The 72,089-nt window shown below is 42.3% G+C and overlaps 3 protein-coding genes across 4 annotated transcripts; all 3 read left to right on the top strand.

Moving 5' to 3' along the window:
• The first annotated feature begins 10,085 nt into the window (after nt 1-10,085).
• On the top strand, nt 10,086-25,710 carry hivep2b (HIVEP zinc finger 2b). 2 transcript variants are annotated; one of them, XM_029712827.1, is made up of 7 exons: nt 10,086-10,270; nt 16,622-20,749; nt 20,983-21,176; nt 21,650-21,825; nt 22,055-22,153; nt 22,296-23,167; nt 23,591-25,710. In XM_029712827.1, exons 2-7 carry the CDS (start codon nt 16,727-16,729, stop codon nt 24,110-24,112), a joined length of 5,886 nt encoding a protein of 1,961 aa, XP_029568687.1. In that variant the 5' UTR covers nt 10,086-10,270; nt 16,622-16,726; the 3' UTR covers nt 24,113-25,710. The 2 variants fall into 2 exon arrangements, with proteins under 2 accessions (XP_029568687.1, XP_029568686.1); XM_029712826.1 differs by having other exon boundaries at nt 20,977-21,176.
• Nucleotides 25,711-32,601: 6,891 nt separating this feature from the next.
• On the top strand, nt 32,602-49,403 carry txlnbb (taxilin beta b). The gene is made up of 10 exons (XM_029712824.1): nt 32,602-32,694; nt 34,380-34,620; nt 35,057-35,148; nt 41,150-41,320; nt 42,992-43,186; nt 45,279-45,398; nt 45,622-45,696; nt 45,852-45,944; nt 48,279-48,374; nt 48,686-49,403. Exons 2-10 carry the CDS (start codon nt 34,389-34,391, stop codon nt 49,301-49,303), a joined length of 1,692 nt encoding a protein of 563 aa, XP_029568684.1. The 5' UTR covers nt 32,602-32,694; nt 34,380-34,388; the 3' UTR covers nt 49,304-49,403.
• A 5,636-nt stretch (nt 49,404-55,039) lies between these two features.
• On the top strand, nt 55,040-71,621 carry slc22a3 (solute carrier family 22 member 3). Its single transcript, XM_029714177.1, has 11 exons — nt 55,040-55,471; nt 63,416-63,519; nt 63,787-63,941; nt 64,371-64,539; nt 64,752-64,869; nt 65,410-65,525; nt 66,269-66,483; nt 66,935-67,043; nt 70,544-70,656; nt 70,939-71,038; nt 71,195-71,621. Exons 1-11 carry the CDS (start codon nt 55,040-55,042, stop codon nt 71,208-71,210), a joined length of 1,647 nt encoding a protein of 548 aa, XP_029570037.1. The 3' UTR covers nt 71,211-71,621.
• Nucleotides 71,622-72,089: the final 468 nt, after the last annotated feature.

Here is a 72,089-nt window from a genome sequence, read left to right as displayed (position 1 = left end):
AAACAGTGTACCAAATTATTTAATTCAGTTTCTCCTTCAAGTACCATCTCGCAATGCGCCATATGTGTCTGTGGGAAACGTGGGAAAGGGCTTTTGTTGCCATAGCAATGTACTCTGCACTCGCTCTGGGCAGAGACAAACTGCAAATTGAACTCTGTGAGATAGACTCTTAAATTGATACTGCAATTTGTTTAGACAGTTTTTACAGCTAGCTAGCTACTTCATATGCTGATATTGACATTGGTATTCTTGTGTGTAGCTATGTTTGCTCACTAGCTACCTAGGATTTTATCAGATTACTTTTATATTTTCTGTTTTCTGCACTGTGAAGGACCTTCACAGCGACTTCACAAATATTAGGCTAGTAGGTGGTAACTAGCCCCCCCTAAGAACAATGTCTAATTGCTGACACAAGAAAATCAATGTTTGGGGAAAAAAATGGTATGTGGATGAAGGTCACAACCCCCACCCCCCACTACACTCATCCAACATTGGCTCCCGAGTGGCACAGTGGTCTAAGGCACTGCATCTCAGTGCAAGAGGCGTCACTACAGTCCCTGGTTCAAATCCAGGCTGTATCACATCCGGCTATGTTTGGGAGTCCCATAGGGTGGCGCACAATTGTCCTAGATTCGTCCAGGTTTGGCCGTCATTGTAAATACGAATTTGTTCTTAACTGACTTGCCTAGTTAAATAAATAAAATAAAAACATATTACTACTTTACTCAAACATTATCTTATTTTTTTCTCTCTAAACAAGTGGATTATTAAAAAAAATATTATATATCTAACTTCATTGGAATATATCAACAACTTTTTTTTAAATGTAAAAAATGTAATCAATTTACCACAAAATCGTTTGTTTGAAATATCTCCAAAAGTTGTGCTGACACAGAGGAAATGTTTTTGTTGAGCAATAGCATTGGCAGCCAGGGAAAATAATTTGGTGACATCTTGTATTTTCAAATCAAATGTTTATTGGTCACATACACATGTTTAGCAGATGTTTATGTGAATTACAGGGGTGGGGGGGTGGAGTTACCCCCTAGTACCCTACATCTGGATTGTGATGATTTAACATGCATTTGATACATTGTCAATTTTGTGCTATGAATTTACAAATTACATAAATAAAATCACTTCCAATTTCATTTTACTAATCCTTTAAATATTATAAAAGATTTTGTCCAACATAATTATATCCACAACTGCCACATAGGAATGTAAAACTGTAATGATAAATAGTCCGTTTCAGATGAGAACAAAGATTATCATCTGAACTGTCAAATGCTTTGCCGATCAGCGGTACACGAGCCCCATCTGCTGCTGCCAACCAGTGACATGCCGTAAGATTTCGAAGAGCGGGATTCAATCATGTGAACATTTGACAGACAATAAGCGCGTGCAGCTATAGAGGAGGGAGGCGAATATTGAGTGTATTGCTCTCTGACTGTACATTCAACCTTGAAAGGATACAATCAAATTAAAGATACAGTGAGACAAGCACACATAATTTCAATGCACGGGTCCTGTATTCCGAATAACTGTTCTGCTGCCTTTTTATATGGGGGTGGGGTCTACGTGCGCGTAATTTAAAAGGTCAGTCGTTTGTTAATTTATATTTCAATAGCAAACCCGATTATTTATATATTCTAAACAAACATTAGAAGCCTTCGTATTTGTGTACCAGTCAGTGTGAGCATTGCAACATGTCTGTCTAACCCTATCTGTAAATGCAGGCGCTTGTGCCTTGTGGAGAGATGGGAGGTTCTCTGAATTGTTCCGCAAATGTTCCATGACGTGAAAATAGGGGTTCACAAGGGGTTCTCATATTCTATCCATCTATTTCTCGGGATAGGATAGCCCAGTTCCACATAATAATGCACATTACTAATGTAGTTTAGACTGGTAATATCTGCTCTTTATCTCTTATCACCAAGGTGAGGGAAGAGAGAGAAGGATGACATTTTGTTCCAGGCAGGAGGATGACATTTTGTTCCAGGCAGGATGCCAAGACAGTAAAACAAGCCATCTTGGAATATGAGGTGCAATTTCATGTGATCTTCTCTGATCAAGCCATATTTTGGAAGAGGACATTAATATTCACTCTGAGAATTTTTTATTTATTTGGGCATATCTCTGTTGAAGCACCTTTATGGTTCTATATATAAGCCACAAAGAACCCTTTTAGAAGCCTTTTTATCCAGAGAAGGTTCCAAAGAACCGTTTAGAAGCCTTTTTATCCAGAGAAGGTTCCAAAGAACCGTTTAGAAGCCTTTCTATCCAGAGAAGGTTCCAAAGAAACTTTTAGAAGCCTTTCTATCCAGAGAAGGTTCCAAAGAACCTTTTAGAAGCCTTTTTATCCAGAGAAGGTTCCAAAGAACCTGTTAGAAGCCCTCTTGGTTGAAAAGGGTTACATGTACCTGTACCTGGAGAATCTATCCTGAGTGCCAGGCTGATAGCGCTCTCTTGCCAACTCCTACGGGTGTGACACAACAGGCAACAGAGCACAAACAACCTGGCACCCAGGCTAGGAGAATCAAGAGTCAAGATGAAGAACCTTAACAGAGATGAACATTTGTTGCCATGGGAACTCTGAAGAATTATCCCACATCCTTGTAAGAATCACATTGGTAATAACCTAGTGCAACAGCTGAACATGGCTGAACACAATGACCTCAGATTCGCCTTTATGTCCAGTTTTCATAATAATCTGTTTAATTTTAAATAGATGTTAAAAGTCAATATGTAACACTTGATGTATGTTATGATGTATGATGTATGTTAAGATGTCTGATGTATGTTATGATGTATGATGTACACTGAGGGAAAAAAGTATTTGATCCCCTGCTGAGTTTGCCCACTGACAAAGAAATGATCAGTCTATAATTTTAATGGTAGGTTTATTTGAACAGTGAGAGACAGAATAACAACAAAAAAATCCAGAAAAACGCATGTCAAAAATGTTATAAATTGATTTGCATTTTAATGAGGGAAATAAGTATTTGACCCCCTCTCAATCAGAAAGATTTCCGGCTCCCAGGTGTCTTTTATACAGGTAACAAGCTAAGATTAGGAGCACACTCTTAAAGGGAGTGCTCCTAATCTCAGCTTGTTACCTGTATAAAAGACACATGTTGTCACGGAATTCTAGGACCAGTGGAGATGCGGAATCAGGCGCAGGAGACAGAGGGCTGGAGCAACAGAGTTTTAATGCAACGGGCAAAACACAATAGCCGAAAGGCACAGGGTGCTCAAAAAGTCCGCCAGGGAAAACACATTCCCAAAATTAAACACGAGGGAAAAAGCGCACGGGGCGCAGCCCGGCAATAAAGCTTACACAGGCCAGCGAAACAGGCCACACACACAACTGTCCTGAGTGGACAATAAACAATCCCGCACGAGAACCCAAACTGAAAATACACACTAAATAACCCCCCACTAATGACAGACACGAAACAGGTGCGGGACAGACAGACAAAACCAAAAGACACAGAAACATAGATCGGTGGCAGCTAATAGGCCGGCGACGATGACCGCCGAGCGCCGCCCGACCGAGGAGGGGCGCCACCTTCGTTGGATACTGTGACACATGTCCACATAAGCAATCAATCAATCAGATTCCAAACTCTCCACCATGGCCAAGACCAAAGAGCTCTCCAAGGATGTCAGGGACAAGATTGTAGACCTACACAAGGCTGGAATGGGCTACAAGACCATCGCCAAGCAGCTTGGTGAGAAGGTGACAACAGTTGGTGCGATTATTCGCAAATGGAAGAAACACAAAAGAACTGTCAATCTCCCTCGGCCTGGGTCTCCATGCAAGATCTCACCTCGTGGAGTTGCAATGATCACGAGAACGGTGAGGAATCAGCCCAGAACTACACGAGAGGATCTTGTCAATGATCTCAAGGCAACTGGGACCATAGTCACCAAGAAAACAATTGGTAACACACTACGCCGTGAAGGACTGAAATCCTGCAGCGCCCGCAAGGTCCCCCTGCTCAAGAAAGCACATATACATGCCCATCTGAAGATTGCCAATGAACATCTGAATGATTCAGAGGACAACTGGGTGAAAGTGTTGTGGTCAGATGAGACCAAAATGGAGCTCTATGGCATCAACTCAACTGGCCGTGTTTGGAGGAGGAGGAATGCTGCCTATGACCCCAAGAACACCATCCCCACCGTCAAACATGGAGGTGGAAACATTATGCTTTGGTGGTGTTTTTCTGCTAAGGGGACAGGACAACTTCACCGCATCAAAGGGACAATGGACGGGGCCATGTACCGTCAAATCTTGGGTCAGAACCTCCTTCCCTCAGGCAGGGCTTTGAAAATGGGTCGTGGATGGGTATTCCAGCATGACAATGAACCAAAACACATGGGCAAGGCAACAAAGGAGTGGCTCAAGAAGAAGCACATTAAGGTCCTGGAGTGGCCTAGCCAGTCTCCAGACCTTAATCCCATAGAAAATCTGTGGAGGGAGCTGAAGGCTCGAGTTGCCAAACGTCAGCCTCGAAACCTTAATGACTTGGAGAAGATCTGCAAAGAGGAGTGGGACAAAATCCCTCCTGAGATGTGTGCAAACCTGGTGGCCAACTACAAGAAACGTCTGACCTCTGTGATTGCCAACAAGGGTTTTGCCACCAAGTACTAATTCATGTTTTGCAGAGGGGTCAAATACTTATTTCCCTCATTAAAATGCAAATCATTTTATAACATTTTTGACATGTGTTTTTCTGGATTTTTTTGTTGTTATTCTGTCTCTCACTGTTCAAATAAACCTACCATTAAAATTATAGACTGATCATTTCTTTGTCAGTGGGCAAACATATAAAATCAGCAGGGGATCAAATACTTTTTTCCCTCACTGTATGTTATGATGTCTGATGTATGTTATGATGTCTGATGTATGTTATGATGTCTGATGTATGTTATGATGTCTGATGTATGTTATGATGTCTGATGTATGGTATGTTGTCTGATGTATATTATGATGTCTGATGTATGTTATGATGTCTGATGTATCTTATGATGTCTGATGTATGTTATGATGTCTGATGTATGTTATGATGTCTGGTATATGTTATGATGTCTGATGTATGTTATGATGTCTGTATGTTATGATGTCGGATGTATGTTATGATGTCTGATGTATGTTATGATGTCTGATGTATGTTAGGATGTCTGATGTATGTTATGATGTCTGGTGTATGTTATGATGTCTGATGTATGTTATGATGTCTGATGTATGTTATGATGTCTGATGTATGTTATGATGTCTGATGTATGTTATGATGTCTGATGTATGTTATGATGTCTGATGTATGTTATGATGTATGATTATGTTATGATGTATGATTATGTTATGATGTCTGATGTATGTTATGATAGGCTGCTGTTACTACAACACAGAGGGATCGTTTCATTCTCTCTCTCACTTTCTCTCTCTCATTCCCATCTGTTCTAGTAATAATATCATAAGAGCCTCACTGCTACAGGGTGTTGCTGTACAGCATGTTGTGGTATTCAATCACATGTACATTTGTTTAGGATTTGATCCAGTCAGCAGAGCTGTGTGAGAGAGTGTGGGTGGGTGTGGATGTGAGGGGTGGGTGTGGATGTGAGGGGGTGGGTGTGTGAACGTGTGGGTGGGTGTGTGTGGATGTGAGTGGGTGGGTGTGTGAGTGTGTGGTGTGTGAGTGTGTGGGTTTGTGAACATGTGGGAGTGGTCTGTGTGCAGGGGTGTGAGAGTGTGGTGTGTGAGTGTGTGGGTGTGTGAGTGTCTCTGTGTGTGAGTGTGTGTGAGAGTGTGTGTGTGTGTGTGAGCGTGTGTGTATGTGGTGTGTGTGTGTGTGTGTGTGTGTGTGTGTGTGTGTGTGTGTGTGTGTGTGTGTGTGTGTGCGCACGCGCACGCAGAGCACAGCTCAGATACTGGGAATGCCAAGCAGTGTGTGTGGAACATCCAGGGGGACGGAACATGGTTACATCTCAAATGGCACACTATTCCCTACTATGGGCCCTGGTCAAAGGTAGTGCACTATATAGGGAGCAGGGTGTAATTTGGGACAGAGCCTTATATTTATAGACTGACGACTTGACCTTCACTGCACACTGAGTATCAGCCATTTTAGTGCCAGTCCTCCAGATAGTGAATACAGACAGGCAGCATAATGAATCTCAGCTGCAATGGAGTGCATATATTTAGCCTGCATTATTATTATTATTATTAAAAGTATTATTACTATAATTATTACTATATTTATTATTGTTATTATTATTACTATAAGTATTATTGTTGTTATTATTATTATTACTAGTATTGTTACTATATGTATTATTGTTATTATTATTATTACTAGTATTGTTACTATATGTATTATTGTTATTATTATTACTGTTATTATTACTATATTTATTATTGTTATTATTGTTATTATTACTATTATTAGTAGTAGTATTTTTATATTATTATTATTATCCACATCTGTAATAGTAATAGACTTACTAAAGAAGTCCCATATCTATCAGTGCTTTTTCTTCTTGCTATGTGGCACTTTGATTCATTACATTTAGGTAACATGTTAGTGGTTTTGTGGCGATGTAAAGAGGAAGTGACTAAGTTAAGAGGATGTGACTATGTTAAGAGGAAGTGACTATGTTAAGAGGAAGTGACTATGTTAAGAGGAAGTGACTATGTTAAGAGGAAGTGGTGATGTTAAGAGGAAGTGGTGATGTTAAGAGGAAGTGGTGATGTTAAGAGGAAGTGACTACCGTTAAGAGGAAGTGAGTATTTTAGGAGGAAGTGACTACTGTTAAGAGGAAGTGACTATGTTAAGAGGAAGTGGTGATGTTAAGAGGAAGTGACTATATTAAGAGGAAGTGACTATGTTAGGAGGATGTGACTATGTTAAGAGGAAGTGGCTATGTTAAGAGGAAGTGGTGATGTTAAGAGGAAGTGACTATGTAAGAGGAAGTGACTATGTTAGGAGGATGTGACTATGTTAAGAGGAAGTGACGATGTTAAGAGGATGTGGCGATGCTAAGAGGAAGTGACTATGTTAGGAGGAAGTGACTATGTTAAGAGGAGGTGACTATGTTAAAAGGAGGTGACTATGTTAAGAGGAGGTGACTATGTTAAGAGGAGGTGACTACCGTTAAGAGGAAGTGACTATGTTAAGAGGGAAGTGACTATGTTAAGAGGAAGTGGTTTTGTGACTGTGTTAAGAGGAAGTGAAACACAAACACTACAGGCCTAATATCTGGACAGAATATTAAAGCTAGATTTCTATATCCATTTTTGGAGTATTAAATGTAATGACATTTCTATGATTTTGAAAGAATATAAGTTTAGTTCAACTGTCATACCATGTCTGAACCCAAAATTTAAGCTTGTTTTACTCCAATGTTAGTAAAAAATGTAAACAAACACTGTATGGCCTCAAAACATGGTTAAGACTATAATTTTGATATAATTGATGGTAACGCCTAGCATCCATAGCTCTGTCTATGAATTTGACAGTGTTTACATTTCTCCAGGTCCATTCAGCTTTTTACCAAAACAGAGGCAGGTGATTGTTTCAACTAAGGATTCTAGCTTTAAAGTTTATTACAATGCATATAAATAAGTCAATGTGTTTTATTTTCATATAGCTGTTACATAAACTGAGTAAGCAAACATTTGTTGCACTGTGTAGGTTTTATATTACAAATAAGCCTCTCCTAAAATGTCCTTAACTGCAGTACATAGCTGGTGCAAACCCCCTACCAAGGACTCCTATTCATAGCAGCATCCAGTTGTTCTCACCCAATAGCACCTACTGAAACTGAAGAGGGGGGTTAAGGCAGGTCAGGTATTTATAGTTGTGATAATTGTATTGTATTAAAAGGGCAAAGATTCACACAAATCACAGAGGTGCACATTGCATCCATACAATTAAGTAACGTGATGATTTTGATGAGCAATACTTTGGTGATGTGAATACTGTAGTACAAATAGATCAAATTTATTTTAAATTAGAACATACCACTTCTTTAAAAGACAAAATAAATAATCGTAATTATGTGAATATGTTCATAAACAATTAATGCTTCATAATTACGGCTGTCAATGACACCATAGAGTTGATTGGGATATTCTTGGGGGTGTAGACATGACTGGAGTAGTACATAGGCTGAATAGTACACAGCCAGCTCAGACTGAACAGGATGGAACAGAGCAAAACAGAACAGAGAAGAAGGGAACAGATCAGAACAGAGCAGAACAGAACAGAGCAGAAGGGAACAGAGCAGAGCAGAACAGAACAGAAGGGAACAGAACAGAGCTTTATTGTCCATCCAAGGATAGAAAAGTTTATTTGGCGTCACCTTACAAGCTGCCCGCTGCACGTTTATATAATAAGATAGTTTGCTCTCCTGAGGTTGGTGTCCTAATTTTAGCCAACAAATTTGCTTTGGGAAATGTTCACCACATCATTGGTCCACTTCTGAATTCATACAGTTTAACCACCTGGGCTGGGTTTCCCAAAGTGTCGTAGCGATGAGATCATATCAATTCCATTGAAACTAAATGGACGAAAGATGCTCTTAGTGCTACGATGCTTTTGGAAACCCAGGTCAGGAAGAGAGAGAGAGAGAGCATGTGTCACGCCCTGACCTTAGAGATCCTTTTATGTCTCTATTTTGGTTGGTCAGGGCGTGAGTTGGGGTGGGCATTCTATGTCCTTTTTTTCTATGTTTGGTATTTCTTTGTTTCGTATTGCTCTCAATCAGGGACAGCTGTATATCGTTGTTGCTGATTGGGAGCCATACTTAGGCAGCCTGTTTTCCTTTGGGTTTTGTGGGTGGTTATTTTTCTGTTTAGTAATTTGTTACCTGACAGAACTGTTTTGCTGTTGTCTTTTGTTTATTTTGTAAAGTGTTCTCTTTTTCCATTAAATTACAAAGATGACCACTAACCACACTGCGCCTTGGTCTACTCCATTCAACAGCTGTTACAGCATGTCTTAGAAGCTAACCAGACTGTGGAGTAGTGTAGGCTATAGTGATTACATCACATTTAAACCCCTCATGATTTGTTCCTCTTTACATGGTGAAGAAGAATGTCTTCGTAGTTGTCAGTGATCATAGTGACATGTTGCCCATCTACAAGAGGTGTTCAAAGTAAGTGTCTGCTGTGTTTTGGCCCACTGAGAGAGTTTAACTCCCCAAATAGCAAACCTGGGTTTCATCCGGGTCCCTCAGTGTATGTGGGTCATCCCAGGTTATCAGACTCTAGTATAATCAGGGATCCCAGACCTGCTAAAAGCCATTTTGATGTATAGAGAACCCAGTCTACCCACACTGTGTAGTTGAATATTCTATTACTTTTGTATTTTACCCCATTTTTCTCCCTATTTCAATTACGATCTTGTTTCATCACTGCAACTCCCCAACAGGCTCGGGAGAGGCAAAGGTCAAGTCATGCATCCTTCAAAGCATGACCCACCAAACCACACTTCTTAACACCCGCCCTACTTAACCCAGAAGCCAGCCACACCAATGTGTCAGAGGAAACACTGTTCAACTGACTACTGAAGTCAGCCTGCAGGTGCCCGGCCACCACAAGGAGTCACTAGAGCACAATGAGCCAAGTAAAGCCCACCTGGCCAACCTCTCCCCGCCCTATTGAACTCCCGGTCACGGCTGGTTGTGACACAGCCTGGGATCAAACCCAGGTCTGTAGTGATGCCTCAAGCACTGCAGTGCCTTAGACCACCGCGCCACTCGGGAGGCCCTGAATATTCTATTCTATTCTACTATTCTAAAGTTTAAGTTGTCTGCTGTGTTTTGAACCTCTAGCTGAGATGTGGCTGTCTGTTGTGTGCCAACCATTGGTAAAAGCAGAGTATTGACAACAGTGTTTTCCCCCCACACTGAGACTGTGTATCTGTCTGCTGTGTTGGAGAAAGTGTCCTAAACCGTGGGCTGTTGTGTAATCCCTCACTGGGCCCCTTGCTATTTCTGTGCCTGGGTCCCGCGTCACGCTTGGGTATTTTCTCTGGTGACTAGCTCACATCAATAGATCTCCTAATGCACGCTCAGTCAGGCAGCATCGGCGGCTGCAACGTCTGATTGATAAGATTTTACCCTCGCTAAATCTGATCATAATTGCTTATGTTATTACTATAGCCCAGGGATGTGGAGAATGGACAGCTGTAATTTGCAATATGAGGAATGTGACATGTGACTGGCAATGTGGGACAAGAAGAGAGTATACTAATGTCAGGTTTGTCTGAGGATTATATTCGACATCTGCATGTCCGTCCGTCTGCTACTTGTGGAGAGACTATTTGAAAAACAGTAGGATAGAAAACAGTCTCTCATCTTACATCGGTGTTAATTCTGCATGTTGTGTTCTGTGCATGCTGTCATGCCATGGGCTTTCTGCCTCAGTGTCCCTGACTCTATGTGTTTTCCTTATAAAATGTATGGATGAGGGGCTAGTGTTAGACTACTCTGTATAGCTGAACGTGATGCAGTGGCATTGTAATGGCGTTTTCCATAACCTATGTACAGTATGCTTCCCATTGTATCCATGCATCATGCCTCAGAAGTGTTGCTGTACTACGTCTTATGAGCATGTAAATGTATAAGCATACGGTATCTTGAATATAAAGAAACCTTCTAATAGTCACCCCCCTCCTCTCATCCACTCAAGCACAAGTGCATGCTCAATCACACACATGCAAGCAGCACATTCACACGCCAATAGCAACCCACAATCATTCAAAAACACACTGACTTACCACCCAACTGCCAACCCACAATCATTTCAAAACACACTGACTTACCACACAACTGCCAACCCACAATCATTCAAAAACACACTGACTTACCACACAACTGCCAACCCACAATAATTTCAAAACACACTGACTTACCACCCAACTGCCAACCCACAATCATTTCAAAACACACTGACTTACCACCCAACTGCCAACCCACAATCATTTCAAAACACACTGACTTACCACCCAACTGCCAACCCACAATCATTTCAAAACACACTGACTTACCACCCAACTGCCAACCCACAATCATTTCAAAACACACTGACTTACCACACAACTGCCAACCCACAATCATTTCAAAACACACTGACTTACCACACAACTGCCAACCCACAATCATTTCAAAACACACTGACTTACCACCCAACTGCCAACCCACAATCATTTCAAAACACACTGACCTACCACCCAACTGCCTCCTATAGTAGTACTCACTTGCCATATTCCTGTGAACTGTTTTGATATACCATGAATTATTTATACTAGTGTAATGCGTGACACGACCATTGGCTTTACCTACACAAGAAATTGATAGTTTCCTAAAAGAGAGGTCTGTTGGGAAGTGTAGTCTATCTCTGCTGAAGGAACTAGTAAATATGACTTAGCAGAGGTTGGGAAGTGTAGTCTATCTCTGCTGAGGGAACTAGTAAATATGACTTAGCAGAGGTTGGGAAGTGTAGTCTATATCTGCTGAGGGAACTTGTAAATATGACTTAGCAGAGGTTGGGAAGTGTAGTCTATCTCTGCTGAAAGAACTAGTAAATATGACTTAGTAGAGGTTGGGAAGTGTAGTCTATCTCTGCTGAAAGAACTAGTAAATATGACTTAGCAGAGGTTGGGAAGTGTAGTCTATCTCTGCTGAAAGAACTAGTAAATATGACTTAGCAGAGGTTGGGAAGTGTAGTCTATCTCTGCTGAAGGAACTTGTAAATATGACTTAGCAGAGGTTGGGAAGTGTAGTCTATATCTGCTCAGGGAACTTGTAAATATGACTTAGCAGAGGTTGGGAAGTGTAGTCTATCTCTGCTGAAAGAACTAGTAAATATGACTTAGCAGAGGTTGGGAAGTGTAGTCTATCTCTGCTGAAGGAACTTGTAAATATGACTTAGCAGAGGTTGGGAAGTGTAGTCTATATCTGCTCAGGGAACTTGTAAATATGACTTAGCAGAGGTTGGGAAGTGTAGCCTATATCTGCTCAGGGAACTTGTAAATATGACTTAGCAGAGGTTGGGAAGTGTAGCCTACATACAGTACAGGCTGTGTCCTTCCCTCTCTATATCTGTAGTGTAGTTCAGAAGAGAGGTATGCATTGTTTCAGTGAGGTAGGCTTATCTCCCTGACACCCTGCACTCGTAGTGCCCTCCTCTTATTGCTTTAGGATGGAAACATACCCAGCTATGAGGTCAGAATGACCTTGAGGAGAGAGAGAGATCCCCTGTCCCCTCCCGCTCAAGGCTTACAATGTTGTCACCTCTGCCCTTGTAGAATGTATCAAGAAGTCACCTTTTACAGTATACAGTATATACTGTATTCACCTCTTTGGTCTGTCTGTCTAGGAGAGGAATACAAACCCTACCAGATAGTTGTAGTGTTTAGCCCTGTGTCAAGTGGGAGGACAAAGTACTTCCCATTTAAATATTAGTTGGACATTCTTGCAGTAGAAGCATAGCCTCTATGATTTAATGTATTTTATCTCTGCATCTCAAGAGTCACCTTGGATTTGTATCATCTCTCCGGTCTGTTTGACAAATGTGTATGATGTGTGTGTGTGTGTGTGTGTGTGTGTGTGTGTGTGTGTGTGTGTGTGTGTGTGTGTGTGTGTGTGTGTGTGTGTGTGTGTGTGTGTGTGTGTGTGTGTGTGTGTGTGTGTGTTTGTAACAAAGAGAGAAGGAACAGTAGGATGTAACACTCTAACAAAGAGAGAAATCCTTGGTTGCAACAAATAGAGAAAGAGAGAGCAGTAGGGTGGAACAGAAAGAGAGAGCAGTAGGGTGGAACAGAAAGAGAGAGCAGTAGGGTGAAACAGAAAGAGAGAGCAGTAGGGTGGAATAGAAAGAGAGAGCAGTAGGGTGGAACAGAAAGAGAGAGCAGTAGGATGGAACAGAAAGAGAGAGCAGTAGGGTGGAACAGAAAGAGAGAGCAGTAGGGTGGAACAGAAAGAGAGAGCAGTAGAATGGAACAGAAAGAGAGAGCAGTAGGGTGAAACAGAAAGAGAGAGCAGTAGGATGTAACAGAAAGAGAGAGCAGTAGGGTGAAACAGAAAGAGAGAGAAGTAGGGTGGAACAGAAAGAGAGAGCAGTAGATTGGAATAGAAAGAGAGAGCAGTAGGGTGGAACAGAAAGAGAGAGCAGTAGGATGGAACAGAAAGAAAGAGCAGTAGGGTGGAACAGAAAGAGAGAGCAGTAGGGTGGAACAGAAAGAGAGAGCAGTAGAATGGAACAGAAAGAGAGAGCAGTAGGGTGAAACAGAAAGAGAGAGCAGTAGGATGGAACAAAAAGAGAGAGCAGTAGGGTGGAACAGAAAGAGAGAGCAGTAGAATGGAACAGAAAGAGAGAGCAGTAGGGTGAAACAGAAAGAGAGAGCAGTAGGGTGGAACAGAAAGAGAGAGCAGTAGGATGGAACAGAAAGAGAGAGCAGTAGGGTGGAACAGAAAGAGAGAGCAGTAGGATGGAACAGAAAGAGAGAGCAGTAGGGTGGAACAGAAAGAGAGAGCAGTCGGGTGGAACAGAAAGAGAGAGCAGTAGGGTGGAACAGAAAGAGAGAGCAGTAGGGTGGAACAGAAAGAGAGAGCAGTAGGGTGGAACAGAAAGAGAGAGCAGTAGGGTGGAACAGAAAGAGAGAGCAGTAGGGTGGAACAGAAAGAGAGAGCAGTAGGGTGGAACAGAAAGAGAGAGCAGTAGGGTGGAACAGAAAGAGAGAGCAGTAGGGTGGAACAGAAAGAGAGAGCAGTAGGGTGGAACAGAAAGAGAGAGCAGTAGGGTGGAACAGAAAGAGAGAGCAGTAGGGTGGAACAGAAAGAGAGAGCAGTAGGGTGGAACAGAAAGAGAGAGCAGTAGGGTGGAACAGAAAGAGAGAGCAGTAGGATGGAACAGGAAGAGAGAATAGTAGGGTGGAATAGAAAGAGAGAGCAGTAGGGTGGAACAGAAAGAAAGAGCAGTAGGATGGAACAGAAAGAGAGAGCAGTAGGGTGGAACAGAAAGAGAGAGCAGTAGGATGGAACAGAAAGAGAGAGCAGTAGGGTGGAACAGAAAGAGAGAGCAGTAGTGTGGAACAGAAAGAGAGAGCAGTAGGGTGGAACAGAAAGAGAGAGCAGTAGGGTGGAACAGAAAGAGAGAGCAGTAGGATGGAACAGAAAGAGAGAGCAGTAGGGTGGAACAGAAAGAGAGAGCAGTAGGGTGGAACAGAAAGAGAGAGCAGTAGGGTGGAACAGAAAGAGAGAGCAGTAGGGTGGAACAGAAAGAGAGAGCAGTAGGGTGGAACAGAAAGAAAGAGCAGTAGGATGGAACAGAAAGAGAGAGCAGTAGGGTGGAACAGAAAGAGAGAGCAGTAGGATGGAACAGAAAGAGAGAGCAGTAGGGTGGAACAGAAAGAGAGAGCAGTAGTGTGGAACAGAAAGAGAGAGCAGTAGGGTGGAACAGAAAGAGAGAGCAGTAGGATGGAACAGAAAGAGAGAGCAGTAGGATGGAACAGAAAGAGAGAGCAGTAGGATGGAACAGAAAGAGAGAGCAGTAGGTTGGAACAGAAAGCGAGAGCAGTAGGGTGGAACAGAAAGAGAGAGCAGTAGGGTGGAACAGAAAGAGAGAGCAGTAGGGTGGAACAGAAAGAGAGAGCAGTAAGGTGGAACAGAAAGAGAGAGCAGTAGGGTGGAACAGAAAGAGAGAGCAGTAGGGTGGAACAGAAAGAGAGAGCAGTAGGATGGAACAGAAAGAGAGAGCAGTAGGGTGAAACAGAAAGAGAGAGCAGTAGGGTGGAACAGAAAGAGAGAGCAGTAGGGTGGAACAGAAAGAGAGAGCAGTAGGATGGAACAGAAAGAGAGAGCAGTCGGGTGGAACAGAAAGAGAGAGCAGTAGGGTGGAACAGAAAGAGAGAGCAGTCGGGTGGAACAGAAAGAGAGAGCAGTAGGGTGGAACAGAAAGAGAGAGCAGTCGGGTGGAACAGAAAGAGAGAGCAGTAGGGTGGAACAGAAAGAGAGAGCAGTAGGATGGAACAGAAAGAGAGAGCAGTAGGGTGGAACAGAAAGAGAGAGCAGTAGGGTGGAACAGAAAGAGAGAGCAGTAGGGTGGAACAGAAAGAGAGAGCAGTAGGGTGGAACAGAAAGAGAGAGCAGTAGGGTGGAACAGAAAGAGAGAGCAGTAGGGTGGAACAGAAAGAGAGAGCAGTAGGGTGGAACAGAAAGAGAGAACGTATCTCATAGGCTGTCCTAATTAAGAGTAGCTCAGAGGGTTTGAACCAGATAATCTTACATAACCTCGTTAAAGAGCACACAGCCTTTGATACTGAGAAGATGAGAATGATGTTCCCTCTGAGACCCAGCATACCATGAAGCCCCACGATGTAGAGCTGAGGTATAGGACAGGATTACATACCCTGGTCCACGGTATAGGACAAGATTACATACCCTGGTCCACGATGTAGAGCTGAGGTATAGAACAAGATTACATACCCTGGTCCACGATGTAGAACAAGATCAGATACCCTGCCCCAAGGTGTAGAGCTGAGGTTTAGGACAAGATTACATACCCTGGTCCATGGTATAGAACAAGATTACATACCCTGCCCCAAGGTGTAGAGCTGAGGTATAGAACAAAATTACATACCCTGCCCCAAGGTGTAGAGCTGAGGTTTAGGACAAGATTACATACCCTGGTCCATGGTATAGAACAAGATTACATACCCTGCCCCAAGGTGTAGAGCTGAGGTATAGAACAAGATTACATACCCTGATCCACGATGTAGAACAAGATCACATACCCTGGTCCATGGTACAGAACAAGATAACATACCCTGGTCCACAGTGTAGAACAAGATTACACACCCTGCCCCGAGGTGTAGAGCTGAGGTTTAGGACAAGATTACATACCCTGCTATGGAGCTATAGGGTACATCCCAAATGGCACCCTATTCCCTTTATAGTGCACTACTTTTGACCAGAGCCCTATAGGTAGTGCACTATATAGGGGATAAGGTGCCATTTGGGGTGCAGACATAGTGTAATGGAGCAGAGACACAGGTAATCCCATGATATGGAGCTGAGGTATAGGATGAGATAATAAACAATACATATATCCAGTGTGTTTGATGAGTTTAGCATCCAGGTAAACATACACAATGTCATTGTAGTGCACTGGCCAGGGGTTAGATGAGGTACAGGTATTTGGGAGAATCTAGTAAAGAGCATGGTTATTCTTTTATTTCCTGCCATGATCACTGGTCATTATGCACCAAGTTTAGTTGAAGGAGGAACTATTTTGGAAAAGGATTTTGCCTGTGAGGTTATAAGGTTCCGAAAAAAATTATTAACAAAGTGTTTATATGATCTGTTTTATGTTTCTTGTTGGGAGAAACAGGAAGTGGGTTGCATGTAAAGTACAGAATTTTTGTAAGTAAGTAGTTGTGCTATTTTTGCATCTATTGATTAGTCGTGTATTATGTATTTGGTAGGGACAATGCATGTGTGTCCTTAATGTAATACTGTGAAGTATGTAATGTAATGTAAGTATGTAATGTAATATTGTGAAGTATGTAATTTCACAAAAAATAATTATTCTGTTTCTGTTTTCTTTCAGATGACCCTTTGCTGCAACCAGTTTACGTCTGCTAATATTACTACTACAGTAACATAACGTCTGTTGGAAATCAACCCTGAAGAGGAAGGTGACATTGGAATCATCATGGAGTCACTAGAAACTACTGCAGAGGTGAAACGCTCTAAAGAGGCTCTGGATAAGACAGTTCCCCAGAGAAAGTCAGCAGCACCAGAACCTACGACTGCCCAAACTAAAATACCCCCTTCGGCTGATTCGGAAGGGGAGGGGTGGCATCTATGCCCAGAACCTGAGGAGGACCAGAGTAGAACCACATGTTGTTCAACAGATATGTCTGACTCAGGGAAACTAAGACAATTAGAAGGGAAATCACTACGCCAATTACAGGATCAACCCTGCAGTCATCCTCATTACAACGTATTAACCTCATATCCACCACAGGAGAGACAGACACTTCCCTTTGCTAGACAGAAAACAGCAGATCACTTGCTTTCTGCACTGCCACTTGTCAGCTGTGAAGGGCCCTCTCCTCAGAGGAGCTCCGCCAGTTTACCCGTGTCTCTCCAACACTGTTCCCAGTCAGGAATAGAGGAACTATCCAAGGAGGTGTGTAGTAAGATGGAGCAGAAGCAGCAGCAGAGACCTGGAAAGTATGTTTGTGATTATTGTGGGAGGGCATGTGCCAAACCCAGCGTACTTAAGAAGCATATTCGCTCACATACTGGGGAGAGACCCTACCCATGCGTGCCCTGTGGTTTCTCCTTCAAAACCAACAGCAATTTATACAAACACAGAAAATCTCATGCTCACTCGGTCAAAGCTGGTACAGTGCCATTTTCAGAACTGGGTTCTTACAATGCCAACATGGAGGACCGGGGATCTTTAGAAGGAGAAGTAGAGTTCTACTCTGATGCTGAGCAGAGCTCGGACACGGACGAAGACGATTCATCGCTCTTGGACACTGTTTCAGTGGAGGAACCAGATAGCACCACTGCTGTTAAAGTACTGAATCTCATTGCCCAGAAACAGGGAGTTACATTAGCATCAACATTATCTGAGGATGGTTCACCCAGGCTCTTGGAGATCAATGCTGCTCAAGCTCCAGCTGTTTCTCAGGTCAGCCGTGCAATCCAATCTAGCGCCATCAAGCAGAGGCTGGCACTACGGCTCTCAGAGAAAAGGAGCAGTGACACTGACACATCTCTCTCCCTGCCTAGCCAGGGAAGCAAAGGCAGCACAGACTCAGGCTACTTCTCACGCTCTGAGAGTGCTGAACACCAAACAGGTGGTCCTCCCAACACAAACACCAAGTCCTATCAAGAGATAATGTTTGGAAAGTGTTACAAGCCGAACCCGAAACAACAGGCCATAACTGTTGTGACTTGCAGGACAGACTTAATGAGTAATTGTAAGACTTCGGAGCGAGGTGTTTCCCGCGTATTCACACAAGAAAAGGAATCAATGGTTGAATCGATCAGAATAAACACACATTCATTTACAAGGGAGGACATTAAGGAGGCTCAACTAGAGCTCTCTGATTCTGGACAGCTGGTCCGGAGCAACTCGATGCCCACGTCCTCGGTGGCATGTCAGGACATGTCACAAGGCCTGCGAGGCAGCCACTCCTTTGATGAAAGGGCGTCCCCTGGAGGCATTAGGAGACTTACGAGACAGGCTGCCTTTGAACACTCTGCACACGATGGACCTCCTGACCACTACGGAAACATCTCTGATATTTCCAACCTTGGAGTGGAGATGGAAAGTTTCACCATCCAACAAAAGCAAGCGATGGAATATGCGACGAGGAAACGGCGGAAAGAAAACTGTGTTGCGGAGGAGGAGGATGTAGGAGGCCAGTATCACACAGACTATGACCACTCTGAAGAGATGAGGGACTATGATTCAAAGCAAACCTCTCAAGGTGCTCTAACCACTACATCCTCAGTGAAAGGACATGCCCAAAGCGTGCACACACAGGATAGAACACAATGTGATAAACTGGAAAGGGAAATGTGGGAAAAGAGAGAGAGAGAAGAGAGAAGATCTGTAGGTAACGTCATCTCTGTGATTCAACACACTAACTCCCTTACCAGGTCTCTCTCTGAACAGTCAGATTCTTACAACTACCAGAGACAGGATAAGGCTTCCTCAATGGATGTGGTGGAGCAAACCGAAACTAGAGAGATGCATAAAAGGACTGAGATCTTTGTACATCAGTTGAGTGACAGTAGATTATTAGATAAGTCGTATCAAATGACACCTAAGCTAGTCCGTCAGTCCAACATACCGGTTCCAGAGATCAGGGTGACTGTAGAACCAGACAGTCCAGAGAAAAAGAAAGCAGCTGAGGTGAAACAGGTGAAGGTGAAGGAGCCTGATAGACATATAGAGGAGTTCCAATGGCCTCAGAGGAGTGAAACTCTGTCTCAGTTCCCCCCAGAGAAACTCCCTCCAAAGAAGAAGAGACTGCGCTTAGCTGACTTGGAGCACTCCTCTGGCGAGTCTAGCTTTGAGTCGGCTTGTACGAGCCTCTCCCGGAGCCCCAGTCAAGACAGCAATTTATCCTACTGCTCCAGCTTCTCGTTTGACCGAGAGGAGAAAGAGAGAGAGGTTATCCCGAAGCCAGCTTCCCCGGCGGCTAGACAGGATGAGTTTGGCAAAGCGTTGGAGTTCTTAGCGGTGCCAGGAAGCGGCCACTCCCTCTCTGTCCTGAACCAACGTCAACAACATGAAATGAGACGTACCTCTTCAGAACAGGCACCGTGCCACTCCCAGTGCAGAGAGCTCCCAGAGGTCCGCAGCGTATCGTTTGACTACGGCAGTCTCTCTCCAACGGCCAAAGTTAGACATGCGGAACTCAGCGCCAGCTACTCAGAGCCCAGACGGGGTAACTTGGTAAGACAGGAGTCCTTGAATGTTAACCTTGAATTTGCACATCCAGTCCTTCCGCTAAATATTCTTCCTCAGTACCTCAGCAGTGCCCTGTCGTTCTCAGCCACCGCTCTGCACTCTCAGTCTCTGCCAATGTTCGCCCCTCAGCCATCACACTCTGGTCTCCTAGTTCCTGTTAGAATCCAGACGCACGTGCCATCCTATGGTAGCATCACATACACCACTGTGTCCCAAATTGTAGATGATCCATTCAAAAGCGTTAACTCCACCAGAACCTCTTTTCTCACTTCTCACTTCGCAAATTTAGCCACAAATTTGGATACATCTAATCTATTATTAGGACACCCTCGAGGACTGTTGACCAGCCCAGTCCAGGTTCAAGTTCTAGATCTGCCCCCAGCTAAGCTGAAGACAGGCATCCCTCTCTCCCTGACCTCCAGGACGATCTCCACCACCAACTGTGGGTCCAGTGGTGGGTCCAACAAGCGCATGTTGTCTCCGGCCAGTAGCTTGGACCTGTTCATGGAAGTCAAACAGCAGAAACGCGTCAAAGAGGAGAAAATGTACGGTGAGATAGTGGAGGAGTTGGGTGCTGTGGAGTTAGGGAACTATAATGTGACTGAAGAGAACAAGCAGAGTTTAAAGTCAGAGTTTCAAAGTGACACCAACCAGGGAGCATCACTGTCAGGCTTTCCTTCAAAATCCTCTTTGTCTCCGTCATCCTCGCTTCATTCTCATAACGAGCCAGCAAGTGGAAGCTTCATCTCACCTCAGCAACAAGGGTCAGAAAGTCCTGATTCCCCTATGGATAACTCCCCAACAGAAGCAAGCCTACATCCACATGCTCTGCTTTCTCTAAAGGATTTCAATGAGTCTGGCATGGACAGCAAGGCACAGATGGAGGTGCTGGTGCAGCTAGTCAAAGGTCAGGGCATCCTCATCTCTGACGGGGAAAACACCAAACGGATATCTCAATTTCCAAGTCTCCGCACAATGACAGCTGTGAGTTGGTGCTATCTGAACTACACCAAGCCAAACAGCACTCACAGCAGCTCTCCCCTGTCCTCTGTGTACGCTACGTGGTGCATCAGTTCCCATAACCCCAACCCTCCTAACCTCAACACCAGTGCCACCTTGGCTCTGCTTCGCTCCAAACAGACGACTAACACATGGGTATACACAATGGCTGCCATGTACCAACCTGGGACTGGGAAGCTGGTCTCCTCCTCACTCTTATGGAGACAGCAGCTCGGGCTGGTGAGAACATTGATCGTTCATTATTTCATTATTCATTATTCCATAAACGTCTATATTGAATGTTTCCAATCCTGGAATCAAGTTACATTATAAATATATCATCTAATTGTGAACCATATTAGACTTTTTCTTCTATACTTAAACTGCATGTTCACAGAATGTTTAATGTTTCACAGAATTGTTTTATTTATTCTTTATATTAATGTTTATTTATCCGTCTCATTTAGCTACAGAGCAAACCAGAGCTCAAAGAGCTGGAAGGGAGCTCCTATGGAAGGAAAGTGAAGGATGCCAGCTGCAGGGTAAAAGCAGGGAAGGAGGACTGGAAAGAGAGGGAGGTCTCCTCGAAACAAACAGCAGCGCCAACACCAACACCAACGCCAACACCAACACCAACACCAACCCGGATCAAAATATTTGAAGGAGGGTCCGTTATGATAATATCACATCAATCAATAAGCAATAAAATATTACTTTGAATGTTAGTTTGTAATGTGTACATGTTTTATAAAAGGTTTACGCCTGGTGGTACAAATAATTTTTGACTTTATTTAACCTGGTAGTCCCATTGAAGTCAGAAGACCTCTTTTAAAAGAGATCCCTGGAATTAGATTGAATAGCTGTTTTCACTTACCTTGCATTCTACAGCTACTTATAATATAAAACACGTCATTCCATGGAGGGCCAAGTGTCTGCAGGTTTTTGCTCCTCCTTTGTACTTGATTGATCAATTTAGGTCATTGTGTCCAATTATGACCTAGACAACCAGGTGATGGGAGTTCCTAACTAATCAAATTGAAAGGAAATTACAAAAACCAGCATACACTCGGCCCTCATTGGAATGAGTTTGACACCCCCCTGATATAGAACATCACATTAAGGATGGTTTTCCTCCCTCAGGTTCAAGTCCAATGAGGACTATGTGTACGTGAGAGGCCGAGGCCGGGGGAAGTATATCTGTGAGGAGTGTGGCATCCGCTGTAAGAAACCTAGCATGCTGAAGAAACACATACGCACCCATACTGACGTCAGACCCTACGTCTGCAGGGTCTGCAACTTCGCTTTCAAAACTAAAGGTGGGTTTCCCTTCTTCTTTCACTGAGATGAATGAGACAAGAGCTGAACAAGCGCTTTGTGACGACTGCTGAATTAAAAAGGGATTGATCAAATCAACTAGATTTGAAGGATGATTGAATTGATGACAACAGTAACATTTATTCCCCCTCCCCCAGAAAAAAGTACAATTGAATGATAATGATAATAAGATAATCAGCTAAATGAATCTTTGACATGTTTGTCCTACAGGAAACCTGACCAAGCATATGAAGTCAAAGGCTCACATGAAGAAGTGTCTTGAACTTGGGGTGTCAGTCACAGTGGATGATACAGAGACACTGGAATCTGGTAAGATATTGACCAATGACCAGGGAATTATTCATATATTTAAAACTGATTGTGCAACCCATGGTAACTGTTACCACAGAAATAATGACAGAAACATGTGATGTATGCTTTGTCTTTATTCGTGTTCTTTCAAACAATGCAGATGACATCCAGCAAGACTTGAAGACCGGGGTCTTGAGCGCAGCCAAACACCAGTTCTCAGATGCAGACGACTCCGATGGCATGGATGAAGAGATCGACGATATCGACGAAGATGACGATGACGATGATGACTACGACTGTGACTCTACTCCCAAGATCCTTTCCCGGAGCACCAGCCCTCAACCCTGTGGCGTAGCCTCTCTGTCGGTCACAGCTACCGCCGTCATCCAGGGTGCGTCGTCAGACGTCCATGGCTGTCCCCTTAGTACCTTCCATCCCCTCCCCAGCTGCCTCTCAACCTACACCCTGCCTAGCGTCGATATCCACCCCCACCCCCATCCCACTTCCACCCTGCCGGGCATCGATGTCCACCCCCATCCCGGTCCCCCTTCCACGGTCAGGAGGACAGGGCCAGACCGGAGAACTGTCTTGGCCTCCAGCCTGGACAAGGAAGACTGTAGCCTGGCCATGCTGTCTCCTGACCAGGGCTGTCTGTTCTTCGACCCCTACCCCACCTGTCTGCTGTCCCCCGGCTGGGAGTCCCCTCTGAGGGAACCGCCTAACTCCCGCCTCGGCTACCCCTCACCCCGGAGAGACCTCTCCTCCCGGGGACGCTCCTCACCTCGATGGGACACCTCCCCGCTGAGGCCCAGCTCCCCCAACCTCACCCCCATCCAGCACCTCTTCCCGGCCTGTATGGAGAGGCCCCTGTCCCCAGGTGGAGTGGACCTGGCTGGGAGGAGACAGAGGGTGGTGCTCAGGGCTGTGTCTCCACGTAGAGGGGGCTCACAACATAGAGACTCTGGGGATAAAACCAGGCAGCAAGCCAAGGCTGAAGTGGTTCAGCAGGGAGGAGCCATTGAAATGGATATGGTATGTAATATAGTTGTTTACAGTATGTTTTCATTGACTAGTATATGTTTAGATTGACTGGTATATGTTTAGATTGACTGGTATATGCTTAGATTGACTGGTATATGTTTAGATTGACTGGTATATGTTTAGATTGACTGGTATATGTTTTGATTGACTGGTATATGTTTAGATTGACTGGTATATGTTTAGATTGACTGGTATATGTTTAGATTGACTGGTATATGCTTGTCCATCAAAACTAGCTGCACTGACTTCATTTCAACTCAGTGTTCTTGATGTAAAACCTTTATTAATCACAATGGCTTTTTTTCACCAATGGTGTCCATGCATTTTTTTCTTGATTGTCATTTCAAACTTGTTTTTTATAAAGAAACTGTAGAAAAGTGTCTTCTGATAGTCACTATAACTTGTTGTGTTTAGGATCAGAGGAGAAGCGTGCCTCCCTGCCTGCCTGGGTCCACCTGCTCCAGTTGTCCCCGTCAGAACCTCTTCAGCCACCTCCCCCTACACTCTCAGCAGCAGGCTGGGACTCTCCTACCCATGGTGCCTATCGGAGGGATCCAGGTACTGCGCTCCCTGCCCTCCTGCAGCTCTGACCGGACCCATCTGTCAGCCCTATCCCCTCAAGAGACTGAGCTCCACCAGGACAGCACTAAGGAGGGATCTGTTCGTCTGGCAGCCCTCGGTGCAGAGGACTCAGGAGCCCAGCAGCAGGGGAGAGAGAGGGGGATGGAGAGGGAGAGGGAGATGGAGAGGGGGGTGGAGAGGGAGACCGGGATGGAGAGGGAGAGGCTATCCCCCCTCCAGACACCCTGGGACTCTGAGGAGGAGAACCCCCCTGTCTCTGTCCTCACGTTCAGGAACCCTAAGCAGGAAGAGGTTCTTCAGACCTGCACCAAGGCCATCGCCTCCCTCAGGATCACCTCTGAAGAGCATCTATAGACTGGGGCTGCATCCCAAATAGTACCCTATTCCCTATATAAAGCACTACTGTTGACCAGAGGGCTCTCGTCACAAGTAATGCACTATATAAGGAATAGCGTACCATTTGGGACGCTCCTTATTTGGGACGCTCCTTGGAGCTTTCTCCAGGAGCAGCTGAGCCCCCCCCCCATCCAACGTTCAGTCCTCAGCTAGCATGGTTCTAGATCAATTAGCGCTGTCTTGACAGCTGCTATGGTCACGCCAACTTCTCTGGTCACATATGAGTTGGTAAGACAGCACAAATAGATATGGAATCAGGCTACGTCCACAGTCCCTCTCAACCTCATTCCACCAGACAGGCAGACAGACAGACAGACAGACAGACAGACAGACAGACAGACAGACAGACAGACAGACAGACAGACAGACAGACAGACAGACAGACAGACAGACAGACAGACAGACAGACAGACAGACAGACAGGACTTCATCCAGACCCCATTGGTTGGGTGTTGGGGGATTCTTCTCTCAGTTTCAGTTACTTCAGGTTTCTTCATGTTAGTAATGCAAAGGTCATGTGTCTTAACATTCCCCTCCCCTCACCATACTATGATCTATATCTGAGAGGAAAACAAACCTTTAAATACATAAAAAACAGAGACTTTATACTCTCTATGAATTCTCTATGAATTTTTTTGAACTTTTAGGTCAGTGGAGTTCTTCGCAGCAAAGGATACGCAAGAGGACTGTTGAAGTAGTGGACACAGGTGCAATATATGGGATTTAAAGAGAATGCTTCTACGTTAATTATGCTTGCATACACTTGCACACAAACAGAATCATTTATATTTATTATACCCCATAACCCACTCTTAACACAATTTATTCATATAAATGTATATGTGTACTATTTTCAAAATAGGCTTGTTGTTTAAATTGTATTCATATCGAGTGATTAGTTAAGGATTTGATTCTTGGAGAGAAATTGGAAAGGAAATAATGGGGAAAGTATCTAAAAATATGAAAGTATTTGAAAACTGAATCTGACCAAATTTAGTGTAGACTTGCTTCTTGTCCAGTTTGGTGCTTTTGATTGAAAAGCAAAGATCTGTGCCTTTTCTTTGCTTTCTACGTATGTTTTAAGTAATCATATTAAGCAAGGAAAAAGTGAATATCATGTTTAAGGAAACTTTGAATCAGAATTATCTGACGTGACAGTGTTATTATCAACAACAAAAATTGCACAAAAAAAATTGCTTTTACTTTGTGGAATTAAATTGCTGGTTTTTATAGCTACATTTTATGTAAAATATATCTATTTGAAATATTTGTTATGTTGCAGATTCTCAATGTTGTGGTTTTAGCTTTTTGAACAAACGCATGAGTTTTTGCTATTGCACAAATAGAGAAGTGCATACTGTAAGATGTCTTTGTATATTAGAAAAGTATGCTTTTATTGATGATGGTAAATATTTGTCTACTATTTATATGCTGTATATGATCTCCACTTATGCAACAGTGTGTCCCACTGACCCATGCTTATGAGATGCTTATAAGAGGCTTATGAGATGCTTATGAAGTCATGTCATTGAATTATAACTTATGGCTTTAATCAATCGTTGTTTGTTATTCTGGCCTTTGAACCTTTATGAATTGAAATAAGCACTTTCATCCTATCTTTGATAACTGACTGAGATGGTTATTAAGGAGAAATTAAAACAATCATGTATTCTAGTGTCACTTCAAACATTCCACTACTTTGAAGTGATTATTATCTGTGTGCACGTACAGGGCACATAAGTTTAACTCCTCTTTCATTTCAAGTGTGAATGCATTTTACTTAAGATGTTTGGTATAGAAGATGGGTGGGTTGAGTAGTTTGTAACAACCTGTAACGACGTACCTTGAAATTCAAATTTCCTTTACGTCCAATTTTAAATTATTTTTTCAGTGTTGAATTCACATGACTTTTTATGTGAATTGTAGATACAGAGATAAATGACTAAGATTATCTTTTCAGAGGTAAAAAAATATTGGCTGCATTTCCAATATGGAAGTCAACAGGAATGTTAGCAAATTGACATTTTGACATTTACAGGTTCACCGTTGAGGCATGGAGTTAGTGGATTGATTTGAAACACACAACTCAACATGTTTACATTACAAGCACGGTGTTATAATCAGCTTTACCTCTCACAAGAATGTCTGGGGCAGCTATCGCTGGACCCACTCAATGTACATGCTGTCTGGGGTCCTACTGTAAGGTATGTAGCATATAGCTACAGGGTTATGTTATGTGCGTATACAGGTGGGGAATGGAAATTCTTGCAACCAATAGATATTACTTTCTGTTGGATTTCATTTGACTGCAGATTATCAGTTTGTATCATCTCTCCCTCTCCTGCTACTGAACTACACTGAGTATACTAAACATTAGGAACACCTTCCTGATTTTTGAGTTGCACGCACCCCCCCCCATTTGTCCTCAGAACAGCCTCAATTCATCATGTTGACTCCAATGCTTCCCACAGTTGTGTCAAGTTGGCTGGATGTCCTTTGGGTGGTGGACCATTCTCGATACACACGGGAAACTGTTGAGTGTGAAAAACCCAGCAGCTTTGCAGTTCTTGACACAAACCAGTGCACCTGGCACTTACTACAATACCCCGTTCAAAGGCGCTTAAATATTTTGTCTTGCCCATTCACCCTCTGAATGGCACACATACACAATCCATGTCTCAACTGTCTCAAAGCTTAAAAATCCTTCTTTAACCTGTCTCCTCCCCTTCATCTACACTGATTGATGTGGACTTAACAAGTGACATCAATAAGGGATCATAGCTTTACCTGGATTCACCTGGTCAGTCTATGTCATGGAAAGAGCGTGTTCCTAATGTTTTGTATACTCAGTGTATAGTATTTTCTGTTGCAGAGTATCGTCTGTGTTTTATTCCACTATGTCATATCTATTGAACTGCCTTGTGCTTCTGGTGTTTATTAAAGCCTGTGTTAACTCACAGATCCTTTACCTATCAGATATTGAAGCAGGGGCTCTGTGGCTAATTACATTGACATTTTAGTCATTTAGCAGAGGCTCTTATTGGTGCAACTTACAGTTAGGGCATTCATCTTAAGGTACCTAGGTGAGACAACCACATATCACATGGCAGATAATTCCCTTGTTTAGTTATTCACATCATTACAGAACAGTTCTTGTTCTTCTATTTGTGTCTTAATGTTGGAGCTTGTTTAGTTATTCACATCATTACAGGACAGTTCTTCTTCTATTTCTGTCTTAATGTTGGAGCTTGTTTAGTTATTCACATCATTACAGGACAGTTCTTCTTCTATTTCTGTCTTAATGTTGGAGCTTGTTTGTTATTGTGTGCTATACTTTTGAGAAATTCATTTAAAATTGTTTTTAAATGAATATACTTCGTTCTCAATCATTTATGAACGTGTACTGCAGTTTATGTTGAACAGGTAATGCCGAGTATTAATAACATTATCAGCAATTTCTCCTTAAAGCTTTACCTTTGTGCTTGTTGATAATGAATGTCCATAACCATCGACATAATCTATAGCATAATCTACAGTTGATTAGGATTAGAGCAAGCCCAGTGAGGTTTCAGATTATATCATACTCCTCTGGGAGGGAGAACTATAGAATAGAGTGATAGAGAGATTCATGTTTCATATTCTACTGACATCCTGTGGTGAAGAATAGTAACTACAGACAGCGCTTACTCTGAGAAAGGGGCGGACTTGCACCTAAATACAATCATTTCTAATCCCGCCACTGTTACTAAGCACGCCCTGATGAATTATACAATGGATTTAGTGTGTATATTAGTCATAAAATGTCTCAGCTCTCTATGAATTCAGTTACTGGTTGCTACAGAGTGAGTAGTCGATGGTTACTGGTTGTTACAGAGTGAGTAGATGATGGTTACTGGTTGTTACAGAGTGAGTAGACGATGGTTACTGGTTATTGCAGAGTGAGTAGACGATGGTTACTGGTTGTTACAGAGTGAGTAGACGATGGTTACTGGTTGTTACAGAGTGAGTAGACGATGGTTACTGGTTGTTACAGAGTGAGTAGACGATGGTTACTGGTTGCTGCAGAGTGAGTAGACGATGGTTACTGGTTGTTACAGAGTGAGTAGACGATGGTTACTGCTTGTTACAGAGTGAGTAGACGATGGTTACTGGTTGTTACAGAGTGAGTAGACGATGGTTACTGGTAGTTACAGAGTGAGTAGACGATGGTTACTGGTTGTTACAGAGTGAGTAGACGATGGTTACTGGTTGTTACAGAGTGAATAGACGATGGTTACTGGTTGTTACAGAGTGAGTAGACGATGGGTACTGGTTGTTACAGAGTGAGTAGACGATGGTTACTGGTTGTTACAGAGTGAGTAGACGATGGTTACTGGTTGCTACAGAGTGAGTAGACGATGGTTACTGGTTGCTACAGAGTGAGTAGACGATGGTTACTGGTTGCTACAGAGTGAGTAGACGATGGTTACTGGTTGTTACAGAGTGAGTAGACGATGGTTACTGCTTGTTACAGAGTGAGTAGACGATGGTTACTGGTTGTTACAGAGTGAGTAGACGATGGTTACTGGTTGTTGGAGAGTGAGTAGACGATGGTTACTGGTTGCTGCAGAGTGAGTAGACGATGGTTACTGGTTGTTACAGAGTGAGTAGACGATGGTTACTGGTTGTTACAGACTGAGTAGACGATGGTTACTGGTTGCTACAGAGTGAATAGACGATGGTTACTGGTTGTTACAGAGTGAGTAGACGATGGTTACTGGTTGTTACAGAGTGAGTAGACGACGGTTACTGGTTGCTACAGTGTGAGTAGACGATGGTTACTGGTTGCTACAGAGTGAGTAGACGATGGTTACTGGTTGCTACAGAGTGAGTAGACGATGGTTACTGGTTGTTACAGAGTGAGTAGACGATGGTTAATGGTTGCTACAGAGTGAGTAGACGATGGTTACTGGTTGCTGCAGAGTGAGTAGACGATGGTTACTGGTTGTTACAGAGTGAGTAGACGATGGTTACTGGTTGTTACAGAGTGAATAGACGATGGTTACTGGTTGCTACAGAGTGAGTAGACAATGGTTACTGGTTGTTACAGAGTGAGTAGACGATGGGTACTGGTTGTTACAGAGTGAGTAGACGATGGTTACTGGTTGCTACAGAGTGAGTAGACAATGGTTACTGGTTGTTACAGAGTGAGTAGACGATGGTTACTGGTTGTTACAGAGTGAGTAGATGATGGTTACTGGTTGCTACAGAGTGAGTAGACGATGGTTACTGGTTGCTGCAGAGTGAGTAGACGATAGTTACTGGTTGTTACAGAGTGAGTAGACGATGGTTACTGGTTGCTACAGAGTGAGTAGACGATGGTTACTGGTTGTTACAGAGTGAGTAGACGATGGTTACTGGTTGTTACAGTGTGAGTAGACGATGGTTACTGGTTGCTACAGAGTGAGTAGACGATGGTTACTGGTTGTTACAGAGTGAGTAGACGATGGTTACTGGTTGCTACAGAGTGAGTAGACGATGGTTACTGGTTGCTGCAGAGTGAGTAGACGATGGTTACTGGTTGTTACAGAGTGAGTAGACGATGGTTACTGATTGCTGCAGAGTGAGTAGACAATGGTTACTGGTTGTTACAGAGTGAGTAGACGATGGTTACTGGTTGTTACAGAGTGAGTAGACGATGGTTACTGGTTGTTACAGAGTGAGTAGACGATGGTTACTGGTTGTTACAGAGTGAGTAGACGATGGTTACTGGTTGTTACAGAGTGAGTAGACGATGGTTACTGGTTGCTACAGAGTGAGTAGACAATGGTTACTGGTTGTTACAGAGTGAGTAGACGATGGTTACTGGTTGTTGCAGAGTGAGTAGACGATGGTTACTGGTTGTTACAGAGACGATGGTTACTGGTTGTTACAGAGTGAGTAGACGATGGTTACTGGTTGTTACAGAGTGAGTAGACGATGGTTACTGGTTGTTACAGAGTGAGTAGACGATGGTTACTGGTTGTTCCCCTGTCTCTCTCTCTATTGGTGTCAGTATGTTCCCCTGTCTCTCTCTCTATTGGTGTCAGTATGTTCCCCTGTCTCTCTCTCTCTATTGGTGTCAGTATGTTCCCCTGTCTCTCTCTCTCTCTATTGGTGTCAGTATGTTCCCCTGTCTCTCTCTCTCTACTGGTGTCAGTATGTTCCCCTGTCTCTCTCTCTCTATTGGTGTCAGTATGTTCCCCTGTCTCTCTCTCTATTGGTGTCAGTATGTTCCCCTGTCTCTCTCTCTCTATTGGTGTCAGTATGTTCCCCTGTCTCTCTCTCTCTATTGGTGTCAGTATGTTCCCTTGTCTCTCTCTCTCTCTATTGGTGTCAGTATGTTTCCCTGTCTCTCTCTCTCTATTGGTGTCAGTATGTTCCCCTGTCTCTCTCTCTCTCTATTGGTGTCAGTATGTTCCCCTGTCTCTCTCTCTCTACTGGTGTCAGTATGTTCCCCTGTCTCTCTCTCTCTATTGGTGTCAGTATGTTCCCCTGTCTCTCTCTCTATTGGTGTCAGTATGTTCCCCTGTCTCTCTCTCTCTATTGGTGTCAGTATGTTCCCCTGTCTCTCTCTCTCTATTGGTGTCAGTATGTTCCCTTGTCTCTCTCTCTCTCTATTGGTGTCAGTATGTTTCCCTGTCTCTCTCTCTCTATTGGTTTCAGTATGTTCCCCAGTCTCTCTCTCTCTATTGGTTACAGTATGTTCCCCTGTCTCTCTCTCTCTATTGGTGTCAGTATGTTCCCCTGTCTCTCTCTCTCTATTGGTGTCAGTATGTTCCCCTGTCTCTCTCTCTCTATTGGTGTCAGTATGTTCCCCTGTCTCTCTCTCTCTATTGGTGTCAGTATGTTCCCCTGTCTCTCTCTCTCTATTGGTGTCAGTATGTTCCCCTGTCTCTCTCTCTCTATTGGTGTCAGTATGTTCCCCTGTCTCTCTCTCTATTGGTGTCAGTATTTTCCCCTGTCTCTCTCTCTCTATTGGTGTCAGTGTGTTCCCCTGTCTCTCTCTCAATTGGTGTCAGTGTGTTCCCCTGTCTCTCTCTCTATTGGTGTCAGTGTGTTCCCCTGTCTCTCTCTCAATTGGTGTCAGTGTTTTCCCCTGTCTCTCTCTCTCTATTGGTGTCAGTATGTTCCCCTGTCTCTCTCTCTCTATTGGTGTCAGTATGTTCCCCTGTCTCTCTCTCTCTATTGGTGTCAGTATGTTCCCCTGTCTCTCTCTCTCTATTGGTGTCAGTATGTTCCCCTGTCTCTCTCTCTCTATTGGTGTCAGTATGTTCCCCTGTCTCTCTCTCTCTCTCTCTATTGGTGTCAGTAGGTTCACCTGTCTCTCTCTCTATTGGTGTCAGTATGTTCCCCTGTCTCTCTCTCTCTCTATTGGTGTCAGTATGTTCTGTCTCTCTCTCTCTATTGGTGTCAGTATGTTCCCCTCTCTCTCTCTCTCTATTGGTGTCAGTATGTTCCCCTGTCTCTCTCTCTCTCTATTGGTGTCAGTATGTTCCCCTGTCTCTCTCTCTATTGGTTTCAGTATGTTCCCCTGTCTCTCTCTCTCTCTCTCTCTCTCTCTATTGGTGTCAGTATGTTATCCTGTCTCTCTCTCTCTATTGGTGTCAGTATGTTCCCCTGTGTCTCTCTCTACTGGTGTCAATGTGTTCCCCTGTCTCTCTCTCTCTATTGGTGTCAGTATGTTCCCCTGTCTCTCTCTCTCTATTGGTGTCAGTATGTTCCCCTGTCTCTCTCTCTCTATTGGTGTCAGTATGTTCCCCTGTCTCTCTCTCTATTGGTGTCAGTATGTTCCCCTGTCTCTCTCTCTCTATTGGTGTCAGTATGTTTTCCTGTCTCTCTCTCTCTATTGGTGTCAGTATGTTCCCCTGTCTCTCTCTCTATTGGTGTCAGTATGTTCCCCTGTCTCTCTCTCTCTACTGGTGTCAGTATGTTCCCCTGTCTCTCTCTCTATTGGTGTCAGTATGTTCCCCTGTCGCTCTCTCTATTGGTGTCAGTATGTTCCCCTGTCTCTCTCTCTATTGGTGTCAGTATGTTCCCCTGTCTCTCTCTCTCGATTGGTGTCAGTATGTTCCCCTGTCTCTCTCTCTCTATTGGTGTCAGTATGTTCCCCTGTCTCTCTCTCTCTATTGGTGTCAGTATGTTCCCCTGTCTCTCTCTCTATTGGTGTCAGTATGTTCCCCTGTCTCTCTCTCTCTATTGGTGTCAGTATGTTCCCCTGTCTCTCTCTCTCTATTGGTGTCAGTATGTTCCCCTGTCTCTCTCTCTATTGGTGTCAATATGTTCCCCTGTCTCTCTCTCTCTCTATTGGTGTCAGTATGTTCTCCTGTCTCTCTCACTATTGGTGTCAGTATGGTCCCCTGTCTCTCTCTCTGTGTTTGTGTCAGTTGTGTCCCTGGGGTTTATTTTGAGGTCTTATCACAGCTGTTCTATATGTGGGCAAGACCCCCCACCCCTCTCTCTCTCGCTCTTTTCCTCCTTCTCACTTCTCCTTTTCGTTCTCATATACCCAGGACCTTCTGGTAAGAATCAGTTCAGTATCTCGTATGCGTTTTGTGTTTGGGGTGATGTAGACGGAAGTATTTTCATGGGTATATGTTTCCTGTCTTCTTGTGGCATTGTAGGGATTGTTTGAAAGTATTTTGGATAAGCTATTGTTTTTGGAATGGGTAACAGATTTGTCATATTCGTGAAGTAGTGTACAGTTTGTGTTACGGTGGACCACTTGTTCTTCAACATTTTTATGTGAACTTGTCAATTACAATATAGGCCTAGTATTGTATCAAATTAGTGTTTGGTTCCAAAAGTCTTTCTTGGAATGGATTAGGCAGGCTGCTTGGAGGTCGATGTCCTATCACACTGCTCTATCTGAAAGATTCATTAGAAATACATACACATGCAAAAGTGTCCCATTTTTAGACAAGAAGCTGTGGAATATAGTATTACAATTAAAATAGATGTGTTACTTCTTCTGGGTAAAATGCAACTCCAGCTCTGTTGTGTTGTCACTGTTCTGGGTATTTCAAGTGCTGGTATTAGTTTCATCAATCCATATACTACTACAATTTACACCAACAAAAGTGAGGTTTTGAAATAAATAAATAACATGACCATATTAAGAAGTTCCTAAAATAGCATGTGTGCCCAGAACAGGTGGCAAGTGCTCTGACAACTCAGCTCTGCCTGTGAAAGCACTGAGCAGCGGGAAGTGGAGAATGAGTAGAGGCTTTGCACACAGGCAGCAGACTAATTATATGCACATAAACAGGCCACAGTCAAGCTCTACCACCAGACTTCAGTTGATATTTTATAAGTTGTGAATCTGATTGACTATGTCATTTAGGCTCATTAAATAGATACAAATCACGAGAAAACAGTTTTAATAATATTGGAAAAGATTATGTTAAAGCTATTCTGTTGAAGTTTGGATTGACCTTGGCTTGAATGTTTTCCCCTTATACAGTAGTATAATAGTAGAAGTATATTAGTATACACTGAGTGGACAAAACATTAGGAACACCTGCTCTTTCTATGACAGACTGACCAGGAGAATCTAGGTGAAAGCTATGATCCCTTATTGATGTCACTTGTTAAATCCACTTCAATCAGTGTAGATGAAGTGAAGGAGACAAGTTAAAGAACGATTTTTAAGCCTTGAGACAATTGAGACACGGATTGTGCATGTGTGCCATTCAGAGGGTGAATGCCTTTGAACAGGGTATGATAGTAGGTGCCAGGCGCACCTGTTTGAGTGTGTCAAGGGCTGCAATGCTGATGGGTTTTTCACGCTCACCCATTTCCCGTGTGTATCTGGAATGGTCCTCCACCCAAAGGACATCCAGCCAACTTGACTCAAATGTAGGAAGCATTGGAGTCAACATGGGCCAGCATCCCTGTGGAACCCTTTCGACACCTTGGAGAGTCCATGCCCAACTAGTTAAGACTGTGCTGAGGGCAAACGGGGAGTGCAACTCAATATTAGGAAGGTGTTCCTAATGCTTGGTACACTCAGCATATTTTATTGCTTTTATTACCTGAACATGAGGAACCAGTCGGGGGATTTGCATCGTGAGCGTGTGTAATAGCGCATAGTCTCTAGGTTTTGTCTCATTAATGACCATCTTTCATGGAAACACTGAACTAGAACATAACCACATTCGTTTTAGTCATTCTAATTCTATGCTGTATCATTCTCTCTCGTTGCTAGTCTATCAGAATGGAGACTTGTCAGGTGAGTGGCCAGGAGGAGCCGGCCCAGGGCCAGGGTCAGGTGGACTTGACAGAGGACTTGAGCAAGCAGCTAGAGGACATCATCAGTACCTACCAGGAGGCCAGTGAGGAGCCCACGGAGCAGGAGGAGGTGGAAGAGGAGGCGCTGAAGGAGCAGGTCACTAAGAAGAGCTCCGCCAAGGACCAGAAACTGGAGAAGAAGATGCTCAAAAGTCTTGGTGGGTTCTTTTCTTCTTCTTCTTTGGTTGTATTCAGCATCAATAGTTGTAGTGTTACAGTGTATCAATAGTTGTAGTGTTACAGTGTATCAATAGTTGTAGTGTTACAGTGTATCAATAGTTGTAGTGTTACAGTGTATCAATAGTTGTAGTGTTACAGTGTATCAATAGTTGTAGTGTTACAGTGTATCAATAGTTGTAGTGTTACAGTGTATCAATTGTTGTAGTGTTACAGTGTATCAATAGTTCTAGTGTTAGTGTATCAATAGTTGTAGTGTTACAGTGTATCAATAGTTGTAGTGTTACAGTGTATCAATAGTTGTAGTGTTACAGTGTATCAATAGTTTTTGTGTTACAGTGTATCAATAGGTGTAGCGTTACAGTGTATCGATAGTTTTTGTGTTATTAACTGTACTATAACATGATCTCTATTCAGGTAAAGAGGCCATGCTATTGATGCAGAGTTTGAACAAGCTCGGCACTCCAGAGCAGAAACTGGAGGCCATCATCAAGAAACATGCTGAGCTGGTGAGCGGAGCATGCTGATCCATGCCTCAGAGTTAGTGCTGATGGAAAAAGTACCCAATTGTCATACTTGAGTAAAAGTAAAGATATCTTAATAGAAAATTACTCAAGTAAAAGTGAAAGTCACCTAGTAAAATACTACTTGAGTAAAAGTCTAAAAGTATTTGGTTTTAAATATACTTAAGTATCAAAAGTAAATGTAATTGCTAAAATATACATGCATATCAAAAGTAAAAATAAAAGTATAAATTATTTTAAGTTCCTTATGTTAAGCAAACCAGATGGCACCATTTTCTTGTTGTTTTTTAATTTATGGATAGCCAGTTGAAACACTCAGACATCATTTACAAACCAAGCATGTGTTTAGTGAGTCCGACAGATCAGAGGCAGTAGGGATGACCAGGGATGTTCTCTTGATAAGTGTGTGAATTAGACCATTTTCCTTTTGGGTGTCGGGGAAAATGTATTTTGGAAAAAGTACACAATTTGTCAAAAAGTAAAAGTTCTCAAAAATATAAATAGTAAAGTACAGATACCCCAAAAAACGACTTAAGTAGTACTTTAAAGTATATTTACCTAAGTACTTTACACCACTTCCCAGAGGTAGTGTTGATCCATGCCCCAGAGGTAGTATTGATCCATGCCCCAAAGGTAGTGTTGATCCATGCCCCAGAGGTAGTATTGATCCATGCCCCAGAGGTAGTGTTGATCCATGCCCCAGAGGTAGTATTGATCCATGCCCCAGAGGTAGTATTGATCCATGCCCCAGAGGTAGTATTGATCCATGCCCCAGAGGTAGTATTGATCCATGCCCCAGAGGTAGTATTGATCCATGCCCCAGAGGTAGTATTGATCCATGCCCCAGAGGTAGTATTGATCCATGCCCCAGAGGTAGTATTGATCCATGCCCCAGAGGTAGTGTTGATCCATGCCCCAGATGTAGTGTTGATCCATGCCCCAGAGGTAGTGTTGATCCATGCCCCAGAGGTAGTATTGATCCATGCCCCAGAGGTAGTGTTCATCCATGCCCCAGAGGTAGTGCTGATCCATGCCCCAGAGGTAGTATTGATCCATGCCCCAGAGGTAGTATTGATCCATGCCCCAGAGGTAGTATTGATCCATGCCCCAGAGGTAGGGTGCTGTGGCGTGTAGAAGGGAACTAGACGTGATCTTTGCCCATGTACTTTTCCATGATCCTTTCCTTCTAAATATAATTAATATTATTCGTAGTGAAGCATAGATGCATGTATCTAACAGGCTGCCAACCACTTCCATATCATTGGTCTAGACCAGTCATAGGCAACTTTGATGGGGGTGGGGGGCCACAAAACTTCTGAACTCATCATGAGGGGCCTCAGTTGCTCGCGGGTCTGCGTACCCACATGTAGAGTTTATATTGTGCAATTCTACACATTTTGCCATGGGGCATAGAGAAAATGTTGCGGTTTTAAAGTGAGTTGGCTGAAATTCTACACATTTTGCCATGGGTCATAGAGAAAATGTTGCAGTTTAATAGTGAGCTTGCTGAAATTCTACACATTTTGCCATGGGCAGAGAGAAGATTTTGCAATTTTATAACTAATTTCATACAATTCTACTCGTTTTATCATGGGATGGAGAGGAAGATCTGCTGTTTTACAACACATTTCCTGCAATTCTGCACATTTTGCCATAGGGTGGTGTTGTGTCTTTACTATCATTAAACGTGAAGACTGTTATTTTATCAAATCAATTCTCTATGTGTAATTATTATTATGTGATTAAGCTAATCATGTAAACTTTCATCAACTAGGAAGTCGGGGCACCAAGGCAAAATGTTTATACTCTCTATTTCCCGAATCGACTCTTCAGATATTTTCATATCTTATCGAGTACAGTCTTCTATTAATGATTATTAATCTTTACCTTCCGTCAGTCTCATTCCAAATGTCATAAAATTCTTGGTTATCTGCATGAACCCTATCTTAAATTATGAATCAGCGATATACAAATTGGCTTAATTATTTGTTTACTAATTAACTAATCAAATCACAGAAACACATGAAAACACACACAATCAGTTCATACATTGGGTTCCTACATGATACAAAGAAAAGTCCCTAGAGGACGAAACCGATGTGACGGCTTGGTAGACAAAGAAAAGTCCCTAGAGGATGAAACCGATATGATGGCTTGGTAGACAAAGAAAAGTCCCTAGAGGATGAAACCGATGTGACGGCTTGGTAGACAAAGAAAAGTCCCTAGAGGACGAAACCGATGTGACGGCTTGGTAGACAAAGAAAAGTCCCTAGAGGATGAAACCGATGTGACGGCTTGGTAGACAAAGAAAAGTCCCTAGAGGATGAAACCGATGTGACGGCTTGGTAGACAAAGAAAAGTCCCTAGAGGATGAAACCGATATGACGGCTTGGTAGACAAAGAAAAGTCCCTAGAGGATGAAACCGATGTGACGGCTTGGTAGACAAAGAAAAGTCCCTAGAGGATGAAACCGATGTGACGGCTTGGTAGACAAAGAAAAGTCCCTAGAGGATGAAACCGATGTGACGGCTTGGTAGACAAAGAAAAGTCCCTAGAGGACGAAACCGATGTGACGGCTTGGTAGACAAAGAAAAGTCCCTAGAGGACGAAACCGATATGACGGCTTGGTAGACAAAGAAAAGGGGTGTGGCAGTTCAGGAGCGGGAAATTCATAGAGGATTACTACAGTCATAGAAATTGCTAATACTTTACATGAACGACCGCTCATTCGAAAAGAAATTGCAATGTATATATATTTACACCCAGAATGTTGTCTTCTCTGTTGGAATCCTCGATCGTCCTGCAGGGTTCATCAGAGTCTCTGGTTAACTTTCATTCAAGTCACAAAGTATTTTGTGGTTGTAGATGGTTAGAATGTATACTTCAGAGTAGCATTCAGAAATGTTCTCATAGATAGATGCTTCGGCAGTTGTCAGTATTCTCGTTCTAGACTTACGTAATTTCTAGCTGCAGACTAGTAATTATACGTCTAAGATTTGCTTTATTCTGTAGGGATCGATAGTCTCAGAGTTGAACCATTTCCAGTCGTGTAGCCAATGCTCCACGTGGTATAGTCTTGTCCTTTGGTAGAGTTGCAGTTTAAACCACAACACACCAGCGTCACCCGGCATGTTTTGGTCTGAGAAATTCAACCATCTGCAACCTTAGCTTACACCGGGGTTTGCGTGGTCTGGTGTGGATTTCATCAGCAGTGGGTTTTATACGTTTCAGTAGAAAAGGGCGGTTCCATGAAGCCGACGTAATGTCTATGCTCACGTGGGCGTGGCCATTGATTTGATTAACTTTACATGAAAAACCCATACTCTCATTTAGAAGGTTAACATCACATTACATCTTTTCACAAATAGTTTCATGTTTAATCACATACGTTTCACAATATTTAGATGTAAACCTGACTGCTGGGAAATGTACACTTTAAGAGATACAGTTATGTGTGTTTCCTGTCCTTCTTGAGATCACCAAATGAAACACACTCAACATGACTGTCCCTTAATTAAGTGTCCACGGATCATTCCCACATTCTCAAAAGTAGAAATATTTTTTAATTCTCCCCTTTTGAAGATTTAGGAGTTTGGCCAAGTGAAGTATTTTGTTCTCTCTCTCTGAATACTGCATGGTAGTTTCTACCCAGTATTTATGACCAGTCATAAAGTCACAAAACTGTGGCGAGGGAGAGAGAGAGAGAGAGAGAGAGAGAGAGAGAGAGAGAGAGAGAGAGAGAGAGAGAGAGAGAGAGAGAGAGAGACAGAGACAGAGACAGAGAGAGAGAGAGAGAGAGAGAGAGAGAGAGAGAGAGAGAGAGAGAGAGAGAGAGAGAGAGAGAGAGAGAGAGAGAGAGAGAGAGGGGGCTATGATCCTTCCCACAGGGCACGTCATGACAGTGGAGAGAAATGTTTGTAGTTCTTAGTGTGATATCTGAGTGAAACTGACTAATAAAACTAATCCGGTCCCCCCGGGTGGTAATTCAACCGGGATTACCAAATTTAGATAGCTTGCCGCTAGACTAACGTACTAATCTAAAAAATGTTAGCTGACATAGGCTAATTGAGTGACTACCAGTGACTGACATAACAAGAGGGAACTGCTAATGCACAACAACATTTTGAAATTGCACCTTGTGTATTCTACTATTATATTTCGCAACATTAAGCAGAGACCCCGACAGAGTTCCAAATAAATAAAACATTTAATCCGAGGGTTTTCAAAAGGGGGGCCATCTCTGGTCTAGACATACAGTGCATTCAGAAAGTATTCAGACCACTTGACTTTTTACACATTTTGTTACGTTACAGACTTATTGTAAAATGGATTAAATATTTTTTCCCCTCATCAATCTACACACAATACCCCACAATGACAAAGTGAAAACAGGTTTTTAGACATTTTTGCAAAAAAATTAACGAAATATCACATTTACATGAGTATTCAGACCCTTTACTCAGTACTTTGTTGAAGCACCTTTGGCAGCGATTACAGCCTAGAGTCTTCTTGGGTATGACGCTACAAGCTTGGCACAACTGTATTTGAAGAGTTTCTGCCATTCTTCTCTGCAGATCCTCTCAGGCTCTGCCAGGTTGGATGGGGAGCGTCACTGTACAGTTATTTTCTTACTTTTTTATTTAAAAAAAATAAATAAAATGTACCCATTTTTCACAGAAAGCCTTCCCACAGCTATTTTCAGGTTTCTCCAGAGATGTTAGATCGGATTCAAGTCCGGGCTCTGTCTGGGCCACTCAAGGACATTCAGAGACTTGTCCTGAAGCCACTCCTGCGTTGTCTTGGCTGTGTGCTTAGGGTCGTTGTCCTGTTGGAAGGTGAACCTTCGCCCCAGTCTGAGGTCCTGAGCGCTCTGGAGCAGGTTTTCATCAAGGATCTCTTTGCTCCATTCATCTTTCCCTCGATCCTGACTAGTCTCCCAGTCCCTGCAACTGAAAAACATCCCCACAGCATGATGCTGCTACCACCATGCTTCACCGTAGGGATGGTGCCAGGTTTCCTCCAGACATAATGCTTGGCACTCAAGCCAAAGAGTTCAATCTTGGTTTCATCAGACCAGAGAATCTTGTTTCTCATGGTCTGAGAGACCTTTAGGTGCCTTTTGGCAAACTCCAAGCGGGCTGCCATGTGCCTTTTACTAAGGAGTGGCTTCCATCTGGCCACTCTACCCTAAATGCCTGATTGGTGGAGTGCTGCAGAGATGGTTTTCCTTCTGGAAGGTTCTCCCATCTCCACAGATGAACTCTAGAGCTCTGACAGAGTGACGGTCAGGTTCTTGGTCACTTCCCTGACCAAGGCCCTTCTCCCCCGATTGCTCAGTTTGGCCAGGCGGCCAGCTCTAGGAAGTCTTAGTGGTTCCAAACTTCTTCCATTTAAGAATGATGGAGGCCACTGTGTTTTTGGGGACCTTCAATGCTGCAGAAATGTTTTGGTAACCTTACCCCAGATCTGTGCCTTGACACAATCCTGACTCGGAGCTCTACGGACAATTTATTCGACCTCATGGCTTGGTTTTTGCTCTGACGTGCATTTTCAACTGTGGGATATTATATAAACAGGTGTGTGCCTTTCCAAATCATCTTTCCAAATCATGTCCAATCAATTGAATTTACCACAGGTGGATTCAAATCAAGTTGTAGAAACATCTCAAGGATGATCAATGGAAACAGGATGCAGCTGAGCTCAATTTCGATTTTTTTAGCAAAGGGTCTGAATACTGATGTAAAAAAGTTATTTCTGTTTTTTATTTGCAAAAAATTCAAAAACCTGTTTTTGCTTTGTCATTATGGGGAATTGTGTGTAGATTGATGAGAAAAAAAAGGCTATAACGTAACAAAGTGTGGAAAAAGTTAAGGGGTCTGAATACTTTCTGAATGCACTTTATACTACATAGATTTGTTTTGTTTGTGAAGAGGAAAAATGATGTATGTGTGCGTGTGTGTGTGTGTGTGTGTGTGTGTGTGTGTAGCTGGATGAACACCGGGGTGACCAGAAGCAGCTGAAGTTTCTGCAGAAGAAGCTTCTCCAGGTGATGAAAGAGAAGGACCAGCTCCAGAGTGAACACAGCAGGGCTGTTCTGGCCCGCAGCAAGTTGGAGTCCCTGTGTAGGGAGCTGCAGAGACACAACAAGACCCTCAAGGTGAGCCTCTCATTGTAGCATGATTTACACTACATGACACTACACTACAAAAGTATGTGGACACCTGCTCGTCGAACATCTCATTCCAAAATCATGGGCATTAATATGGAGTTGGTCCTCCCTTTGCTGCTATGACAGCCTCCACTCTTCTGGGAAGGCTTTCTACTAGATGTTGGAACATTGCTGCTGGGACTTGCTTCCATTCAGCCACAAGAAAATGAGTGAGGTTGGGCACTGATGTTGGGCGATTAGGCCTGGCTCGCAGTTCCAATTCATCCCAAAGGTGTTTGATAAGGTTGAGGTCAGGGCTCTGTGCAGGCCAGTCAAGTTCTTCAACATCGATCTCGACAAATCATTTCTGCATGGACCTCGCTTTGTGGTTTGTTATGCTGAAACAGGAAAGGGCCTTCTCCAAACTGTTGCCACAAAGTTGCAAGCACAGAATCGTCTAGAATGTCATTGTATGCTGTAATGTTAAGATTTCCCATCACTGGAACTAAGGGGCCTAGCCCAAACCATGAAAAACAGCCCCAGACCATTATTCTCCTGGGATCTGCCAAGCCCAGATTTGTCCGTCGGACTGCCAGATTGTGAAGCGTGATTCATCAATCCAGAGAACTTGTTTCCACTGCTCCAGAGTCCAATGGCGGCGAGCTTTACACCACTCCAGCCGATGCTTGGCATTGCTCATGGTGATCTTAGGCTTGTGTGTGGCTGCTCGGCAATGGAAACCCATTTCATGAAGCTCCCGACAAACAGTTCTTGTGCTGATGTTGCTTCCAGAGGCAGTTTGGAATACGGTCGGGAGTGTTGCAACCGAAGACAGACAATTTTTATGAGCTACATGCTTCAGTACTCGGCGGCCCGTTCTGTGAGCTTGTGTGGCCTACCACTTCGCGGCTGAGCCGTTGTTGCTCCTAGGCGTTTCCACTTCACAATAACAGGACTTACAGTTGACCGGAGCAGCTCTAGCAGGGCTGAAATTTGACCAACTGACTTGTTGGAAAGGTGGCATTCTATGACAGTGCCACATTGAAAGTCACTGAGCTTTTCAGTAAGTCCATTCTACTGCCAATGTTTGTCAATGGAGATCACATGGCTGTGTGCTCGATTTTATACACCTGTCAACAACGGGTGGGGCTGAAATAGCCAAATCCACTAATTTGAAGGGGTGTCCACATACTTTTGTACATATAGTGTACCTCAGTACCCATAACACTCTGTGTAACATGTCCAAGGTGAGGCTCTCCTCTCACTAGTACCGCCAACCAGAATTGTATCAAATACTACTTTGAAATACCTGAACTGCTATTGATTTACTTTGCCCTTTAAAATGGAACCAATGGATTAGCCTTGAATGTTCAAACTCCAAGCTAAATCAAGCGCATCTCAAATACTTTTACATATTTATTTGACCCTGGTCTGATGCAACAACCAGTGGCCCTCACTAAGTTAAAATTATATGGCAGGTGTATGGTTAGTATGTGAATACACTGTCTGTGTATTCACTCCTTACATGAGATTGTCTGGGAGTCCAAATGGCACACTTTCCCTATGTAGTGCACTACTTTTGACCAGAGCCTGGTCAAAGGTAGTGCAATACATAGGGAATAAGGTGCCATTGGGGACAAACCCTAATGGTGCATCATCTTGTATTCTGTGATTGTTCAGGAGGAAACCCTCCAGAGGTGTAGGGAGGACGACCTGAAGAGGAAGGATATCACCACTCACTTCCAGAGCACGCTGACGGACATCCAGGCCCAGATCGAGGAGCACAGTACCCGCAACACCAAGCTGTGTCAGGAGAACACCGACCTGGCAGAGAAACTTAAGAGCCTCATCTCCCAATACGACGCAAGAGAGGCAGTATGGAGTCCTGTTACAAACTCTCTGGAGCATATAGTGCAGTTTAAACTGAATATGTTTAGTTACAGTATTAGTCAAATGTTCAAGGTTTTTGCTTTATTTTTTACAATTTTATACATAGTAGAATAATAGTGAAGACATCAAAAGTATGAAATAACACATATGGAATCATGTAGTAACCAAAAAAGTGTTAAACAAATCAAAATCTATCTTAGATTTTAGATTCTTCAAAGTAGCCATCCTTTGCCTTGAAAACTGCTTTGCACACTCTTGGCATTCTTGAAGGAGTTCCCACATATGCTGAGCACTGGTTGGCTGCTTTTCCTTCATTCTGTGGTCCAACTCATCCCAAACCATCTCAATTGGGTTGAGGTCGCATGATTGTGGAGGCCAGATCATCTGATGCAGCACTCCATCACTCTCCTTGGTCAAATAGCCCCTACACAGCCTGGAGGTGTGTTGGGTCATTGTCCTGTTGAAAAACAAATGATAGTCCCATTAAGCGCAAACCAGATGGAATGGTGTATCGATGCAGAATGCTGTGGTAGCCATGCTGGTTAAGTGTGCCTTGAATTCTAAAAAGATCCCTGACAGTGTCACCAGCAAAGCACCCCCACACCATCACACCTCCTCCTCCATGCTTCATGGTGGGAACCACACATGCGGAGATCATCTGTTCACCTACTCTGCGTCTCACAAAGACACGACGGTTGGAACCAAAAATTTCAAATTTGGACTTATCAGACCAAAGGACAGATTTCAACTGGTCTAATGTCCATTGCTTTTGTTTCTTGGCCCAAGCAAGTCTATTCTTCTTATTGGTGTCCTTTAGTAGTGGTTTCTTTGCAGTAATTCGACCATGAAGGCCTGATTCCCGCATTCTCCTCTGAACAGTTGATGTTGAGATGTGTCTGCTACTTCAACTCTGTAAAGCATTTATTTGGGCTGCAATCAGAGGTGCAGTTACCTCTAATGAACTTATCCTCTGCAGCAGAGGTAACTCTGGGTCTTCCTTTCCTGTGGCGGTCCTCATTAGAGCCAGTTTCATCATAGCGCTTGATGATTTTTGCGACTGCCCTTGAAGACACTTTCAAAGTTCTTGAAATTTCCGCATTGACTGACCTTCACGTCTTCAAGTAATGATGGACTGTCGTTTCTCTTTGCTTATTTGAGCTGTTCTTGCCATAATATGGACTTGGTCTTTTACCAAATAGGGCTATCTTCTCTATACCACCCCTACCTTGTCACAACACAACTGATTGGCTCATTGCATTAAGAAGGAAAGAAATTAACTTAAAAAGGCACACCTGTTAATTGAAATGCATTCCAGGTGACTACCTCATGAAGCTGGTTGAGAGAATGCCAAGAGTATGAAAAGCTGTCATCAAGGAAAATGGTGGCTACTTTGAAGAATCTCATTTAAAAAAAATATTTTGATTTGTTTAACACTTTTTTGGTTACTACATGATTCCATAGTTTTGATGTCTTCATTATTATTCTACAATGTAGAAAATAGTAAAAAAATTCAGAAAAACTCTGAGTAGGTGTGCCCAGACTTTTGACTGGTCTATTAACACACAATCACACATGTATTTTAAATAGTGTTTTTCATTTCAATGATAATCTCAAAGATGCTTTAAAGTAAAACAAATGTTACAATGTTAGTATTAATTTGTACACAACTTTTGTGTCTCTTTCTAACTTCCATCACACACACTTCACATCACACACACTTCACATCACACACATTTCACACACTTACATTCAATTCAATACTCAACTGATATAGAAACCCATCATGATTGAACACAACAGGCCCATGCAACAATAGGGGTCACTGTGTGACAATATAAGCTTGCTCCTCCTTGAGTCAAGGGCATGCTCAGTGGTTCATTTGTCTCATTTCTCATTATTGTTAGTGTCTGATGAGCTTGGCTCGGTTATGGATGTCAAAGTTCACCTTTCAAGCAAGAATGTTACCACTAGGAATAGACCAATGATACAAACCAGCCCTTGCCACTCTTTTACTGTGGAAATGTTGTAGTGTTTGTTTCAGTGAAAGTGATCCAATCTACCTCTTGTTACCTCACAGAACCTGGAAAAGGTGTTCAAACATAGAGACCTGCAGCAGAAGCTGTTGGAAACCAAACTTGAACAGGCAAACATGATCATTGCAGAGGGAGAGGAGAAGCACAAGCGAGAGAAAGACCACGTAAGTTAGCATCTTACACAATTTAAAACTATTTTATTTTCAGGTCATATTGACTGACGATGAGAAGAGTTTCATCACATACAGTGTATTCATATACTGTCTATTATTGAAGATCAGTGCTTGGAATAAGCTACACACATGACAGAACATAATGGAAAAATGTTATTCAGTGACAAGGCAAAGAATTCACAACTGATATATTTTCATTTTACATTTTTTGAAGTTGATAAATAAGGCTGCACGGTCGCAGGTGAAGGTGCAGATTCTGAAAGAACAAGAGGAAGGGATGCAGGCCCAGGTAAATGGAGACAGTTTCTTTATCTCTGTCTGTCTTCCCTCTCTCTCTCTCCCACTCTGTCTCCCCTCTATCTCTCTCTGTCTGTCTCCCCTACCCTCTCTCTCTCTCTTTTACATACTGCTGCACAAACTTAACTTTCTCATTTCTCCCTCCAGATTTCCATGTACTCCGAAAAGTTTGATGAAATCCAGGGGACTGTGTCAAAGAGCAATGGAGTGTACGCCAGCTTCAGACAGGACATGGAGAAGGTAGCCAAAGTCTTACTCTCAGTAATCCCCTATAGTGATGACCTTATGTATAATCTTATATGAGATCAATGGTGTTGCCATGGCACAAATACATTCCATTTATTTATACCATGGCATTGTTGAATACTAATATCTGATTGGCTCTAAGGGCATTCTAGAGCTTGCATTATTGAAGTGACAATGCCTGAGAAGCTGGTGTCAAACTGAAGCTGGAAAGACTGCAAACTAGCTGCACTTTGTTTTGTTTGACCTTTTTTCAATTGACATTTCTTTGTATATACCCATAAATGATGGCAGCTGATTCATGATTTTGACTGGCTGAGAAACGCTGCATGCCTGTCTGTCTCGTCCCAACACGTTCATTACTATGGGACAGCTGGAGATCGAATTTGAATATTGAAACAATGTTGCAAAAGTCGGAGAGACAGAAAGCAAGGTTTATACAAATTTCCGCTGTTGAAAACTAAATGTTAGTCTAAAAGAAATGTGAGATAATGTCTAGATGCTTTTTATAGTGGAGATCAAGTTTATAAATTGCCTGGCTGGGCTGATGAGACAGTGGATTACGCAGTCAGATGGACCAGAGTAAATAGGCATTTTAACATCATAGATTTAGCTGGTGGTAACTTGTGGAATAGACACCGGCTGGAATGTGTTTTCTTAATAAAAAAAATATCCAATTGGTAGTTACAGTCTTGTGCCATCGCTGCAACTCCCCTACGAACTCGGGAGAGACAAAGGTCGAGAGCCACGAGAGCCTCCGAAACATGACCCTGCCAAGCTGCACTGCTTCTTGACACACTGCTCGCTAAACCCGTAAGCCAGCCTGCACCAATGTGTTGGAGGAAACACCGTACAACTGTTGTTGACCGAAGTCAGAGTGCATGCACCAGGCTCGCCATAAGGAGTCGCTAGAGCGCGATGGGACAAGGACACCCTGGCAGGCCAAACCCACCCCTAAGCCGGATGACGCTGGGCCAATTGTGCGCCGCCTCATGGGTCTCCCGGTCACAGCCGGCTGCGACACAGCCTGGGATCGAATCTGGGTCTGTAGTGCCTTACATGCTGACCACACAGCCCGCATCGCGTGTGAGCATTGCAAAAGAAATGTACACATACATGTTATTCAATCATTGCACTCACACTGCTCGCGCGCGTCAACGAGCGTCTGCGTAGCCAGGCGCTAAAATAAAACTGGTTTCTATTTGTGAAGCTTGATGCGCTGCAAGTCCCGCTTCTCCCATCTCCTCATTGGTTTTTAGAGATTACTAGAAACAAACTCGGTTTATCCATTTATCTGTGGATTAATTGTCGGAGTAGAGTACCTTGTGCATTTCAGGTAAAATAACAACCCAGGTGAAATTACAACCCAATGTTTATATCCCAGAACAAATTAGCTAGCAACAGCAAGCTAGCTAGCTAAATTGCAATACATGTTTAATGCTTTTCGACCTGTCCCCAAATGAATATAGTTGGTTCAGAGTTTGTTTTGATATTTCAACCTGCGTGTCCTGATCGCATCTGGTGTGGATGTACAAAATCAACATGCACACGATGTGAGTGGTCTGGTCAGCATGTTAGACCCAGATGCTGGAATGCAGTTTTAACCATACAGCATTCAGGGTTAGACCCACCCATTGTATAATACCTTTTATAAACTGGGTGGTTCGAGCCATGAATGCTGATTGGCTGATAGCCGTGGTATATCAGACCATACCACGGGTATGACAAAGCATTTATTTTTACTTCTCTAATTAGGTTGGTAACCAGTTTATAATAGTAATAAGGCACCTCGGGGGTTTGTGGTATTATGGCCAATATACCCCACCCCCTCGTGCCTTATTGCTTAAACAATGCACGGTAGATGGCTATAGTTCATCCTTACATGTTCTATGTTTGAGCTGCTTTTGAAAGCAAAAGTCGAATTGAAAACATTGGTATTGTTGAATTCGATTTTCATAATAGCAAGCTAGGACAGATGGTTTGGTTAGCCAAACTAGCAAGTCTGTTTGTTCGGTAACCAAGGCAACTAACAGTTACTGTCGTATCTAGTAAACTTGCTATCTAATTCAGTTGATGTTTAACAGATTTCTACCTGCAAATGAACACATTTCTAGCGGCAAATGTGTTCAATTATAGCCATTGTATAACAGGGATAACCAACTCTGGGCTCTGCGTTCTCTGGAAAATAATGCAACTCCGTGGAAGGATGGTTGATCTCCGCAAGCGTGTCGTGGAACACACCTTCCACGTCGTTCATTATTTTCCATAGAGCGCATAGCCCCTTGTTGATTACTTTTCAATTGAACTGTCTTTTTTTTTTTGGTCTTGTAGATGTCCAAGAAGATGAGGAAGCTGGAGAAAGAGTCTATTCAATGGAAAAGCCGTTTCGAGGGCTGCAACAAGGCTCTTATCGATATGCTCACAGACGTAAGACCATACAGACCAAACACGTTTCATCCATTTTTTGTAATACTCAGTGCGCTTTTACGTTCACCCTCTATCAAAAACATGAAAGACAAACAAGCAACAAAGACTTAAATATGACTGTAGTTCTTCTTTGACTCATGGTGGAGATAGTGTCTGCATATCAAATGGCACCCTATTCCCTGGTGCAGTGCACTACTCTTGACCATAGCCCTATTGGCTATAGACACCACATAGGGAATAGGAGGACATTTGCTATGATGGCTATGATTTATCTATACAAATCTCACCCTGTATCTTTTTACCCCATTCAGAAAACCTTGAAGGAGAAGGAGTTTGAGCTGTTCACCTTGAAGACTCAGAAGCTGGAGAAACTGTGCCGGGCACTGCAGGAGGAGAGGAACAGTCTCTCTCATAAGCTCCAGGAAGCCAATCCAGCAGCTGCCACCAGTGTATCGGAGACAAAAGAGAAGGAGAATCCAGAGGTACCTGCTACTGAAAAGCCCAGTGAGACACCCTCTGAAAAACCCAGGGCTATTGAAACCCCTGTTCCTATAGAGACCCCCGCAGTCGTAACTCCGGCTACTGAAAATCCCGCTCCTGCAACCCCCCTGACCAGAGAGCTGGCCGACCTGAAGGCCCAGAAGGCCCGTCTACAGGAGATTCAAATGTCCTTCACCCTTTCCAACGTCGTGCCGCCTGAGTTCTTTGACAACGAGGAAGAGGAGGAGACCACCACAGAGCCACATGGACACACTGAGGCCCCAGAGGCCAGTAACGAGGCAACCAAGGCCCCAGAGAAGAATCACATAGAGGGGTGTAACGGAGACAAGACGACAGAGGAGACCACCAGCCCATCTTCTTCTGCCGCAGCAGCTGAAGAAGACGAAGCCCAGGAGCAGAGAGATAGGGATATGGAGTCAGTTGACTAGACTAGGGTCGGTGTAGTTACAGTAGGTTACAATCAGAGATGGAGACCATGTGATCATAACTTGTTTGAATGGAATTTTTAAGAATAAACAATAAAAACATGCTCTTGTCCATTCATAAATCATTTATAATCACTTGTGTGCTGATACTAAATTAAAGCCCAGTCTTTCAGGCACTGATGATGCAGCTTCTAGCCTACATAGATTAAATGATTATTATTGTACATGATTACCAAATATGTTTCCAAACAATCAAATACATTGATTATTATTCACCACCAGCCTCTCTGTGAACAAGAAAAAGGAAGCTGAGGAACTATGGACGAGAAACTACCAGTAAGGCATCTAGCATAGCTACCTTTCCTAATGAGAACCATTGACTTTGAATGTAAACACCTTTGTGAGATCAACTTTATTACAGCCAATGCATTTAGTAATAATCAACATTATCTCATTCCTCACATTATATTAACCTTTGAACAGCACATACAGAAGTTACACAGATTATCTACTGTTATTGCTCTCTATCTCTCTCTGGATGTAAGGAAATGCAGAATGCTGTTGAGGACTTTATACAGCTGGGAGTAGGCTGATATACAGTACCAGTCAAAAGTTTGGACACACCTACTCATTCAAGTGTTTTTCTTTATTTAAAAAAATGTCTACATTGTAGAATAATAGGGAAGACATCAAAACTATGAAACAACATGGAATCATGTAGAACAAACCAAAAAAGTTTGACATCAAGGCAAATGGTGGCTACTTTGAAGAATCTCAAATATAAAATATATTTTGATTTGTTCAACACTTTTTTGGTTACTACATGATTCCACGTGTTATTTCATAGTTTTGATGTCTTCACTATTATTCTACAATGTAGAAAATAGTAAAAGTAAAGAAAAACCCTTGAATGAGTAGGTGTGTGCAAAACCTGCTGTATAGATCATACTAACAGCCCTATAAACAAACCTGCAGTACATACTGACAGTCCTATAGACAGACCTGCAGTACATACTGACAGTCCTACAGACAGACCTGCAGTACATACGGACAGCCATATAGACAGACCTGCAATAGAGTACTTACGGACAGTCCTACAGACAGACCTGCTGTACATACTGACAGCCCTATAGACAGACCTGCAGTAGAGGACATTTGGACAGCCCTATAGACAGACCTGCAGTACATACTGACAGCCCTATAGACAGACCTGCAGTAGAGGACATTTGGACAGCCCTATAGACAGACCTGCAGTACATACTGACAGTCCTATAGACAGACCTGCTGTACATACTGACAGCCCTATAGACAGACCTGCAGTAGAGGACATATGGACAGCCCTATAGACAGGCCTGCAGTACATATAGACAGCCCTATAGACAGACCTGCAGTACATAAAGACAGCCCTATAGACAGACCTGCAGTACATAATGACAGCCCTATAGACAGACCTGCAGTACATAATGACAGTCCTATAGACAGACCTGCAGTAGAGGACATATGGACAGCCCTATAGACAGACCTGCAGTACATAATGACAGCCCTATAGACAGACCTGCAGTACATAATGACAGCCCTATAGACAGACCTGCAGTACATAATGACAGTCCTATAGACAGACCTGCAGTACATAATGACAGCCCTATAGACAGACCTGCAGTACATAATGACAGTCCTATAGACAGACCTGCAGTACATAATGACGGCCCTATAGACAGACCTGCAGTACATACTGACAGCCCTATAAACAGACCTGCAGTACATACTCCAAAGTGGAGCAGCGGTCTAAGGCACTGCATCTCTGCATCTCAGTGCTAGAGGCGTCACTACAGACCCTGGTTTGATTCCAGGCTGTATCACAACCGGCTGTGATTGGGAGTCCCATAGGGCGGCGCACAATTGGCCCAGCGTCGTTAGGGTTTGGCCGTGGTAGGCCGTCATTGTAAATAAAAACGTGTTCATAACGGACTTGCCTAGATTTTTAAAAGTATGCTGTTGGGGTACTGTATATTATTCTGTTTTAATCTTACTCCTGAATCGATACGATAAATATAATAGTTTTTCTTCAGTCTATTTTTAACAAAGATGATAGTTACGTTGAATTGCAAAGTGTAGGGATAACCCTACAGATGAAATCAGTCTTCAGTACAAACAAGGTGGTGTAGCAAGAAGATTAGAATGCCATGAACCAAGAGGATGTGAGTTCAAATACCAGGTGAGGACATGTTGAATAATAATTACTTTATGAATAAACATACACAATGTAGTCAAAGTTGGTCATATATGTAAATTGAAAACGGTGTGTTAAAAGAATTGTGCGCGTTGCCCAAAGACAAAGAGATGTGATTGGATCAGTGGTTCACCATTCAGGGCCTTGATGTCCATGGCAACAGTAACAAGGGGTGATGTGTAATGAAACTAGGGCGTGGGTGTCCTGGGTCAGTCATTTTTGGGTGGGGAGAATATTTTTTTGCGACAATCAGGTGAAGTCCCCGGAACAAACCGGGAACTAGACAAAAACCCTCCAGAGGACCATGACACAATGTCCCAAGAACGTTCAGGGGTCCTTTAGGGGACCATGACCTAACATCTCAAGAAAGTCCTAAAAACTGGGAACTAGACAAAACCTCCAGGGGACCATGATATAACGGCCCAAGAACGTCCTAAAAACGTTTGCGGGACAAACCGGGATCTAGGCAAAACCTCCAGTGGACCATGAGACAACATCCCAAGAATGTCCTAAAAACTTCCTTGGGGACATCCCCAGGAACAACCGGGAACCAGACAAAACCTCCAGGTTTAAGGCAAACACTTTGTGATGTCCCAAGGACATTGAAGCCAGTTCACTGCTTTTTTAAATTCTTCCCCTCGAATAAGGGACTGATTTAGACCTGAGACACCAGGTGTGCGCAATTAATTATCGAGGTAGAACAGCAATACTTGTAGAATAAGATTTGAATACCCCTGGACCATAGTCTCCAGTGCCAGAGAAGAACAGTAGCTGTTAGGAGACTACAGTACCTAGCTAAACTAATCTTAGAACCAACAACCAAATCTCACATGGTCTAACAGTCTTTTACAGTGCCTTCAGAAAGTATTTAAATTGTCTTGGTAAATTTATCAAATTGTCGTGGTAAATTGCATTTGTTATCATTAATTTCTTGCTGCTGTATACCTTTTTGAAAGTGTTTTGGATGCCGTAGATGTCAGTCATGTACCCATGCTCTAATTTTGAGCTTGGTTCTTCTACTGTACCTACTATGGTACATAAGGTGCAGGAATGCGGCACAGTTTTGATTGTTGTTGTTTAGATCATGATTACAGATAACCTGGGTCAATTATTTCTAGGTAGTTCTTTAGTATCTTTTTTAGTCTAGTGATCATTATGTCTAAAAAAAATGATAATAATAAAACATTGTATTATGAAGAGCAGTATACCTGGGTATGTTATACTGACACGTTATTCTTTACGATATATTCAAGACAGCTGTATCTTAGAGAATGTGAATTCAGTGAATTTGAAATATGTCAAAGCCCACAACTTTCAAAATGAGTCCTCAGATCTTTTATTACCTTTAATGTAAAGTAAATCTAGAAGTTATAAAACTTAGACTTTAATAACAGTTGTGACCATTAAAGCCAGATGTAAAAGGACAGCTCTGCTGAAGAGCAGTGACCCATGTATGGTCTGTCATGCAAAATGAAGAGTCCTGTTTATTACATCCAGATGGGTAACAAATAGCTTCATATGAGGACAATGTCTCCTTTGAACGTCCATGTTATCTACAGGGCTGTCTCAAATGTCACACTATTCCCTATAGCCTAGTGAACTAACTAGTTTTGACCAGGCACCTTATTACCTATTTAATGTGGGAATAGGGTGTCATTTGGGAAACATGCAGGAACTAAAGGAGAGTTTGAGATAAGGGTTTGTCCTTGTCGAATAAAGAAATGTAATATAGTCCTGGAAGATTGTTCCCTGTTTTGTTTCAGTACCATGAAAATGCAGTGTTTAGGAAAGACAAAAAGGAAATGAGCTTCAAGGGGATTTTTTGGGGCATTTATTGTATTCAATCTCACATTCTGTTCAAATCCTCAAAACAGTTATGTATTGACTTGTGGATGTCTTATTATTATTACTGTGTTATTGTGTCCCGTGCCCCGGTACTCAAGGCCAAGTTAGGAAATTAAACAAGTAAGTCTCTTGAAATGTTGCACAACTGGACAGACGAGATACATTTTTTAATTGTTTTATTTTATTTTTATTTAACCTTTATTTAACTAGCCAAGTCAGTTAAGAACAAATTCTCATTTACAGTGATGGCCTACCAAAAGACAAAAGGCCTCCTGCGTGGACGGGGGATTAAAAAAATAATAATAATAGATTAGATTACCTATTGAAGCAGCCTTTGAATGCTTTGAATGGACTCTTGTCAGTTATATTGTCATGCTTTATATATTGAATTTAAAAAGAATTGTGACATTTAGTCAGTTCTTCTATAAAATTATTTTATGAAATAAATAAGTCTGAGGGGATATTGTAGTCTGCATTATTTTTAGACTCTGAATATGTTCACTTTCATTTGATGTTCAACTCATGCGATGTTTAACAGTGAGAATGGCAGAATGGTGAACTTACTAAATGGCTGAGAGTTTGACTGTGTAATATTAGGTTGCTTTTTGTGTAAATATTTGCCGTCTGTTATATATTGCATTTTATATAGGCTAAATGCAATATGTTGCATATATATGCATATGTTGCATATATATGTTGCATAGTTGTTGCATATATATGTTGCATAATATGTTGCATATATATGTTGCATAGTGTACAGTGTATGGGCAGAGCACCAGGAAAAGGCCTCTCCCTTGAAGTCAACTACAGGCAGAAAATACTTCAGACTGTCAACCTATACAGATTTAGAATCTTAATTTGAACCAGTTTTCTACAGCAGGAAAATAATAATGTAGCAACAAGACATTTGGATTATTATGTGGATTGTAATTCATGTACGTTTTTGTTGGGGAAAATCAAGTCTGAAATTTCAAAGTGTAAATTACAACCTGCAGAATCTTTTTAAAATCTCAAATACACTACGAGTTTTACATTTCTTGCACTGCAGAAAAGTTCTGCAACAGCGTGATCAAGTTAAGATCATACATCTGTACACATGGTGTTGTATCAAGTTCAATTTATATTAGCCTACTGAGCCCACAGTTCTGCTTAGGTCATGATGCCCCTTTCTTGAGTGTCTTCTCCTTCTCCTTGAGGGACTTTGAACAAGTCTCTAGACTAGCCCCACCTCTACTTCTACATATGTAGGATATTCATTTGAGCCAGTTTGCTACAGCAGGAAAATGATCCTGAAGAAAAAGGAAATGTGAATTATTATAATTAAATGTTGTTGTTTTTTTACGGGTTGTGAACATTTTGTTAGGGCAAATCAAGTCTGACATTTCAAAGTGGAAATTACAAACCTTAAAAGCCTTTTTAAATATTGAATACACTACAAGTTTGTATTTCCTGCTGTGCAGGGCAATTATCAGCAGCAACAGAGTGATCAAATTAAGATTCTACATCTGTAGTAAGGTACAATTATGCATGGAGTCAACCGAACCAAATGATTGACTTGAACAAAAGGAGTGCCATGTCAAATTACTTGACGCTCTCTTTAAAATGATGATGAGCCCTCCTCGCCACCAGTGACATCTGTCAACCCAAGATAAAACAATAAAACAATGCCGAATTTAGATGACCTGCTCGTCCACATCGGAGATTACGGACCATACCAAAGGAGAATCACTGTCCTCGGATCTCTGCCGGTGCTGACCTTCGCGTTCGTCCTCGTAGGAGTCGTGTTCTTGGGGAACACTCCCGCGCACTGGTGCCGGACCTCGGGGACAGAGCGCATCCAGGATGAATGTGACTGGACAGACAAGGAGCTGCGTGAACTCACCGTCCCGCTGTTGGATGAGTCGGGGCAGGATGCATTGGGTGCCTACAGCCGCTGCCAGAGGTTCGATGTGGCCTGGAAATTCTGGAACGGCAGCCAGAGCAACTGCAGTGACCTCACCGACTGGCCCTTGATTTCTAATCTCACCCAGTTACCGGTAGTCGCGTGCGACAGCGGCTGGGTGTTTGATCCGTCTCGCACTACTATCGTTTCAGAGGTAAATGTGGTCTTCAAAAAACCCTGCAGTGTCTGGAAGTTCAGGAGCTCAAATTCTACTAAGAAATAATTTAATGAATGAATTAATTTTATTTAACCTTTTATCAGGGAGTCATACTGAGATGAAAGGTATATTTTACAGATGAGCCCCGAATTAAATTACAGAAAATACACACATCAATATAAATACAAAATGCAAGCAGAAAGAAAAACATGGTCATGAAAAACAAAGATGTTCATCAGTAAAAAGGTCCTCAATCAGCATCCTGAATTGACAAAGAGGTACCAGAACAGCACATTTCAGTACATGTTGAAGATTGTTCCTCAATTAAGATGCAATAACTAAAAGCTGAGACCAGGGGGGGTAACTCCTATGTCTGAGGTTTACTGATGATGTTGGGTACAGTGGGATTTTTTTGTAAAAGTGCTTTATAAATGAAAACATAGCAATGTATCAACCTACATGACATCAAAGAGGGCCAACCAACTTCCTAGAATGCAGAGTGCTGATGAGTGCTAAAACTGTCGCTCATAATACAGTGCAGTGTATGATGATAAACTGCATCTTACAGCTTTAATGAAGTAGCAGCTGTGTTCATTGTCTTGTTTTGCACGCTTTGTACAAAATAATAAAATGCAGTACTACAGGATATTTCTTAACGTAGCTCTTTATTAGCTAGCTACAACTGGCATGTTCACTTATCTCCAACCATGATCAACTGACCATGACCTAACCATCTGGGTGGTCTTAACCAATCATAGCACAGTATGATACGGCGGTACAATGCATCCAATTATAATTCAGTATGTTTACACATGTGAATATTCCATTCATATAGATAACAGTGGAGGATAATGAGGAGAGGATGGCTCATAATAATGCCTGGAACGGCGCAAATGGAATGGCAACCGTGTGTTTGATACCATTCTGTTCATTTCGCTTCAGCTATGACCACCATCCAGTCTTCACAAATGACCGTGCCACCAACCTCCTGCGATAAATGCTGTCGCCGTAGTCTTGGACAGATAGGAACTTTGACTGAATAACTTGCTTTCTACTACTTATCGAGAGGCAGAACCTATTTCTATAGAACAATATTTGTATTCTCAGCTTCTTAAGTATATTTAAAACCAAATACTTTTGGACTTATTTACTGGGTGACTCCCTTTTACTTAGTAATTTTCTATTAACTCCTCAATTTGCTTTTTAAAAGACAGCTTTTCATCTATCCAGGGACACGATCAATATGGACACCATCCAAAGTACATATGGTCAAATCATCTGACTTATTTTTATGGTGCTCTAGAGAACAACATATACTTAGTTTTAGACTGCCACGCGGCTCCCCTTGGACCACCCCACAGAGAGAAGCACCACATTGAATTTCACTCAACTTTCTAGAGTTTTCCCTGTTAGTTAAGACTATCGATGTTTCCCTTAACTGTGACAATTGTGATCGAATCAACGAAATATTAACCACTTTCAATGTAACATACCGAAACAAAACGAACTATGCAAGATATTTTGTTGTAGGCAGAATACATCAGAGTTGAATTCTGTTGCACATGACTCAGCTGTACTGTGCACAGACCCGTGCGGAATAACCAATCAGAGCTGCAGTAGGCCTATATGCAGATAGGCCATTGCCATATATGGATCTGTGCCATTTACTTTTACAGCATGAGCGGTCGTGAGTAGATGCGCTTGTCATGAGATCAAAGAGAGAGATGCATGTAGCCACATGGTCACATTTTGTTCATATTCTTTGCTAGTTAGTGAGTTATTAGCTCAGCTATAGATAATTTGTAGTCAGCAAGGGAAGTGATTGCTTCCTACAAGAGCACAAAACATGTGCATTTCTAGACATCTTTGAAAAGCAATACAGGTACAAATCTTTTTTTGTCTTAAAGGGGCAGTGTTGTATTTTGAGACAGGCTTGAATAAACTAAGTAGCCAGTAGGCAGATGGTAGCATAATTTGTCTTATTCTCTGTAATACTCGTGGTTTCTTCCATCAAAAAACACAACAACATTTTCTGTCACCTCCTTATCTAAAGGACAAGTGGATCAACAGGTTTATGTCAAGGCCTGCATATTTTTTTTAAAAGTCTCATGTAATGTAGGTCTACATTGAACACCACACATTGGCTGCTACTGTAGGCTGAATGATAGAACAGCTATTTCCATGTTAAAATATTATGGGATGCATTTCTCTATCGTTTTTGACGGTAGGTCGCTCTGGTAGGCCTACATTATGATCAAATAGCCAGAGTAGCCTACTTGTCAACTGTTAAAACTGTAACTTAAAGCGGGTACAGCCTCAGTGTTCACAGTCAACGCGCTCTGGAAGTTGCACAGAGTTATTTTTTTTACAGACATATCGATATTGTTAATCTAAAAAGGAAAGGACCCAAACCTTTCGTAATATCCAGGAAACCTTATTTAACACCATCAGTAGCTATACATTAAGCTCTGTCTGTCAAGTCATTTATTAAAACCAGTTACATGCAGCCTGGTCTAGGCCAATTGAGGAAAGCCTCTGAATTAGCAGTGAGTGATCATCAGTATCGAAAGCCTTCGACAGGTCAATAAAGAGGGCAGCAGAATGTTGCCCTTTATCCATACAATTAAGCACATCATTTATAACTAGGGATGCAGCAGAGATAGTGCTATGATCTGGTCTAAAACTTGACTGATGCACATTTAGAATGCATTTCAAAGATAACATAGACACAGACACGTGCATACACACACGCGATAACATACACACTATACACACACACGATAACATACGCACTATACACACATACAATAGCATGCGCACTATACCCACACGTGCACATGGATTTTGTGTTGTAGATACAGTGCCTTCGGAAAGTATTCAGATCCGTTGACTTTTTCCACATTTTGTTAGGTTACAGCCTTATTCTAAAATGCTTTTTTTTACTCATCAATCTACACACAATACCCCATAATGACAAAGCAAAAACTGTATTGAATTTTTTTTTTACATATGATTTCAGACCCTTTACTCAGTAATTTGTTGAAGCACCTTTGGCAGCGATTACAGCCTTGAGTCTTCTTGGGTATGATGTTACAAGCTTGGCACACCTGCATTTGGGGAGTTTCTCCCATTTTTCTTTTCAGAACCTCTCAAGCTCTGTCAGGTTGGATGGGGAGCGTTTCTGCACAGCTATTTTCAGGTCTCTCCAAAGATGTTTGATCGGGTTCAAGTCTGGGCTCTGGCTGGGCCACTCAAGGACATTCAGAGACTTGTCCTGAAGCCACTCCTGCGTTGTCTTGGCTGTGTGCTTAGGGTCATTGTCCTGCTGGAAGGTGAACCTTCGACCCAGTCTGAGGTTCTGAGTGCTCTGGAGCAGGTTTTCATCAAGGATCTCTCTGTACTTTGCTCCGTTCATCTTTGCCTCGATCCTGACTAGTCTTCCAGTTACTGCCGCTGAAGAACATCCGTACAGCATGATTCTGTCACCCCCATGCTTCACCCTAGGGATGGTGCCAGATTTCCTCCAGACAGGATGTTTTGCATTCAGGCTAAAGAGTTCAATCTTTTCATCAGAGCAGAGAATCTGATTTGTCATGGTCTGAGAGTCTTTAGGTGCCTTTTGGCAAACTCCAAGCGGTCTGTCATGTGCCTTTTACTGAGGAGTGGCTTCCATCTGGCCACTGTACCATAAAGTCCTGATTGGTGGAGTGCTGCAGAGATGGTTGTCCTTCTGGACGCTTCTCCCATCTCCACAGAGGAACTCTAGAGCTCTGTCAGAGTGACCATCGGATTCTTGGTCACCTCCCTGACCAAGGCCCTTCTCCCCGATTGCTCAGTTTGGCCAGGCGGCCAGCTCTAAGAAGAGTCTTGGTGGTTCTAAACTTCTTCCATTTAAGAATGATGGAGGTCACTGTGTTCTTAGGGACCTTCAATGCTGCAGATATTTTTTGGTACCCTTCGCCAGATCTGTGCCTCGACATAATCCTGTCTCGGTGCTCTACGGACAATTCCTTCAACCTCATGGCTTGGTTTTTGCTCTGACATGCACTGTCAACTGTGGGACCTTATATAGACAGGTGTGTGCCTTTCCAAATCATGTCCAATCAATTGAATTTACCACAGGTGGACTCCACAATCACGTTGTAGAAACATCTCAAGGATGATCAATAGAAACAGGATGCACCTGAGCTCAATTTCAGGTCTCATAGAAAAGGGTCTGAATACTTATGTAAATAAGGTATTTCTGTTTGGAAAATGTTATACATTTCAAACTTTTGCTTTGTCACTATGGGCTATTGTTTGTAGATTGCTGAGGATTTAAATTTTTTTAATCCATTTTAGAATAAGGCTGTAACGTAACATAATGTGGAAAAAGTCAAGGGTTCTGAATACTTTCCGAAGGCACTGTATGTATTTGTATTTTTATTTATTATGGATCCCCACTCTTCCTGGGGTCTGGCAGAATTAAGGCAGTTTTCACTTTTTTAAACATTACAATACATTCATAACAGATTTTACAACACATTAAGTGTGTGCCCTCAGGCCCCTACTCCACTACCAGATATCTACAACACAAAATCAATGTGTACATATGTGTATATTGCTTATATTATCATGTGTGTGTATGCATGTGGCTGCGCCTATGTTTGTGTTGCTTCACAGTCCCCGCTGTTACTTAAGGTGTATTTTTATCTGTTTTTTAAATCTGGTTCTACTGCTTACATCAGGTACCTGATGTGGAATAGAGTTCTATGTAGTCATGGCTCTATGTAGTACTGTACACCTCCCATAGTCTGTTCTGGACATCGGGACTGTGAAGAGACCTCTGGTGGCATGTCTTGTGGGGTATGCATGGGTGTCTGAGCTGTGTGCTAGTTGTTTAAACAGACAGCTTGGTGCTTTCAACATGTCAATACCTCTCACAAATACAAGTAGTGATGAAGTCAATCTCTCCTCCACTTTGAGCCAGGAGAGATTGACATGCATATTATTAATGTTAGCTCTCTGTGTGCATCCAAGTGCCAGCTGTGCTGCCCTGTTCTGAGCCAATTGCAAAAGTCCCTCTTTGTGGCACCTGACCACACGACTGAACAGGAGTCCAGGTGTGACAAAACTGGGGCCTTTGATAGTGTTGTTAAGAAGGTAGAGCAGCGCTTTATTATGGACAGACTTCTCTTTTTATATATATTTTTATTTAATTTTTTTATTTAACCTTTATTTAACCAGGTAAGCTAGAAGAGAACAAGTTCTCATCTACAACTGCGATCTGGCCAATATAAAGCAAAGCAGTGTGACACAAACAACAGCACAGAGTTATACATGGAATAAACAATCATACAGTCAATACCAAAATATAACAAAAAAAGAAAGTCTATATACAGTGTGTGCAAATGGCGTGAGGAGGTAAGGCAATAAATAGGCCATAGTAGCGAAGTAATTACAATTTAGCAAATTAACACTGGAGTGATAGATGAGCAGATGGTAATGTGCAAGTAGAAATACTGGTGTGCAAAAGAGCAGAAAAGTAAATAAAAACGATATGGGGATGAGGTAGGTAGATTGGGTGGGCTATTTACAGATGGGCTATGTACAGCTGCAGCGATCGGTTAGCTGCTCAGATAGCTGATGTTTAAAGTTAGCGAGGGAAATATAAGTCTCCAGCTTCAGCGATTTTTGCAATTCATTCCAGTTATTGGCAGCAGAGAACTGGAAGGAAAGGAGGCCAAAGGAGGTGTTGGCTTTGAGGATGACCAGTGAGATATACCTGCTGGAGCGCGTGCTACGGGTGGGTGTTGTTATCGTGACCAGTGAGCTGAGATAAGGCGGAGCTTTACCGAGCATAGACTTATAGATGACCTGGAGCCAGTGGGTCTGGCGACCCACGTCACCCCGCTCCTCCGCTCTCTCCACTGGCTTCCAGTTGAAGCTCGCATCCGCTACAAAACCATGGTGCTTGCCTACGGAGCTGTGAGGGGAACGGCACCTCCGTACCTTCAGGCTCTGATCAGGCCCTACACCCAAACAAGGGCACTGCGTTCATCCACCTCTGGCCTGCTCGCCTCCCTACCTCTGAGGAAGTACAGTTCCCGCTCAGCCCAGTCAAAACTGTTCGCTGCTCTGGCACCCCAATGGTGGAACAAACTCCCTCACGACGCCAGGACAGCGGAGTCAATCACCACCTTCCGGAGACACCTGAAACCCCACCTCTTTAAGGAATACCTAGGATAGGATAAAGTAATCCTTCTAACCCCCCCCCTTAAAAGATTTAGATGCACTATTGTAAAGTGGTTGTTCCACTGGATATCATAAGGTGAATGCACCAATTTGTAAGTCGCTCTGGATAAGAGCGTCTGCTAAATGACTTAAATGTAAATGTATAGCGAGGGCCAGCCGACTAGAGCATACAGGTCGCAGTGGTGGGTGGTATAAGGGGCTTTGGTGACAAAACGGATGGCACTGTGATAGACTGCATCCAGTTTGCTGAGTAGAGTATTGGAAACTATTTTGTAAATGACATCGCTGAAGTCGAGGATCGGTAGGATAGTCAGTGTTACGAGGGTATGTTTGGCGGCGTGAGTGAAGGAGTCTGTTCTCCCCATTTTAGCTACTGTTGTATCAATATGTTTTGACCATGACAGTTTACAATCCAGGGTTACTCCAAGCAATTTAGTTACCTCAACTCGCTCAATTTCCACAGAGGTTTAGGGAATGATTTGTCCCAAATACAATGCTTTTAGTTTTTGAAATATTTAGGTCTAACTTATTCCTTGCCACCCATTCTGAAACTAACTGCAGCTCTTTGTTAAGTGTTGCAGTTATTTCAGTCGCTGTAGTAGCTGACGTGTATAGTGTTGAGTCATCCGCATACATAGACACACTGGCCAGTGGCATGTTGTTAGTAAAGATTTTAAAAATTAAGGGGCCTAGACAGCTGCCCTGGGGAATTCCTGATTCTATCTGGATTATGTTGGAGAGGCTTCCATTAAAGAACACCCTCTGTGTTCTGTTAGACAGGTAACTCTTTATCTACAATGTAGCAGGGGGTGTAAAGCCATAACACATACGTTTTTGCCAAGGCAGCAGCTAATGGGGACCCATAATATATACAAAAAAAAATCATAAATGGGTTAATGATTCAGCAATGAGGGGGGCAGAGAGCTGCAGTGAAAATGGATCAAGCATATCAGCCCAAGTGGATTTTTTATTTTTTTACATCAATCTTATGCACGGCATCTAGGACATCACAGATAGTAAATTGCTGAAATGAAAACAAAGATTCACTAGAGGTTGACGTGTTAACCGACAAGTCAGCTAGAGGCTGGGAGTGGGAAGAGCAGTCGATTGATTGACCAGGGTCAATTAGACCACCGTTTCTCTCAAATAAAAAGACTGCTGAGATAAAATGATGATTAAAAGCATCACTTATGCTATTCTTCTCAGTGATGAGTCCAGCGTCAGACAGAACTTGCTTAGGCAGGGGAGGAGAGGAATTTGTATGCTTCAGTGCATTTACTGTTTTCTAACATTTAGAAGGATCTCCAGCAGAGTCAGAGATAGAACTTAAAAAGGCTAAATCAAGCTACTTCTTAAAAGGAGCGTGTTTATCTGCCAGAGAAACAAATATGAAGGGTACATTTTCTAGAGCCAAGTCAGGGTCAGGAATGAATGAATTACACTCTGTTGCAAGTGCATGGTCGGTAAATTTACTGAATAGCCTATTATTCAGGATAACTTCAAATACCAACAAAAGTTAAAGTGCAACATTTATCATTAATCATTTGACAGCATGTCAGCATCAGTGAGAAGGGTCACTCCATCTTAAACTAAGCATGACGTCACCCCTTGAGCAAGGATCTGTTTTCTCAGCAATATAAAAGGTGCATTTGTCACCAATATACATAATGTTATCTATTTATTTACTTGTTTCTTTATTTATCCCAGTTTTCCTTAGTGTGTGAGGATTCATGGCTAGCAGATTTGATTCAGGTGTCCCTGGCTGGAGGGTTCTTCATTGGTGCTTTTGTCACTGGATACTTGGCAGACAGGTACATCAGCATTTTGTTTAAACACTGTAATAATAATAATACATAGCATCAATCAATGTAAATAAATACTGTCAATATAACCTGTATGGGTATTATGGGAGCATTCCCCTTATGCAGCAGACTAAAAACACCGTTAGGTAGGCTACTACTGCAGAAAGGCAGTAGTAGCCTACCTTTCCTTAAAAATAGTTATTCTGACATGCTGCTTAATCCTTTTAATGATGTCAGTTGCATTCTTAAACACTTTCATTATTCCTCCTCCAACAGGTTTGGAAGGAAGCCCTGTTTCATCCTGTCTATGTTTGGCCTGGGGGTGTCAGGGATAGTTGTGATGCTGTCACCCTCTTACCCCCTGCTGCTGCTCTTCAGAGTTCTCCAGGGCTTCTGTTGCAAGGGAGCATGGACAGTCAGCTATGTATTTAGTATGTTCTTTATTGAAATAACAGTGACTGGTATGGAAGCACCAGAATCCAGCCTTAAATGTGAAATACTGTTATGTAAAGGAGGTGTTCTCTGCTCTTTGTTGACTAGAAATGCAGTCACATGGCAGTCACACATAACATCACTGAAACACATGGGTATTGTTTTTACAAAATAAAAATGTATTAATAATATATGCAAAATTATAAATCACAGAACACCGAAACAAAACACAGAAACACAGAAACACAGAAACACAGAAACACAGAAACACAGAAACACATGAACACAGAAACACAGAAACACAGTCCATACAAGGTTTTTAGGTAGAAAGTCAGTGTCCATGTATTAGTTTTCAGAGGAATGATATGGGAGGTTTTCTGCTTCGACGTTTCTGTTATTGTGGTCTTTCTTGTTTTTGTCTTTGATAGTCATTGAGTTCTTTGGCTCAAACAACCGGAAGTTTGTCTCATTGGTGTCCCGTACCCTTTATTCCACTGGGATGACCATCCTACCTCTCTTGGCATACTTCTTGCCCTCCTGGAAAACCCTGCAGCTGGCCATGAGTCTCCCCTGCTTCATCTTCATCACTTACTTTTGGTAATATGTCAATATTTCCACACACGCACACGCACGCGCACACGCACACGCACACACACACACACCAAGTTGGTGACAGTTGTAAAAACAGTTATAAAAATGCAATTTAGCTAGATGATTCTATAGTGTGTGGTGTCCAGGGGTTTGAGTAAAACCTATGAAATTAAGCTGATTATTATTATTAAAATATTAAAATATATTTTCCATTTCAGGCTCATTCCAGAATCTCCTCGCTGGTTGTTGTCACAACGAAGAACCAAAGAGGCTATGAGGATCGTTAAAAACATTACCAAGTGCAATAAGAGAACTGTCCCTGAGAATTTTAGAGAGGTTGCCTACTTTTGATTTCTGAAACATCTTCTTGTGTTTCAGGGAGCTCTCTTCGGAGAAGTGTCTGAAACATCTTGTTGTGCTTCAGGGAGCTCTCATCGGAGTAGTGTCTGAAACATCTTCTTGTGTTTCAGGAAGCTCTCTTCGGAGTAGTGTCTGAAACATCTTGTTGTGTTTCAGGAAGCTCTCTTCGTAGTAGTGTCTGAAACATCTTGTTGTGTTTCAGGAAGCTCTCTTCGTAGTAGTGTCTGAAACATCTTGTTGTGCTTCAGGAAGCTCTCTTCGTAGTAGTGTAAACTGCTATCTACAGTTTATCTACAGATGGAAGAAGGGAGGCTGATATGTACTGTAGAACTGAAAGGACACACAGTTAGTGCAACAGTTTATCAATCCTGAATATATTTTTCCAGCATTTTTTTATTTTATTATTATCCGGACATGGATAGCATAAAATGATACACACACTGGGGGGGTATCATCAGGCACAGCGTCAGGCATATCGTCAGGCATATCACTTATCACATATCAGTCTTTTTTCAGTTTGATCCTCTGGAGGAGAAGCAGGAGCAGGAGGCAGAGATAAGTCGTCCATCATTCATGGATCTGTTTAGGACTTCCAACATGAGGAGAAACACTCTCATCCTCATCTATGCTTGGTAAGAGACAAGCCAACTGGGCAACAAGATATCACGGTCTCACTTCATTATTTAACGTTTGTCCAGTGCGGGGATAAACGTCAAATTTCAAAGGTCAAGTTTAGGCATTAATTCCCGAATTTTGAAAGTAAGTGTTAAGGTTTGAGATAGGGTAGAAACAGAACAAATTTAAACCAGCTCTGGGATTGAACCTGTGACCTTTCCTCTATCCCCATCCACAACACATATATTTTGGGTCAATGGTTGTGTGGTGATGTCTACAAACAAAATGAATGCACAATGAAAGGTTTTGAATGTAAAACTGGTTTCGTTACAAGTGTTACCAGTTTGGATGTTTGTAGTAAAAGTTTAGAAAATTCACCACATACACCAAATAACTGTCATAGCTGGTGCCAGACACATTTGAAATGGAATGTGCACTGTTCATGATGTTTACTGTTCCACTCAAATCATTTTTTGTAAAAGAGTAGGCTACATACAGATGCAGTTAGCATCATATCATGCTGCACTCAACTGTAAAAAAATATTTTACTGCATTTAATTGAACAAATGCCACACATCCTCATCACCATGGAAATGAAATGATGTTGTGCCAGGTGAGTGCCGCATGCTGTTCTGTGACGCCCGTCGAAAAATACTTTATCTGTACAGGAAGTCCTCAGATCAATTGATCCAAAACATCACCCTGTCTCTGTCATGGGCTACATTCCACATGAACCTCTCACTGCTGGTCTTCCTCCAAGGTTCACGAGCGCAGTGGTATTCCAAGGGCTGGTTCTCCGCCTGGCGATCACCGGAAACAATATCTTCCGGGATTTTTTCATCTCTGCAGCCGTGGAGCTGCCCACCGGCCTCATCTTCTACCTGTTGGTGGACAGGGTTGGACGGAGACCTCTCATGGCTGTGTCTAACTTCATAGGAGGAGTCGCCTGCCTCATAGTGCCCTTCGTCTCAGTAGGTGAGTTGGTATTTTAATGTATTATTTGAAATAGGAGAATAGAGACTTGTCCACTTTCTGCATTATTATATTATTAACCTCAAAATGCAGATGTTATTGTAGAGGGGAGAAAGTGAGAATGTGGTTGGGGTGGGATTCAATCCCACGTTGCTCCTGGTGGTGGCATTTCAAGCTGAAGATGGAGGTCAACCAATTAAACTCAGTTACACAACTCTGATTGATAACTGACATCGTAAAGCTCAGACTGAAAATAATGGATTCTGAGAGTTGCTTTTCCCCATTTTATTGGTTTTTATTTTCCTCTCTTTATTTCTGATCATTTACTTTCGTTATGAGATTATCTGTTGTATTCCCATCCTTAACATTCTGGGATGACCATTCTGCTTAATTTGGCCGTTAAAATATGATGGGTAGGTTAATCTATTCCCCCTTCTCTTTTCATCTTCTATAGACTATCCGTGGCTGAAGAAAGCCATAGCAATCATTGGGAGGCTTTCTGTCGCCATTGGATTTGAGACTGTCAATTTTGCTAACTCTGAGCTGTATCCAACACCTCTCAGGTGAGAGTGAAACCAAATAATAACATCAAACTCAAGTCATTAATGCTGCTCAATCCTAACATTTTTACAACCTGGATTACATACTGGTAGTAAATGTTGTAGTACTCGGGACCCGTCTCGGTCTTGAGTCCGGTCTCGTTACCACATTATGTGTAAGCGGTGCATAACTGGTGGCAGGGAAGTCAGACGCAGGAGAGCAGAACTAGGTAGTAGCCGGAGCAGTTTAATAGTAAAACCAACGGCACAAGAAATACAAAATATGGGCACAATAACCCGACGCGCACCAGTCAAACAAATGTGCACAAGCACTTACAATAAACAATACCACACAGAGACATGGGGGGAACAGAGGGTTAAATACACAACAAATAATGAGGGAAATGAGAACCAGGTGTGTGGGAAAACAAGACAAAACAAATGGAAAATTAACAATGGATCAGTGATGGCTAGAAGACCGGCGATATCGACCGCCGAACACTGCCCAAACAAGGAGAGGCATCGACTTCGGCAGAAGTCGTGACATTATGACTCGGTCTTGTCTCGGTGTCAGATACATTTCTACACGGTCTTGACTCAGTCTCGGTCAAATGAGGACTCGTAATTTCTTCATGAGATCAGCTGAGACCAGCAGAGTAAAAAACTCAGAATTATCCGTTTCCATTCAGTCAGCACATAAAACCGCTTCACCAGTCCAAATATATACACCTTTCTTTAAACATTAATATCTTAACAGCTTTGTTTATTATAGACATGTTTGTGAAGTGGCGAACCTATAGACCTTCAGTAAGTGACAGGTTGGTGATTCTGAAAGGACAGCAACCAATGATTCTGAAAGGACAGCAACTTTTTGTAAAACAGAAAGGGACAGTGTAGTGGAGGGTATACACAGGTATAAACCGTATGCCCATTTTTTTGTCAGTGGGCATTGCGTATACTCACTTCTTAATCCCTACTGATGTGTATCAAAGTAGTGTAGTGGAGGTGTATGATTTATCAGTTATGTAGTACAAAACAGGCCTACACAATCGCAAAGCACGTGGAATATATTCACATGCGCACCACACACATAGCCTAGTTTCAACAGAATCTGCAGGCAGCAAGAGTGTTCAGCTCTCAACTGGTTTTGGCATGGAATGACATCGATGTCATTCCATGCCAAGATCAGCCAGGACCTGACAGACCCACCCACTGGGGAGTCAGGACCGGACAGGCCCACCTACTGGCTGGCTCCCCATTGGGTGGGCCTGTCAGGTCCTGACTCCCCATTGGGTGGGCCTGTGTCCACCCAGGCCCATCCATGTCTACACCCCCCATTGTTGCCTTAGTTAGCATTTACTGGTCGATATCATGAATTGAAAGGTCTTTCCTACTCTACCGGCTACCGATGTCATTCCATGCCAAAATCAGACAGAACCTGACAGGCCCACCCAATGGGGAGCCAGAACCTGACAGGCCCACCCAATGGGGAGTCAGGACCTGACAGGCCCACCCAATGGGGAACCAGAACCTGACAGGCCCACCCAATGGGGAGTCAGGACCTGACAGGCCCACCCAATAGGGAGCCAGAACCTGACAGGCCCACCCAATGGGGAGTCAGAACCTGACAGGCCCACCCAATGGGGAGTCAGGACCTGACAGGCCCACCCAATCAGATTGATGTGGTTTAAGCATTGTTGAGGACTTAGACCATCAAATGTTTGCATTTTTTCTATAAAAACAAAATGGTGATTTTGAGAGTGAAAATCTGACAAATCTAGAGGAAAACACAGGATCTTTCACTCAGGGGGCCTTTCTCTGTCATGGGCTACATTCTACATGAACCTCTCACTGCTTGTCTTCCTCCAAGGTTCACGAGCGCAGTGCTTTTCCAAGGGAGGTCCACATGAACCTCTCCATGATTGATTGGACATTGATTGGTAACTTTCTGGCAAAATTAGAGTATACCCACTTCTCCAGGCTCCACTACTCCATTGGATAGGGCTGATGGAAAGACAGCAGTCACACACAGCATGATGTTAATAGATAAGCAGTCCATAAACTCTGACATTGTAAACCAGTAGGTCCCAATCATAATAATACAAAAATACAACCATTAAGCATTTCCCAATCGAAATGTACAACTATTACTTCCCATTGCACAACAATGTCACATTTAGCTCACAAAGTAACCAGTGAGTTTGAAGTGGAACTGACAATGTTTTAAATACTTTGCAGATATGAAACAAACAGACAATCATAATATCAGTCAAAAATATAAAATTACCCAGTTTATCCTACAAAACTAACTTCATAAGAGGTTTTAAAATATGTTCTATTTGACTCAACGTTCCATAATGTACAGTAAGGCATTGTTGTCAGAATAGATGGATGCAGTTCAATGCATGATTAATATAATTCACCAATACAGAAATAATATTGCTATCAGGTTGTAAATCACAGCTGGGCTGGTACGTAGTTTGTTGCCTCCATTCGGGATGCACTGTTTCAGTTTCAATGACTCAATATTCTGGACAAAAAACGGACGAATGTAACTAAGGCTGTGAATGTCAACACAATCTAACTAGCAAGGGCTAACTCTGTGTTAACTCTTTCCTTTCCAACAAAAACTCAAGAGATTAAATCAGAACATAATTATTATTATGTCACGACTTCCGCCGGAGTCGGTCCCTCTCCTTGTTCGGGCGGCGTTCGGCGGTCGACGTCACCGACCTTCTAGCCATCGCCAATCCACTTTTCATTTTCCATTTGTTTTGTCTTTGTTTTACACACCTGGTTTCAATTCCCCAATTACATGTTCATTATTTAACCCTCTGTTTTCCCCATGGTTTTTGTGCGTGACTGTTTTATTGTAATTTCGGTCCGATGTTTGTGGGCTTGGTATTTACTTCATGTATTTGGAAATTTTAAGTAAAGTTCCTTGTGTTACTCATCTCTGCTGTCCTGCGCCTGACTCCTCTGCACCAGCTACACCCAGATCCTTACATATTATAATAATTATTTTATAAATCCTTAGCCCTTCTCTAAAGGAGTAGACGGCCCATTGTTCCCCACCGTTTTTGGGTTAGCAATAATTTGTAGAGCGGTTCTGTTGTCCCTCAACATGTATTTTTTCACTATTCTAACTGTCTGAAGAATCTAGATGTTGTTCTGAAATATGAACACAGAAATACTGGACATTTTCAACTCTTATTATAGTGGTGATTTGACTAAATTACAATCATGGTCTTGAAATGGACTCCCATTTTTTTGGTCTCAGTCTTCTCCAGGCTTGGTCTTGACTCTGACTCAATTTTCTCCGGTCTTGGTCTTGAATCGGTCTTGCTTTAGGCAGTCTCGAACACAACACTGCTGTTAGTACTATATGCAGTAACATGCAATAATACACATTGGAATATGTGTAAACACTACTGTATGATCGAGTGTTTGAAAAGAATAATGAAATCACATTGATATGACGTAGTGTACTGTATATCAAGCCTAATATCACTTGTATTTGACAGAAACCTGGGCGTGTCTGTGTGCTCATCAGCCAGTGATATAGGAGCTATAGTTGCCCCTTTCTTGCTGTACAGACTGGCCAGTATCTGGCAGGAACTGCCTCTCTTCCTCTATGGTATTTCACAATTGTATTTTACATTTAAACAAAAAAAAAATATATATATATATATTATATTTTGCAAAGATTATACTTTTTTTTTTCACGTTGGTTGAGTGCCCTCCTCTTTGCATATTTTGTATTTTAGAAATACATGCAGATAAATTGATGAAGAAAATATCATTAAACTCTCACATTGACGTCAAACGATTGATCTTACTGTGATATACAGCTCATATTTCTGCATCTCAGAACTGTCAGCTCAACTGCTCGATAATACTGTACCATGTGTATCTGTAGGTGTCATGTCCGTGTTGTACAGTGGACTGGTCATGCTATTACCAGAGATGAGAGGCATCGATTTCCCTGAGACCATAGAAGACGTGGAGAACTTAAATGGGTATGTTTGTGTTTATGTTTATGTTTTGGTTATGTTTGTGTATTTGTTTCCGTTTATGCTTGTGTTTATGTTTATGTTTGTGTATTTGTTTACGTTTATGTTTATGTTTATATTAATTAGCATTAGTCCCTTATTGTACCCTCTTTGTGTTACCAGGAGGAGATACAGATAAGTCTCAAAAGGAAAAGACTCCAACATAACTACATCATCTAACATATTCCATATATTTTGGTGAATTTCACACAGAATACACACACATTTATACATGTACTGCTATCTGTTACTCCAAAAAAATTAAAAACTTTTTGTCTATAACATGTTTATAACATCATAAAATAAAATGTTTATACCATAACAATTGTTTGTTTAATGAACACAATTTTATACCTATGATAAATATGATATTGAAAGTAATTGTGTACTGTAATACATTTTGGAAAATTAAAACTGATGGACTGATGGAATACAATAGCATTTTCAACATCCAGATGACAATAGCAAATATTTTTATAAAAGATTAGGGAGCAGATTAGCTTTAATATTGCAGATAGATTGTAGCTTCTATCAACGTAATCGTCTGCAGAATTTCCAATCCCTCATATATAAACTACCGGTCAAAAGTTTTAGAACTCCTACTCATTCAAGGGTTTTTCTTTATTTTTACTATTTTCTACATTGTGGAATAATAGTGAAGACATCAAAACTATGAAATAAAACATATGGAATCATGTAGTAACCAAAAAAGTGTTACAAAAATCAAAATATGTTTTATGAGGGCAAGAGGCATCACTACAGTCCCTGGTTCGATTCCAGGCTGTATCACATCCGGCTGTAATTAGGAGTCCCATAGGGTGGTGCACAATTGATCCAGGTTCGGCCGGGGTAGGCCGTCATTGTAAATAATAATTTGTTCTTAACTGACTTGTCTAGTAAAATAAAGGTTAAATTTAAAAAAATAACTGTCTGACCATCCCTGTACATATGGATCCTAGGGCCTTTAAGAGATAGGGGCCCATCCTTTAAAAAGAGCACATGGTGCCATCTACAGGAC

This window comes from Salmo trutta, chromosome 25, assembly GCF_901001165.1.
Source record: "Salmo trutta chromosome 25, fSalTru1.1, whole genome shotgun sequence".
NCBI classification, from domain to species: Eukaryota; Metazoa; Chordata; class Actinopteri; order Salmoniformes; family Salmonidae; genus Salmo; species Salmo trutta.
The sequence above is the reverse complement of the archived record's forward strand: the minus strand, read 5'-3'. Positions and strand labels throughout refer to the sequence as shown.

Coding starts and splice junctions, on each gene's coding strand:
- hivep2b (XM_029712826.1), top strand. CDS start 16,727: ATGGAGTCACTAGAAACTACTGCAGAGGTGAAACGCTCTAAAGAGGCT. Junction 21,177..21,649: donor ATCAAAATATTTGAAGGAGG/GTCCGTTATGAT, acceptor TTCCTCCCTCAG/GTTCAAGTCCAATGAGGACT. Junction 21,826..22,054: donor CTTCGCTTTCAAAACTAAAG/GTGGGTTTCCCT, acceptor TTTGTCCTACAG/GAAACCTGACCAAGCATATG.
- txlnbb (XM_029712824.1), top strand. CDS start 34,389: ATGGAGACTTGTCAGGTGAGTGGCCAGGAGGAGCCGGCCCAGGGCCAG. Junction 35,149..41,149: donor TCAAGAAACATGCTGAGCTG/GTGAGCGGAGCA, acceptor GTGTGTGTGTAG/CTGGATGAACACCGGGGTGA. Junction 45,697..45,851: donor AGGAAGGGATGCAGGCCCAG/GTAAATGGAGAC, acceptor TTCTCCCTCCAG/ATTTCCATGTACTCCGAAAA.
- slc22a3 (XM_029714177.1), top strand. CDS start 55,040: ATGCCGAATTTAGATGACCTGCTCGTCCACATCGGAGATTACGGACCA. Junction 63,520..63,786: donor ACTGGATACTTGGCAGACAG/GTACATCAGCAT, acceptor CTCCTCCAACAG/GTTTGGAAGGAAGCCCTGTT. Junction 65,526..66,268: donor CTCATCCTCATCTATGCTTG/GTAAGAGACAAG, acceptor TCTTCCTCCAAG/GTTCACGAGCGCAGTGGTAT.